Here is a 72089-nt window from a genome sequence, read left to right as displayed (position 1 = left end):
TTTTTTCTATTAGACTAACCTAAGATTAATAATATAATTTTTAATAAAGATATAATGTTTTATTAAAATGGGAGGAGGTTAAGAATTTCATTGGGAGAGCCGTAAAAAAGGTTGTAAAAAAGGTTATTGCCATATTCAGCTCTTCGTTTGTCAAACAATGAACTAAAATAATTGTATCTGTGCATAGAAATTTTTCCCTTTTGGATACGATAAAACAAATTGTGTTGATAGAATTTGGTTATGTGGGAAAGTGTACATAACAATATTATAAAGGAGTAAGTTATAATCTCTATTAGAGTGTGAATGCTTTCATGTAGTATGAGATAAATGAGTGTTTTATTCCTAAGTTGTTATATTTATTTTTTTTGGTAAAAGAGTTGTTATTCTGACTATCTCAATTTTTTAGAGTGTTGGTTGTTGAACTTTAATTCATTCCACTTTAAATTTTGCACCCATCTTTTAGATTTTTTCCCTCATATATTATACCTTTTCAATTATGAATTATCAAAATGCACAATTTCCCAATAATACCTTTTCAATTATGAATTATCAAAATGCACAATTTCCCAATAATTGCTATCTAGCATGTAGAATTTGGCAAGGACTTTGTTAAGGACTTTGTTAAGATGGGAGAAGATGGGAATCTTCTTGTGTCACATAAATGTAATTTTAAGATGGAGTCTGATGGCCATCCTTTCCCAAAGAGAATACCAAAGTGTACTAAGTTCTACATGGTGGATAGGGATTACCTTCCCATCCTTATCGAATTATTAAGCATCAACGAAATCATAATCCTCTCGTTTTGAGTAAAATATAAATCCAATATTATGGTAATGAATAATATCTCGAAACAGGAAAAAAACAATGCACCATTTTTGAAATGAGATTAATGAAAGTTTAGATGTAAAAGTAGTTGAAAAAAAGCTTGTAAATTAAAGATGGTTGACATTCATAAATTTGAGTAAAACGTAAAACGAAGGGCATAAAAGATGTAAAAACGTCAACAAATTTTCATTTGACAGGCAAAGGGAATTTGAAATTCCAGGCCTGGTGGGTAGGCTGTTGTAAACCTCGAAAATGTTTACGTTGACTTTGTTTTTGTTGAAATCGAGTGTGTGTCGTGGAGGTACCGTGTCGGTCTAATTGGCGAGGCTTCCTTGCGAGTTGGATAAAGCGGTCCCCACGCGCAGTCGCCGCGTATTGCCGGCGCACGGGCCACACTTTGCGGGCGCGAGGCTATCTTCAAAGTACAAACTAATGAATACATCCCCCACGCCGACGAATCACCATTTCCGGGAAGCTACACTAACTGTTGTTCTCGGGTGCCATTGAGCAGTGGCACGCGCGATATTCATATCTCGACGTGCACCAATTTCTTTGAAGTTTTCCGGAATCGTCGGTAGCATTCTCTGCCGTTATTATAAATAACCCTTCCATATTTGCCTTCACTTCCAATCTATCCCGTCGCTGCCTTCTTGCAGAGGTACTCCACATTTCATTCTTCTGTGCAATTCACACAAATCTAGTTGAACTTTGTCTGAGGGAATCAACAATGGCAAGATTAGGAGAAGAAAAGGAAGAAAATAGTGCGGTGTTCGAAGATTACCTGCCGGTGGTGGCAGAGAAATTAGGGGAAGAGGGCCTAATGGATGAGATGTGCAATGGCTTCCGTCTCCTGGCGGATGCGGAGACAGGCGTCATCACCTTCGATAGTTTGAAGCGGAACGCTGCGGTGTTGGGCATGCAATCCATGAAAGACGAGGAGCTCCGGGCAATGATAGAAGAAGGCGACCTGGACGGCGATGGGGTTCTGGATATGAACGAATTCTGCGTTCTCATGATCAGATTGAGTCCGTCATTCATGGCAGAGGCCGAAAAGTGGTTAGAAAAGGCAGCCATGGATATTATCCATACCTTTGATTTTGATAGCTCTGTGCGAGCTTCAATTCAGGAATGGGGAAGTCGATTGGCTTAACTCGCTCTCTTGCCCATCCCTTCGAACCTTCCAGTATATTTACATCGTTTGTGTATGAAATCCAAAAATAAGATGGGAATACAGACACTTCGAATTCATTCTTATATTGAAATCTGCATATTGATCTTAGTTGCCATTCGTGGTTTGGTTTTTAACAAAGAAGACAGAATCAGGCAATGAGAAATTGGCTGTCGAAAGTTTCTCCGCGTCGGTAGATTCTTTGATAATCCATTTTTAATTGGTTCAATATTGCAATTCTTGCCCTACAAATTTAATCTTTGAATTCCAAAAAATAAATAACTGGGAAGACCATATCTATATATATGAAGTACCCAATTGACTTATTCCTATAACGAATTTGGGTGTTTATTGCGACAAAACACAAGATATCTTTATTGTATATTAATTATTTTTTAACATAAATGCGTATCTCTTACAAAAATGTTAGAAAAAATGTTTATTAATTATACGTTAGATAAATGTTTGAAATATTTATTTTCCATTTAATCGAAATTATTTAAATTATGTTTTATAATTATTTAATTATATTTTATTGTTAGTTATATACATTATATATTATAATTTTTTTATTTAAAATATATATTTTTTATTTTTTCCCAATTACTATGTGGAAATTTGTGGGCAAAAATAAGTTAACAATCCATCCATTCACAATTATTTCCAAATCCAATAAACTAACTTAGTTTTTATTAATTATTTAAATTATTTTTTCCCAATTACTATGTGGAAATTTATGGGCAAAAATAAATCAACAATCCATCCATCCACAATTATTTCAAAATCTAATAAACTAAGTTAAGTTTTTATTAATTATTTAAATTATATATTTCTTGTGTATTTATTAAATTAGATTGGGTCAACCCATAACAGGTAACAGGTCTTGTATATTGGGATTCGTATTTCACATTTTTTTATTTTGGTTGAATTATTTGACTAAAAATTTAACAACAATTTATAAAGTTATATTTTAGACTTTTGTGATCCATATTGATAATGACATTGTTTTGGGAATAATCAAACATTGAAACCTGGTCCACGTTTCGAACCATCTAATGTGGTTCATCTTCATGACAAAGGTAGAACCTTTGCCATGAGGATGAACCACATTAGATGGTTCAAAACGTCCACCAACCATCTAATGTGGTTCATCCTCATGACAAAGGTTGAACCTTTGTACTCAGGATGAACTACATTAGATGGTTCGAAACGTCGACCAAATCTCAATGATGCAATTATTCCGAAATACAATCTCATTAACAATTTATAAAGTTAACATTGGAAACACAATTAATTTATTTTTTATTATATTGTAAATTTATTTATTTGAATTTTGATTAGTTGAGTGGGTTTCACTCTTATTGTGTCATGATGATTTCACCACCACATCGTACACTTGCCATGCTTGTCAGATCTTCCATGCAGAAAAGTGAAAATTCAAAGGTTTGGTTCAGGTTGAGGTACCCTTGTTGCTTCACAGATGGCAGGCATTAATGTCTGGCCTGTTAATTTGTGATATTAATAACTAGGTTAACCAATTTTACGAAATCACTTATTCAGATGTATTTATCTATTGTATGTGCAATTGTCACAGTCATAGGCATTCACCTCTTTCTTAGTTGTTACTCGAGTACGCAATGTGTAACCTCTATTCAATGCGTAATCATGAAATTGGCGTACTATTAGATATTGGAGTATGGTAAGTACGCAACCTGTAAACCTCTCCTCAAGGAAAACTCATGAGCTTAACGCATGATTATAATTATAATTTTGAAGATTTTTTTTTTTTGTAACTCAAAATTGTTCTATTAATTCATAAGAATATTACATTGTGATGGGCTCATCTTCTAGTGTGCTATGGCCTCACCCCTACCAAATTTATTGGCCATCAGATACAAACAAAAAAAACTAATATTAACTTAACAAAACTAAAACACCACATGTCAATCACTTGGCAGGCCCAAAATTGAGCAAAAAACAAAATACATCTGACACACTTCATTACACATCTACATTGTTGGGAGCTTGAGCATCATTACTGTCCTTGATAGGGCGATGAAAAGCATCATGAACATGGGATTTCATAGGAGCCATGCGTCCTTCAAAGTCGTCCATCCGATCTTGTAATCTCTTCTAGCTACAATGAAGAGAGTCTTTAAGGTCCAAAGTGTGCCATTGATTGTGGTGTATATCATTGAGAAAGCTAATGAATTCATTTCAATCATTGTGGAAATCTTGATCTTGTTCGTCAGTTGTTGCTTGCACAAGATGAATTTGGGCTTCTATGGAGTTGAAAGGGGGAGCTAAATCTACTCTCTAGGGCGAGTTGTCGAGAGGCTACTCCAACGCTCCTTCATCAACCAGTGGGCCCCCTATAGAAATTTCTCTATAGATCAGCTATCTCTGATACCATGTAGAAATTCTACAAATTCTCTACAAATCTACCTCTGAGATCTATGAAGAAAATCTGACTGTAGATTAACTTGATAATGCAATATACCAAAGAAAAATACTATAATCTACTTCTACTATCAAACTTGCGGAAGCTTAATTGATTTTGAGTCAGATCAAATATAACACATATAACATAGAAGAAGATTCAATCACACAATGAAACGCAGAAGAATACTATGGGGAAAGCCTCAGCTAAAAACCCCGTTATCTGTATTATCATACAAGTGGAAATATCTCAGGATTACACAAAGCTTTAGCTGACAAGCTATCTAGCTCTTAGTACAATCCCTCACTGCTGCTCATAGATAGAATAGAAAACACATCTGCCTTCCTTCAGTTCTCCAAGCCTCTTATTTCCTTGCGCAGTTTCTCTTGGATCCTCCAGTTGCCACCTGTGTGATTCTCACCTCACACACTGCTCTGACCTCTGTAGTAACTGCGCAATCCTAAAGGAATGAAATTCCTTCTGCATGCAAGAGATTTTCTTATAGGAAATTTCTTGCAACTGATAGTACATTGTCCTTTCCTTTAATCTCAACTGGGTCTCTGTCTGAACTGACATGCATGAGTTATTTAAGAGAGAATATTCAATTATCTGGAGAACACTAGTTGCATGCGTGCATGCATTAACTAACTGAACTCACAATCAATTCCACAAACTGTTTGGAACTAATCTAACTGGACTTAACTGAGCTAACTAATTAAAACTCAAATACAACTCATCCTCATCTCCTTAATTAAGGGATAACTTCCTCAATCAAAGGGATAACTATTCCATGTGTTTACAAAGACTTCATGTTTGATTTTCTCCTACTAATTAACTCAAGATGAATTAATTAATTATTTTTCAAATAGCTAGTGAGACTAAATTCGAATTTTAATTCTCAATTTTGATTCAAGGTGAATTTGGAAATATCTTCAAAGCCAAAAGAGAAGTTGAGCAGAAACTCCAAGAAATCAATCGAATCAACATCACAGAAGGCTTTACCGAGGAGCGGAAAAAGCTAACGCAATCCTTGCAAGAAGAATGGGAAGATCGGTGCTTGCAAGAGGAGATTTTCTGGAGACAGAAATCAAGGACACAGTGGATTAAAGAGGGAGAAGGAAACACAAAATTCTTTCATAAATCCACTATGGATCATAGGGCACACAATAGAATCACAAAGCTCAAAGACTCTCAGGGGAGAGAAATTTTCTCTCACAAAGACATGGAATCTCTCCTTGTACAACATTTCCTCAGTATTGTAGAGGAGCCTCTGGAGGACAGATCCAGGTTCATCAATCATTTCACTCAGCACATCCCTCAGCTGGTCACCAGAGAAGATAACCACAATCTTAACAGGCCAATGTCGGAAGAGGAGGTCAGTGAGGTAATCAATGAAATGCAAAATGGTAAAGCTCTAGGCCTGGATGGTTTTAATGTAGACTTCTTCAAAGCATGTTGGAAAATAGTTAAACAGGACATCCTTGAGGTGGTGGAAGACTTAAGAAGATCCAAAAAGGTTCAGAAGGTGTTCAATGCATCCTTCATAGCTATGATTCCAAAAAAGGAAGAAGCCATGACTCCGGATGGCTTCAAACCCATAGCCCTATGTAATGTGGTGTATAAAATTATTTCCAAGGTGATAGCCAACAGACTCAAGCCACTCTTACCATCTCTCATCTCAGAGGAGAAAATAGGCTATGTGGAAGGAAGACAAATCCTAGATAATATTATCCAACCTCATGAGGTGGTACACTCGCTCAAAAGCAATAAACAAGCTGGTATGATCATTTAATTAGATCTAGCGAAAGCCTATGATAAGCTTAGTTGGTCTTATATAAGAGTAGTTCTAAAAGCCTATGGCTTCGACCAAAACTGGATAGGATGGGTTATGGCACTAGTTACCACAACTAGTTTCTCCATTCTGCTTAATGGCGCTCCTTCAAGACTCTTCACACCCTCTAGAGGCCTCAGACAAGGGGATCCACTCTCACCCTTCCTCTTTGTTCTCATGATGGAAGGGCTTGGTAGAGAAATTAAATTAGCTAATGCTAAAGGAAGAATCCAGGGCATCAAACTCACAGTGGATGGAGCGGTAAACACACATCAGCAATTTGTGGATGACACAATGCTACAGGGCCTACCCATAGTTAGGGAGGCTAGAACGATCAAACAAATTTTGAATGACTTTTCTAAGGCTGCTGGCACATAGGTAAGCCTCAGAAAATCAAAAGTTTTTTCCTTTAATACTGACATTGCTATTCAAAGAAATATCACCAGAATTCTTGTATTTCAAAGGGACCAACTACCTTCCAAGTATTTGGGAATACCTCTCACAGATAAACCTCTCAGCAAGGAAGTGTGGGAGCCAACTATAAATAAAATGACGGACAAGATAAAAAAAATGGACTTGCATATCTTTAAACTTTGTGGGGCGCCTTGTGCTCACACAGGCTATACTGCAGGCCATTCCCATATACATGTTTTCTACTCTTCCTGCTTCTAAAGGAGTCACACAACAGATCAAAAGCATACAAGGAGAAGTGAAAAAGGAATGGGCTTTAGTAGCCTGGGATAAAATCTGCAAACCCAAGAGCCACGGTGGCTTGGGGCTTCATGATCCTGAAACCATCAACAAGGTTTCAGGAGCTAAACTCTGGTGGAGATGGATCAAGGAATCAGCTACTCCTTGGGCTAAGATTTGGAAACAAAAATATGCCAATAATTGGCAGGAGAAAGATCACATTAGAATGTGAGGGAACATTAAGGGCTCCTATATTTGGAACCTTGCTTTGGAAAACAAAAGTATTATTCAGCAACATATTTTTTGGGAAATTCGAGCTGGGAATCTAGCACGATTTTGGGAGGATAACTGGCAGCAAGAACCCAACATGTACAAGGATGAATTAGCAGCTCTCAAGAATGACACAGGCAACAAAGGTCTACTTAACGTGAAATAATTCTGGAACCAGGAAAGGAACAATGAAAAATGGAGAACTTGGAAGGATCTAGGCCAAAATGAAGAGAGTCTCCTGAGAGCCCAAACAGACTCTCTTACCCAGGAACTAGAGCATAGAAGGATTCTAATATCCTCCTTGCCTGACCAACTAAGATGGGGAAAGAACATTGAAGGAAACTTTAATCTCAAAGAAGCAAAACAAGTAGCAACATGATTTAACTATCCCAATACTGATCAAGTTTGGACGAATCTCTAGCAGAGCCCTCACTCGATGAAAATAAAATTATTTATTTGGCTAGTTCATCAAAGAAAATCTTAACTTGGCAAAATATCCTGAAAAAAGGATTCACTGGACCATCCAAATGCTACCTTTGCAACTTTCAAGAGGAGAGGATGGATCACCTTCTTAACCTCTGCCCTTTCACCTCCACTGTGTGGGACTGGGTGGAAACAATATTTAAACATATTGATAGGGACAAACTCAACATCTCCAACACTTTGAGGAACTGGAGGAAAAAATTCTCGGGGAATGAAATTATTAATAGAGCCTAGACCCTGGTTCGTATCGAAAGAACGCAACAGTCGAATCTTCAAGAACAAAGCTAGCAAGCCCAAGCACATAATTGACCAAATTTTAAAGCAACTTAAAGATACAGTGAGTAGCTTGCTAAGGACTCTGCCTAAGGACCCTCCTCTACCCCAAGATGCAAGTATTCTACTACATTTGGGTCTTCAATTCATAAGCCCACGGGGCATTATCAAGGGAGTAAGCCAAATAAATTCAAATATAAACATTTGGACGCCTCCTCGTCATGGTTTCTTAAAGGTCAATATAGATGGAGCATCTAAAGGCAACCCAGGGTTAGCTGGTTTTGGAGGTGTTATAAGAGATGAACAGGGGAAAATAAATAAAATATTTCATGGCCACTTGGGGAAGGCCACTAATAACATGGCAGAACTCATGGCCCTAGAGAAATGCTTGGAAATATTGGTGAATTCAGATTCACATAATATCATCATTGAAGAAGATTTAGAATTGATTATTAGAACGGCCAAGAAAATTTGCAATGGTACAACACCGGATAAAGTGTCAAAACACTGGAGGCTCTTGCAAGTCTTTCACCGTATTCACTCCCACCTGCAAACCTTAAAGACTGTAAGCTTTGTCCATGTGAAGAGAAAGGCTAACATGGTACCAGATCATTTGGCGAACGAAGGAGTGATTAATAAGGAAAGGGACACCCGACACGTCTGGGAGCTATTACCCCTAGGAAAATTGTTTGAGTATTGTCTCTGTCAGGCTGCCAAAGATATAGAGCAATGGGAAAGGTGGAGAGCAGAGGAGGAAGACCAAGGATATAGTGGTGTGAGGAACAATTCTAGAAGCGGTGCAAGTTTGTCTATTCATTGATCGATGTATGGATCAATGGCAACACAACGATCAAATGAGGAGATTTTTCATCTCAACGATAAATGGTAATCACTGATTTTGCTGGGTGGAGGTTCAATAAGCGTAGTGGGAGGGCGATGCACTAGATTGCAGACCTGTTATTTTCTCATGGTAGAAAATGTAATTATTTTGAGTTACGACTATATGTGATTTATATTTGTGTTAGACTTTTCACCCTCTTAATGGGTTGGTTCCATTTTTTGTAAAATATTTAAGCCATTTATGCTTTAGTTAGGACATGAGAACCTTTTTGGGTAAACGCAAGGTTTACCTTGTAAAATATGTAATATTCTTATTGCAGTTAATATAAAGATTCCTTCTTACTTGACCAAAAAAAAATTGGAATATATCCTGAAATGTTATCTATATCAATGCTATTTTTAGCATTTCTTGATGCTATTTTCAACAGAGTTGGAGTATATCCTGAAATGTTATTTATAGCAATGCTATTTTTAGCATTTCTATTTTTTTCATTTCTTGTTGCTATTTTCAACAATCCCTCTCAACAAGAAAGGAATTCAACTCGATCTCGATCTTGAACCTTTGGAATGTTCTGCATGCAACACTTTTCTCAAGTGTTTTCACTCCAACAACTCAGAAACAAAAAAAATATATCCAAACTGAATCAAAATGATGCCTTTGTCATCAAAGTATCTGACTGTTATTGCCTTTGTCGACTGAAACTCTGCAACTGTGTGCTCTTCAGTATCTGACTGCTCTAGCCTCTGTCACTTTGATCTCTGACTGCATCAATCACACTGATTCTTACTGTTGCATCTGTGTTGTTGTTGGTCCTATCTCCTAGCATGCATCTGCACTGCACCTCCTTTCATCATGTTGCATCGTGCTGCCCACTGTTGCACTGCAACTTAGTTACTGAGAAGTAAGTAACTAATCTCCCAACTAACCTCCCTATTCGGTTAGAAACACCCTCTGATACTGAAGCTCCCTCTACCACTCCATCCACATCTGTCTCTACGCACTCAACTAGTCCTGCTACTCCTCGTCGGGGCTCCCGTAGCAAGGTCTAATCAAAGAGGTTGGGTACCTCAAGGATCCTACCCCTATTTTAGCCTTCTTGAGACTATCTCTTCACATCGCCCCACCTAAGGAGGTATGGCTGCATGTGATCCTTCTTCCCACTTGGCTCGAAATTTCCCCCTACTGGAGGTCTCTGCATGAGTGGATACCTCCACTCGATCTCCTCTTGGTTTCTCTAGTTGTGGATGCTCCACAAACTCTTGAGGCTGCTTCACCAATTGTGGCTCCTCCACAATTGTCTGAGACTTCTTCTGAGGCATCATGTTGAGAGGTAATGTACTCTCCCTCTCAACCACCAAGTCTCCAACATTTTCCTTGCTCCTCAAGGCTTTGCATGCATCTTGAACCTCAAGAACATACAAGTTCTTGACTCGTGAACCAATTTGCTTCACCTGTCTCTTGGTGATGTGTCTAAGGAAAACCTTTCCCTTAGTGAAGACAACATCGTAGCCTTTGTCCTCCAACATTGCAACCGATACCAAGTTCTTTTTCAGTCTTGGCACATACTTCACATGAGTCAAGGTGAGAGGAGCTCCATGCTCCCTCTGAAACACAACCGTACCTTCACTTGAAACATGTTACTTTCCATCATTGCCCATCTCTATGCACATTTGGAGGTCTTTCTCCTCCAAGGTACTGAACAAACTCTTATTGACGGTCATGTGGAATGAGGCTCCACTGTCAAGAAACCAACCACAAACCATCATCAATGAAACCATGCATGAGATGAGGGTAAAATCCAATTCGAACTAAGAGGCTAAGGCCTCACCTTCAAATCCTTTCGAGGATCCCTTCTTGGATTTCTTCAATGGAAAATTAGTTGCATAATGGACCACCTCATGACAATTAAAGCATCACACTTTAGATTTGTCAATCTTTTTCCCACCATGGGAAGAACTCGATTTGGAATGAGAATCCTTCTCCTTTCCTTTCCTTGCCTTACTGGCTAAGGCTAGATTTTCTTCATCCTCCTTAGATGAAGAACCATCTATGGTGCTCCTCCTGATCTCCTCCTGCCTCAGATTTGACCACAGTCATTCCTAATCTGGCAGTTTCTCTCTTCCATTCACTAAGTCCTGGTAGCTATGACAACTCTTAGGAAGACCGAGGAGAGAAAGACTCACCATGTCATCATCGGCTGTCGTGATTCCTACACTTCCAAGATCATCTCTGTAGGTGGTGAGCTTGTTGAGATATGTAGAGATCATGTCGCCCTTTTCACACTTGATTTTCTGAAACTTGTCCTTCAGTGCCAGCTTCCTCTAGTAACTGTTGTTCTGATATAGATCCTTCAATGTCTTCCACATTGAAAACAATGTCCCCTTCCCCTGGAGACTTGAGACAATATGGTCTCCAACTCCCTCTAGAAGAATCCTCCTCGCTCATGCCACACATTTCTTCCGTTCTGCCAATTCTTGGGCATTAGCTGCTATTGGCTTGGGGACTTATTGATCAATGACGTCCTTCAAACCGTTATCCTCTAATATCGCTTCCATGCTATCCTTCCAAGCTATGTAATTCGAGCTGCCATCCAGGGCATACTCGAGTCTCAAGCCATTGAACACCATTGGTGAACTCTGAAATGTGATAATAAATCGATTCTGTACCTACAATCAAGAACTTCAAAACTTCGAACTTCTCCCTTCTTTGTATAATGTTCTCTGCTTTGATCACCTTTGCTCCGATACCATGTAGAAATTTCTCTATAGATCAGCTATCTCTGATACCATGTAGAAATTCTGCAAATTCTCTACAAATCTACCTCTGAGATCTATGTAGAAAATCTGACTGTAGATTAACTCGATAATGCAATATACCAAAGAAAAATACTATAATCTACTTCTCCTATCAAACTTGCGGAAGCTTAATCGATTTTGAGCAAGATCAAACAGAACACATATAACAGAGAAGAAAATTCAATCACACATGAAACACAAACGAAGACTCTGGGGAAAGCCTCAACTAAAAACCCCACTATCTGTATTATCATACAAGTGGAAATATCTCAGGATTACACAAAGCTTTAGCTCACAAGCTATCCAACTCTCAGTACAATCCCTCACTGCTACTCATAGACAGAATAGACAACACATATGCCTTTCTTCAGTCCTCCAAGCCTCCTATTTCCTTGCGCAGTTTCTCCTGGGTCCTCCATCTACCACCTGTGTGATTCTCAGCTCACACACTATTTTGACCTCTGTGGTAACTGCGCAATCCTGAAGGAATGAAATTCCTTCTGCATGTAAGAGATTTTCTTATAGGAAAATTCTTGCAACTAATAATACACTTTACCTTCCTTTAATATCAACTGGGTCTCTGTCTGAACTGACATGCATGAGTTATCTATGAGAGAATATTCAGTTATCTAAAGAACACTACTTGCATGCATGCTTGCATTAACTAACTGAACTCACAATCAGTTCCACAAACTGTTTGGAACTAATCTAACTGGACTTAACTCAGTTAACTGAGCTAACTAATTACAACTCATCCTTATCTCCTTAATTAAGGGATAACTTCCTCAATCAAAGGGATAACTGTTGCATGTCTTCACAAAGACTTCATGTTTGATTTTCTCCAACTAATTAACTCAAGATGAATTAATTAATTATTTTTCAAATAGCTAGTGAGACTAAATTCGAATTTTAATTCTCAATTTTGATTCAAGGACAAATCAAAATTGGAATATATCCTGAAATGCTATTTATAGCAATGTTATTTTTAGCATTTCTATTTTTATCATTTCTTGATGCTATTTTCAATAGAGTTGGAGTATATCCTGAAATGTTATTTATAGCAATGCTATTTTTAGCATTTTTATTTTTATCATTTCTTGTTGCTATTTTCAACACCCCTTTGAGGGAGTTCTCTTTGGCCCCGATGGCCCCCACCATGCCTTGGTCGGCCTCTCTGTCTCTACATGGAGGACCCTCACAAGCAACTTCACAGACACACAACATTGAACCCCCCCCACTACACTATAGGCAACGCTTTCTCCCCACCTGCATAGAAGCTTGGAAAGAAGAGGGTGTATATGCACCTCTCTCCATCTTAGACGGACAATATATAGCGCCTCAATAGCCTCTGCAAAACCCACAATGATGCCACATTGAGCTATAAACTCTTGTAAGTGGAACCAAAGACTAAAATTTGTTCTCGCCTCCCTTCTAGGCATGGAACATAGGATAGAGAGATGGACTAGAAATGTAGCCCCCACACAAATGTCCTTTTGAGCCTTGACAACACAATACCTCTTGTGGCAACGTGGCCTGCACTTTGAGCCTTGGCTATGGCTAACCACTACCAATGCCCACTTCTAGCACATTGTCGGGCAAAGAGAACCATGAAAACCACCAAAGGAGAAATGTCGTACACACCAGGACCACTCATGCCAAGAATATAATGCTAGTCCAAAGAGGCTTAACCAACATTTAAAACATGCACCTAGTGTATTACACATAAAAAATACTACAAATAAGGTGAATAACAGAGTTACTTGTGATAATCCGTCAACATCCTACCCAGTATGTCCTCCACTACTTCTGACTACCAGTGGTCGAAGTTCCTCGCTAAATTTTCCTATACCATAGACCAATCTCACTGAGATATTTGAATCCCCGAAGCCAGTCGATCCAGGTCCCAAATTCTAACCTGAGAAGCTAGAGAAGGCCATGCTTCACCATACTCACACAACTGAAACACAAATGAGGTCATGCACCAACCAGTGTATAAACTTGGCTATCCATACAGGCAATTCCTTCTACAAATCCAATTTTCATCTCTTGAACCCTGAAAATAATCACCATTATCTTTGACGTGGGTATTAAAACTCATAATCTTGAGAATGCTTTGTCTTGCGCCTTGAGGCTCTTCTTGCATAACACATTTCAATGTCATTACTACCACATGGTGGATCAATAATTACCGTTGTCTTGGAGATCTTCCATATTCATCACCCCAACAGAAATATAATTTTGAAGATTAGTAAAATTATTTTTATTAATTATATTAAAAAACATTGGTAATTTAATATAAATAAAATATATAATATTTATAAATTAAAAATGTTGCGAAGAAATAGAAAAAAAAATGAGATTTGTATATTGAAAGAGAGAAACTCGAACATTTAAATTGCCACCGATATAATTAATAATAAAGCGAGATATATCTATATATCTATATCTATATCTATATATATAATTATATATATATATATATATATAACTCACACAATAAAGCATACATCATTATTTTATATATATAGATAGATATAATTTTATTTAAAACAATCACACAGTAAGGACTACATCATTATATTAATTAGAAAAAAAATAAAAATAAAAAAAATAAGAGGACGACGACATCGCTCACCATTTAATATTATTTCCTCTACCGACCCCTCTTGGGATGCTCATCTATGAGAATGGTTTAAATGAATTTATGTTTATTGGTCCGTTATCTTGTTAAAAACCTGAAAAATATTTACATTGACTTTTGTTTGAATGGATTGTGTATAAAATATTTAAATTGACTTTTTGTTTTGAATGGAGTGTATGTCGCGGAGGTCAGGTGTCCATCTTATGGAATAGACGGTGCCCACTTGCAGCCACCGTCCATTTGCATGGCGTGGACCCTACCACATTTCTTGGCTGCCAATGATGAATGGCATCTATCATGCTTAGAAAGCAGATATTTCTCCACTCCGGGAAACTTCAATGGCGTTGTTGGTTGACAATGGTAGTGACACGCACGCTTCAATAGACACTGTCCAAAGGGGTCGAGGCCGTATGGGAACCAATATTTACGGAGTCGTCTAATGAGGTGGAGGTGCCTAGACGGCCAAAAGTGGCCAGAATGCCGGTAAAAGGATTCAAGATTTTTTGTAGAGATAGTGTTTGAATCATGTTTTTGATGGTGGAAACGGATTTAGCACTATCAAAAATCTCTAGGACACCTAAAATTTTGAAGTTTAACAACTATAACTTGGATTTACAAAAATCCTTGTTCTCTAAATATGACCAGAATTTCCATAAATTTCCGGAGAATTCTTCTGGCTAGTTAGACTACTATCTCACTGGCTGTTAGATGGGAATCAATATTTATTGTGTTATGATTTATTACTGTTGTATATGCTCACTGTTGGATTTAAATAATTTCATTAACTAGTGGTGGACATATACAACCCCGCACAGTAACACCATAAAGATTGGTTGGCCTATTAGATGGAGCAAATATTAGGTACCATGCACTAAGCGAATGATTGGCTCAGTGCCTTTTCATCTTATGTTAGATAAGAATAAAGTGATATTCAATAGACAAGATGAAAAATCATTGAGCCAATCATTGACATAGTGCATTTTCCGTTAGATGGAGGTGTCCCCTTGTCCCCTTCTTTGATTATTGCAAATCCCTTCATATTATAATTAATAATATCCTGAAATTAAAATTATTGGAATAATTTTAATTCAAATTTAAAATTATTGGAATAATTTAATTCAAATTTTAAAAGTTAATAATTTGATATAGCCTATAATACAATATTAAGATCTAATAATTAATAATATTTAGAACTTAAAATTATTATAATAATCAAATTTTAAAATTTTAACATTTTAATATTGTGAGAAAAAAATAATTAAGAAGAATGAATATATATATATATATATAATAACCTTATTTTGGAGAATTCTAATATTTTATGGCTTAAAAGTATTCCATATCCTTATTTAGATGCAACCAAGTGTGCCAACACTTACACAAATTAGAATGAAGAATCATCAATTCTTTTTAAAGTTTGAATGAAATATAATACTATGAACTTAATACCATGAAGTATCAATACCAAGTACGTAAAACATAACTATGTCTATTTTGTAATAGGGCTTCTAAAATTTTAATTTAATTTCAATTTCACTCTTTTGGGCATAGGGATATTTGTATGGCCTGATGTTTGGAGGAACACTTCCTGGAATCAGATGAATAGCATGATCATGATCACGAATAGGTATGAGACCTTTGGGAGTCTCAAATACCTTGGAATGATTGTCCAAGACTTTTTGGAGATTTGGAGAAATAGATTATTACAATGTGGAAACATCTAGCAAACATAATTGTGCAAATACACCCCTTTGTTCCTTTTTTAGAAGCTTTGTCATACCGTTAGAGCTGATTATCTTTCCCGGTTTCCCTACAATACCCCTTAATTCAACTTCCTTTCCTTCCACAGAAAATTTCATGAAAAGTTCTTGAAAATTAAAAGCTATTGTACCCAAGGATTGTAGCCATTGGACTCCTAGTACAACATCAGCACCTGCCATTGGAATGGAAAGCATTGGGCTAGTCAATACATATTCTCCCATGGATAGCTTGATATTATGGCCTTTTCCATAGCAATTTATTGTTCCTCCATTTGCAACCATCACTTGACACTTTGGTGTTGGATATAAGAAGCAATTCAATTCTTTTGCTACCTTACAATGAATAAAATTGTGGGTACTTCCTGAATCAATCAACACTATTACCTTTTTCTTCTTGATTTGTCCTTCTATCTTGATGGTTTGAGGAGTGGTAATTCCTGCCAATGCATTACAAGATATGGTTGGATTCATTTCTTCTTTATCTAGGCTTTGTTTCTGGAGTATATCCTCTTCTTTTGACCTTTCTTGCTCCTTTTCTTCTTCCTCTTCACAATCTATGTAGAATAACTTCTTCTCAGCACACTTATGACCTTTAGTGTCTTTGCTATCACAACTGTAACAAAGCCCTTTTGCTCTTTTTTCTTCCAATTGTTGTGGTGTCAACCTTATAGGTTGTGGAAGACTAGGGGCAACAACACTTCCATATTTATAGTTGTGAGTGGTATACTTCCTGGTTGCCATAATTTTGCTTTCCATTTTTCTTGCTAACCTGAATGCCTTCTCTAATGAATTAGGTTCCCAAAGGCGAACATCATGTTGGACATTGTCCTTTAAAGTCCCTATGAACACATCAATCCTATGCTCCTCTGGAATACTTTTTACCCTTATGTTCAATTTTTGGAACTCCTCAATGTGCTCCATTATTGAACCCTTTTGTTTGAGACTTTTGTCATAAATATCAAATCACTTTGGGGCACTCAACCACCTATTATCCCCAAGGCAATGGATTGGCAGAGTCCTCAAATAAATCTTTGGTCAACATTATCAAAAAGCTGCTGGAAACAAACAAGAAAAATTGGCACAAAAAGCTAGTCAATACACTTTGGGCATATAGAGTAAGTCAAAAGAAATATATAGGCATGTCCCCTTTCAAGCTCGTGTATGGTGTGGACACAGTCTTCCCGACCTCTCTTGCAGTCTCGATGGTTAAACTCCTACAAGAAGCAGGCAACGAAGACGATAATTTGCAACGGAGAATCAATCAAATGATTCATTTGCAACAAACTAGAGAGAAGGTATTTCAGAAAACTTTCAAGCTGCAAGAGAGAATCAAGAAGATATATGATCAAAAGGCAAAGGTGGACAAGTTTCAAATAGAAGACATAGTGTTGAAATGGGATGCAAGGAATGAAGAGAAAGGTAAGCATGAAAAATTTGAAAATCTTTGGAAAGGACCTTACAGAATTGCTGCATATCGGGGCCAAAATGCTTTCCTTTTGCAAGAAATGAATGGAGAAGACTATCCCGGCGGGCCGGTCAATGGTTGGCTACTCAAACGGTATTATTTTTGAAGTATTTTCTACTTTCATATGTATCATTGTACATACCGATTTGTTTAAATTCCATTGCAAGTGTGTACTGTTTTCATTCTTTCAGTTTGGGGCCCGAGCTGAAGGCTATAAAACTGAGGTTTGATTTCAGTTTTGGTTTGGTTTTTTTGAGTCAGGTCTTTCAGTCGATTTCAGTCTTGAAATTGGGTTAGTTTTGAGTCACATTTCAGTCCTGAAATTGAGTCAAGAGTTTCATTTTGGTTTGCCGAAGTTATTGACTCCATAGCCCAATGGACAAAGGCACTGCCAACTTTCCCATAGATTTGCAGTTCTTGGCACCTCCAAGGAGCTACCATCCCCATTGGATCCAATGTTAGTGTCGGTAGCTTCATCCCTCCATCAGCGATCAAATTCTCTTGTTGCAAGCATATTAGGTGTCTCGCTCAGTCGGCTGCATTCTGTTAGGAGCATGTATCATTTGATAGTAGTGGCTTGTTGTACATTTTCCCTCATGTCCTTTACCTGCTATCCCATTTCCATTCATCAAGATCATCTGCAGTCACTTTTTGTCTTTAAATTTGAAAAAGTCATTTCTAGGGTTTCAGTTTCATTAGGTCTAGGGTTTCATCAAAAAGGTCTTCAAAATGTCCAATAGCAGCCAGCAGGTGTATGAGGAGGTTGAATAAAGTTCCAGTACCAAAAAAATTCACAATCTCATGCTCAGAAATGTATTTTTTCTCAAAACCCTGTTCTGAGGAAAACATAGTATTTTAGGTTTTTGTTGTATAAATTCATGTAATTTTATTTCTCTTATAGGTAAATCACTTCAGTGGCAACCCTAGTCACCTTGCCAAGCTTCAGTAGCTCCATCCCCTTCAAGGCAAACAAAATATCAAGTCATTCAGTTCATCAAAGGCACAAATAAAATAAACTGCCCAAAAACAGAGTTGAAAAAGTAAGTCACATTGCAAACATTATAAAGTGGGTTTTATGAAGGAAAAATCAAAAGCTCTTGTATATAAATCATTTTTACAATTCAAAAAGATCATTGGCACACAAAGAAGAAAGATTGAGCTAAGTGAAGGTCGTGTTGGAGAAAGGAAGCAAAAACACAGCAAAGAATTCAGGTTTTGGAGGCGCGGCGCATACAAGTGGCACGACGCATATAGGAGGCGCGGCGTGTTGGGTTTGTGGCGCGGCGCATAGAGCTGCCAAGCCGGATTTCATCATTAACTCCCTTAAATTGCCAAAATTGCTCAAATCTTCTAGTGTGCAAGTAAGTCAAGCCCTTTTCCTTGCTAGTCAAAGAGGTTTTCTTAAAAAATTTATGGTGGTTGTGTGAAAAAACTCAAACCCTATTCCCTTGCAGTTTCTCAAAAAACGGTTTCCTAGGGTTTGGATTTGTTATTTTGCTGCCAAGTTCACTCCACCACTCCCTCACTTTTGATCTCTCCATTTGTTTCCTAGTTTCATCCACTCATTCCCTAACTTCCATATTCCTAAAACAAAAAGTCATTCACCCCAATCCCCAATTCTTATTTTCCCAAATCCTAACTACAAAATTCCAAAACACTAATTGTTGTCCCTAAGCTTACACACTATTCCCTAAACTCCCTATTTCCCAAAAAACCTATCATAATATTCCCAAAACCCCTCATACCCTCTCCCTCCACAGTCCCTCATACATTCTTACCCTTGGTGGAAGAAAACTAAAGTCACCATAAATTTCTTCATACTCATCAAGAAAACTCACATATTAGCAAGCATGGAATCTGATCCTTCATATGACCGAGATGAAGAGACACACAATGACTCTCCTACAGAAGTGCATGCACCAAGGAGACCTCACAATTGTGGAAAACAGATACGAGAGGAGCCTACTTCACTTGCTGAGCTGCAGGCCTGCCCTCTTGCTATCACATGCTTCCAACACCAATCATGTTATCAGTTCTGTGAGATGGTTGCTAGAGTCCAGTATCATCATGAGTTAGCTCGGTTGTTTGTGCTTCATCTACATAATGGCCAAACCACTCTAGCTGGTGTGACATTCACCTTGACACCGGAGTCTATTTCTCTAGCAACCGACATTCCTAATATCAGAGAGCAGTGGAATAAAAGGCAGCAAATTGATAGGGAACATTATGAACCATACGTCAAGCCTGGTTATTTGAGACAACTCAACAGATTTTTTCCCTTTCGGTACCTGAAAGACTCATATGCTCCCTTGATGAAACTCATAATGAAGTATTTCAGCTGTGAGGGCCGATTTTCTCGCCTATATGCTTATCATATCAGATCGTTGATGCACTTTATCAGGGTGAGAATGATGAATCTCCCCTACTTCATGTGCCGAAATATTGAGAAGATGACCACCCTAGTACAACAAAAGACTCCTCAGCAGCAGTTTAATAGTATATATCATTTTGCACTCATCAAAATTGTGGTCATGCATCAGCTTGGTTTGCAGGGCATCTCATGGGAGGATTTCATTTCTCATGAGTTCTCCACAGCTCCTCAGGTACCTCCAGAGACTTTTCATGAGACAGGTGGACCTTCTCTTCAACAAGAGGGTCATGAGACACAGACCGCTAGTGTGCCAGTGTTTGTCACCTATCAAAAGGGCACTAGATGGTTGTTTGCAGCAGCAAAGCGAGTATTATCTCCACCCGAGGTGGAAGGGGTCTCGCTTCTTTCATAAACACAACAGGTTCAGGATAAAGGCAAGAGGCCATTACATGATGAGGGGCCTTCAGGTGAGAAAGAGACCGATTTCATTCTCATTCAGGACGATGACACAGATTTGGGCCCACAAAGCTCAAAGCTCAAGGAGGTCATCCAAGAGCAACAGGCAGACATCAATGCTTTGTCCCTAAACTTGGAAAGAGCTGAGTGGATAATAAAATACTTGGAGCAAAGAAACAAGAAACTAGATGATAAACAAACCATAATGGAGCTAAGAAACATACGACAAAACCGACAAGCTACCAAAAGGAGGAAAGTCAAGTTCGCGACACTTGAGCAAGAAATAAATGCTGATCATGAGTCTTGGTTGGAGAGGACTAATATCCACTTGGAGAGGATGCTGGAAAAGGCCATCAATGAGAAAAATATGTTCAGAAACATCGCATATCACCATTTGTCAAGGAATATGGTGTGCCAAGCTAGAATCAGGAGCTTGAAGGCGAAGTTGAATAAGAGATCGAGGAGGCAAAAATCGCAAGATAAACTTCAGATCTTGGCTGAGGCTTCCTTGGCCCAAAACACCACTTGATGGAGAAGACTCAGCCCAAATTTCAAAAAATTTGGGGCACTTTTTTCATTTTTAAAATTTTTGGGCTAAAACACAGAATTTTCTGCCCAATGCACCGCGCCACCTGGCGCTCGCTTTTGATGGAGGCCTCAAATGAAAAAAAATCAGCATATTTGGATTTGTCTTGGAAAAAATATGCATGCCTACCAATGGCCAAGAAATTTTGACAGGTTTTGAGCCCCCAAAAAGGTCAAAAACACTCAAAAAATGACCTTACAGCCCCTATTATGACACACAGGAAGCAGTGTTGGGAGAACTCAGTTTTGGAGGGGAAAATTGAGGCAAAATTCAAAAATTCCACTTGTTCTGGAAAGTAGACAGGCATACCTTTCCAACAAGCACACTTGGAGAAAATTTGGACACCGGGAAGGCCTCCAAAAGTGGCTGCAAACAGGCGCTATGCATAGAGAAATCAGCGCGGCGCATTGGGGAAATTTTGCTCAGTTTGACCAAGTATACTCTGTTTTTCACCTAGTTCCTTGACAGTTTGACTTTTCTCTTTCTTAATGTCAAACTTATGATGTAATTTAATGTAAATTGATGGATCTTGATGTAATTATGTCAAATTTTCACTCATGGAGGTAGATTCATCTATCAAAAAGTAGTTTGCAACTGAATGAATCAGTTCCCTAGTTTTTAGAGGCATGTTGTTCCACTGCCTACTTTTTAGTTCTCAGTTTAGAATTAGTTGGAACAGCTCCTAAACTTATGAGCTCGACCCCTAGAGGCTAGGATGAGTTGTTGTTTTCCTATATCTTGTGATTTTTTAGTCATTAGCGTGGTTGGACTTTTGAGAAAGCTTGGAGCTTCATTGTATACATTTTCTCAGCAGTTTTGGCTAAGGAATAGACCAGGGTTTGCAGCACTCTATGGGATTCATGTGGCATCTTGCTTTGATATTGTGTTTCCTTCAGTAAATTGTAAGTTTATATGTGTTTTATGTATGCCATTATCGCTCTTGTTTCTTCGTAACTAAAACAAACAAGGATAAAGGTAGAATCCATTGAAATTGCAGTGCTCTACCTAGGGTTTACTTAGTTATTGATGTTTTCAGCTTTTTGAAGAGGGTCCCTTAGGTTTTCTTGCCCTCTTCAACTCCTCACCTATCTAAATCTTTCCATTTCATTCAATTTGAAGTATCAAATCACTTTCCTACCTTTCCCCATTGAGACCTCTGCAAAACTGAACCTCATTCCCAAGACCCAAAATTTGCCTTTCCATTTGAGCCAACAAAACATCTTTAAATTCAATCAAACTCTTTTGCACACATACCTAGCCTAAGATCAGTATTATATCAGTCATCGCAAGCCCTCATTGATCATATTTTGCTAAGACTGACAAGGAGAGAGCCCTCTCCCGACTTGGTAGGGCTAGCTACTAGGTTAAGCATGATTTGATGTTACCCTAAATCCTACCTTTCTCAACCTGAGGTAGATTTAGGCCTTAACATAGTGGCAACCATACTGGGCAAGAAATTGTTTGTTTGTTAGTGTTCTTCATTTTATAAACTACAGACGGAGTCTGAAGATTAGCCAGGTAGCCTTTGAAATGCTTTTGCTTTGCATTAGTGTAAGTAGATAAAAGCTACTTCAGTCAATCTCCGGTCTAGTCTTATAAATGGAATATCTAACTTGCAAATTGCCCTAGTACATCTGAAAATTCTAAGCTTTTGGATGATAAATTTAGAGTTTGATAGGCTGAACAAGTTGATAATGTCCATTTGATTTCTTGGAAATAATAACACACTGGCTTCCAGAAGATATACCAGAGAAAATCTGGATCCTGATCCACCTCTTATGTGCGAAAATCACAATGTTATTTCGAGAATCCTTTGCCAAGAAAGTTCTGTGATTCCCGTGTTCAAATCTCGTTCATGTCCTGTGGTTTTTGAGTATCTTAAAGATCTTGAGTTTGACGAATAGTTTGAGTTGTCTTTGTTTGAAACCAAATCTGAAAGTGTTGTTGGTTCTACTGCTTTAAATCCAGAGTTTGTTAAAGATCTTGAAACTGAAAAGGCCAATAAATCAATTGACGATTATATCTTGAAAAACCTCCAAACTTCAATTGTGACTTCAAATATCGCTGATTTCTTAGAGTCTGCATCTGCAACCCTTGTGTCCTCCGCGATTGCATCTAGCTCCGAAATTCCTACCGAAGCTCCCTTCATTCCCACCATTCCCGTGCAACCTTCTATCTCTAATAAAAAATCTGCAGTGGTCGCACCTCCATCCACTCCTTCTACCCCTCAAACATCCAAAATTTCTTCACCACCATCCCCACCTCATACACCCCATACATCATCTGCACCCACTCCCTCAACATCCCCAAGACCGATTGCAAATCCACCAAGAGCAATGGCTACTCGATTTGCATGATATGCCCGCCGATTATCAAAGCAAAATTCCATTGTTTGATGGCACTCCTCATGGTGTTATAGCTCAGCAACATGTGGATAGGATGACAGATTTCTTTGACCTTCATGAGATTGATGCCGAAAATGTGACAATGAGACTGTTTGTACAAACCTTTGGTGGTGAAGTGAGGAATTGGTTCAGAGCTTTGCCAGCTGCAAGTATCACCACATTGACTAATCTTCAGAGACAATTCTTGGATCGTTGGGAAGTGAAGAAAAATCCTCTTCATATCCTTACTGAATATGAGAACATCAAGCAAAATGTTGGTGAGTGTGTTCAATTAAACATATTCCCCTTGGTATTCCCCATTATCAAGCCAAATCTTATTACATATACAATTAACTCCATTTAAAATAATTAACAATTTAATATTAAATATATAAAATTTATATCTAAATGAGGCTATATCCATCTTAACTCATGATCTACCAAGCTCCAAGAGGGATCAAATCTCTTTTCACTCTAAAAGAGGGTTACATGTCAAGAGATTTAATCCTTCTCTATATTGGGTAGATCCAGAGTTAAGATGAATTCAGCTCGTTTAATTCCCCCCTTTAAATATGTTATATTCCACATGAATATCATAGGTCCTCAATACCATGGGTGATTTTTATTTTTATTTTCATTTTAATAGGGTTTTTTAAATTTTATTTTGACCAAGTTAAAATGTTTACATTACACTATGTTAGGTTGCAACATCTCTGTGATATTGGATTTGTTGGAAAGCGCCAATGAGTTAAAATGTTTACATTACCTTATATTACATTACAACATCTCTACCATACTAGGTTGGATAGTGCTTCTCCATGCAAAAATTTTAATTTTATTTTAAAAATAAAATTTTAATAAAATATTTCAAAAAAATATAATAATATTTTACATTAAGTCGTGTTAGTTTTTTTATATGTTTTTTTTTAATGTATAAGTGGATTCTAACCTTTTGAAAAACCAAACCCCTCTAAATTGTTCATGTTTACTGATCACATTTGTAATTTCAACAAAATTCTTATCCAATTTCAAATAAATTTTAAAAGTATACCAAAAAAATATGCAAAACATAATTTTTTTGTCTATTTAAGGTTAAGTTTTTCATTACTTCAAAAAGATGTTACAAGAGAGGTTACCTTGTGTTACCGGTATACCTGAAGGGAAACCAGAGGTTACCTTGTGCTACTAGTCTACCTGAAGGAGTAGCACAAGTTTAAAGTCTTGAGATTACATTATCCCTATTCAATTATGTTATCTAATAATATAAAAACATGCCAAAGGTTTATAGAGGAATTTGGTAATCTTTTTAAGAAGCATAAGTTTAAGTTTTTTAATGTGTAAAGTTGCACTGCCTTACCATTTTTTAAGGTGTTGAATCCATTCACATATTCAAAAATTCATTTTAAATAACAAAAAATCATAGGCTTGCTAAAAATTATATTGCCAAATTCCTCTAAAAAGAGTCATTTCATCTATTAGTATTTTGTTTTTCAGCGTCAAAATACATGTCCGTTGGGAAATTACATACATATGAACTTAACCCCACACACAACCGTTAGACCACATGCCAGATTCATTTCATCTCTTAGTTAAACCACTGAAATAATAATTTATCGATGTTCTTAATGGTGTATTAGTTGTAATCCATCTTTACTGCTGTATTGGTGTATTAGTTAAACTCCTGCCATAATTTATCCATGTGACTCTTAATAAATTTGATTTAAACTAATCTATATTAATGGTGGGTAGGCTGTTGTAAACCTCGAAAATGTTTGCGTTGACTTTTTTTTTTTTGGGTTGAAATCGAGTGTGTGTCGTGGAGGTACCGTGTCGGTCTAATTGGCGAGGCTTCCTTGCGAGTTGGATAAAGCGGTCCCCACGCGCAGTCGCCTCGTATTGCCGGCAGGGTTAGAATTTCAAATTTTTTCTGCCGGTCAAATGAAAATTTGATGACGTTTTTGTATTTTTCATGCCTTTCATTTTACGTTTTATTCAAATTTGTGAGTGTCTATCTTTTTTTATCATTTTTATTTTGGCATTTTTTAAATGAATAATTTATTTAACATACACTTTGTAATAGAAGTTCAATTTTTTTATAATTTTTCATGGTTGGATGAATATAAGACTAGTGTCAAATTTTGAAAGTTTCCCTATTTATTTTCTTATCTAAGTTGTCTATGATTCAATAGAGATTCATTGAAATCACAAGTTTGACCAGTGAACTCTTCACAATTAAAGTGCCCTAGAGATTTTTAGGTGTGTTGAATCTATATAAATAGTCAAAAACACCAATTTAGACAACGCAAATCAAAATTTAACAACAATGTGTAAATAGTATTTATCTTTATCTCATATGAATTCACTTCTGTAAAAAGTATTATTAAAATTATATATCAAAAATGTCTGCCTTTCGACCCAATAAACAAAGAGAACAGAAAATAAAGTAATAAGCAGTAGGTTAGGTTAAGAGCAACAGCTAGTACCTGGAGCAAAACTGATCTTTTTGCTGTTTAGTTCAACAGAAATAGTGTAACCTTGTTGCTGAAGACTTCCTATGATGCTAAAATTGCTTCTTTACAAATAGGCCAATTGAAACCATCCTGAAAATGGTATGTTATAGATGAAGGTCTTAGCTTCAAAAGGTCTCCGAAGTACTTGAAAGTTGAAACAAGTGTCTAAGGGGAATTTTGACTTCTGCACATGAGGAGCTTGATGGAATTGACTCACAAACGCTGCTTTTAAAGCATCATAGGGCCGTTTCACTAGTTGGCTGATAACAGTTCCGGTTTCCAACATCGTCCCTCCTCTGGTTGAAGTGAATTGGAAAGCGCTAGAGGAGACATTGAGGGTGGTGTCTCCCACTATAATAATCTTATGTTCAACAAAATATCAAAGCGATGTAGCTTTACGATTCGACACTGAAGCGGTGAACTTGGAGTCAAAAGGGAATGGACACATTCTGGCCGAGACTCAATTTTCCTTTAGCTTTGGGGTTCAAAGAAGTTGGGCAGGTAGTAAGAGAGACTTTTGCTTTTGGCCCGAGAAGGAAATGAGAGGGAGCCTCTGCCAAACGCCAGCAGCCCAATAGAAGAATTGCCTTTGTATTTTGAGAAATCGGTTCCGAATCCAAATCCAAACTTTTCAATGCCCTGAGAATCCAACCACAGTGTCTCCTGACTCATCTCCGCCGTGATATGGCTTCCACCATTGGTTTGGGTTTGCAAGAAGCACTTCTTTCCGCTACAAGATACGCCGTCACCTTCCAAGTTTCTATCGCATGAGCTCCAATCCAGTTTCTTGTAAGAGGAGAACCCATGTCTGTAATCGCACTTTATCCATGACATGTCCGACGAGGTATCAAAAACCACCAGGATGTTATGCTTTGCAGGCTTCCTAAAACCCACATTCACAATATAGCTTGTGCCTTCTGTACGTGGACTTACTTGCAGCGTGCAATCGGGATACTAAACCATTGTCTCGATACCTGCTCTGCAACAGCAAGCTCGTCCATTCATTCGAATTCTGGGAGAGATTGGGATTTCGCTGATGTGCAAATGGTTCCATCTCTAATCCTGCTTCCATAGACTCCTGCACAATGTTGGACTAACCCCACAATCATGCTTCTTACTTCAGATGGACCATGCTTGCTACTTTAGATGATTTATGCTGGGTGAATGGCGCGAATATCCTTTCCCCATTTCAATTTTCAAATTTTGAATTCACCAACTTCATTAAATTCTTTCGTCCAGGACAAAGGCAACTTACGTTGGAATCACGATACCATAACCGTGAGTTAACGAAATTGGGTTAGGCGCATTGGAATTTGGAACGTCAAGTGACTCACCAGTGGTTGTGAACTGGAATACATGTCAAAACATATGATGGCAGGATGACCATGTTTTAGGAATAACCATACGCATAGGTTGGCAGGGTGCTGTCAAGATAGCCTGGTACTGATAGGGCACTGTCTGGAGCTGTATTAAACACTAGACTGTTGGAAATATTGCTTGCCAATTTAGAGGCACTTGTAGGTTAAGACAGGTATTATAGATTTTGACAGGTTCAATTTGAAATGGGCCGTCATTTTGACAGGTTATCGATTTCTAACACACGTCAGATTTGACGGGAGAAAATTTCTGGTGACAGTCAAATACGTTCTGGAACGCCAAATACGTCCTGTGGGACGTCAAATTCCAGGCCTGATTGCCGGCGCACGGGCCACACTTTGCGGGCGCGAGGCTATCTTCAAAGCACAAACTAATGAATACATCTCCCACGCCGACGAATCACCATTTCCGGGAAGCTACACTAACTGTTGTTCTCGGGTGCCATTGAGCAGTGGCACGCGCGATATTCATATCTCGACGTGCACCAGTTTCTTCGAAGTTTTCCGGAATCATCGGTAGCATTCTCTGCCGTTATTATAAATAACCCTTCCATATTTGCCTTCACTTCACTTCCAATCTATCCCGTCGCTGCCTTCCTGCAGAGGTACTCCACATTTCATTCTTCTGTGCAATTCACACAAATCTAGTTGAACTTTATCTGAGGGAATCAACAATGGCAAGATTAGGAGAAGAAAAGGAAGAAAATAGTGCGGTGTTCGAAGATTACCTGCCGGTGGTGGCAGAGAAATTAGGGGAAGAGGGCCTAATGGATGAGATGTGCAATGGCTTCCGTGTCCTGGCGGATGCGGAGACAGGCGTCATCACCTTCGATAGTTTGAAGCGGAACGCTGCGGTGTTGGGCATGGAATCCATGAAAGACGAGGAGCTCCGGGCAATGATAGAAGAAGGCGACCTGGACGGCGATGGGGTTCTGGATATGAACGAATTCTGCGTTCTCATGATCAGATTGAGTCCTTCCTTCATGGTGGAGGCCGAAAAGTGGTTAGAAAAGGCAGCCATGGATATTATCCATAGCTTTGATTTTGATAGCTCTGTGCGAGCTTCAATTCAGGAATGGGGAAGTCGATTGGCTTAACTCGCTCTCTTGCCCATCCCTTCGAACCTTCCAGTATATTTACATCGTTTGTGTATGAAATCCAAAAATAAAATGGGAATACAGACTCTTCGAATTCATTCTTATATTGAAATCTGCATATTGATATTAGTTGCCATTCGTGGTTTGGTTTTTAACAAAGAAGACAGAATCAGGCAATGAGAAATTGGCTGTCGAAAGTTTCTCCGCGTCGGTAGATTCTTTGATAATCCATTTTTAATTGGTTCAATATTGCAATTCTTGCCCTACAAGTTTAATCTCTGAATTCCAAAAAATAAATAACTGGGAAGACCATATATATATGAAGTACCCAATTGACTTATTCCTATAACGAATTTGGGTGTTTATTGCGACAAAACACAAGATATCTTTATTGTATATTAATTATTTTTTAACATAAATGCGTATCTCTTATAAAAATGTTCGAAAAAATGTTTATTAATTATACGTTAGATAAATGTTTGAAATATTTATTTTCCATTTAATCGAAAGTATTTAAATTATGTTTTATAATTATTTAATTATATTTTATTGTTAGTTATATACATTATATATTATAATTTTTTTATTTAAAATATATATTTTTTATTTTTTCCCAATTATTGTGTGAAATTTGCGGACAAAAATAAATTAACAATCCATTCATTCACAATTATTTCCAAATCCAGTAAACTAACTTAAGTTTTTATTAATTATTTAAATTAATTTTTCCCAATTACTATGTCAATTTATGGGCAAAAATAAATTAACAATCCATCCATCCACAATTATTTCAAAATCTAATAAACTAAGTTAAGTTTTTATTAATTATTTAAATTACATATTTCTTGTGTATTTATTAACTTAGATTGGGTCAACCCATAACGATCTACATATAAAAATATTATAGGTCTTGTATCTTGGGATTCGTGTTTCACAGTTTTTATTTTGGTTTACTATGGATTAATTTATTATTTGACTAAAAATTTAACAACAATTTATAAAGATATATTTTAGACTTTTGTGATCCATATTGATAATAACATTGTTTTGGGAATAATCAAACATTGAAATTTGGTCGACGTTTCGAACCATCTAATGTGGTTCATCTTCATGACAAAGATAGAACCTTTGTCATGAGGATGAACCACATTAGATGGTTCAAAATGTCCACCAACCATCTAATGTGGTTCATCCTCATGGCAAAGGTTGAACCTTTGTACTCAGGATGAACTACATTAGATGGTTCGAAACGTCGACCAAATCTCAATGATGTGATTATTCCGAAATTCAATCTCATTAACAATTTATAAAGTTAACATTGGAAACACAATTAATTTAATTTTTATTATATTTTAAATTTGTTTATTTGAATTTTGATTAGCTGAGTGGGTTTCACTCTTATTGTGTCATGATGATTTCACCACTAGATTGTACACTTGCAGTGCTTGTCAGATCTTCCATGCAGAAAAGCGAAAATTCAAAAGTTCGGTTCAGGTTGAGGTATGCTTGTCGCTTCACAGATGGCAGGCATTAACGTCTGGCCTGTTAATTTGTGATATTAATAACTAGGTTAACCAATTTTACAAAATCACTTATTCAGATGTATTTATCTATTGTATGTGCAATTGTTACAGTCATAAGCATTCACCTCTTTCTTGGTTGTTACTCGAGTACGCAACGTGTAACCTCTATTCAATGCGTAATCATGAAATTGGCGTACTATTAGATATTGGAGTATGGTAAGTACGCAACCTATAAACCTCTCCTCAAGGAAAACTCATGAGCTTAACGCATGATTATAATTATAATTCTGAAGATTTGATTTTTTTTTTTTTTAACTCAAAATTGTTCTATTAATTCATAAGAATATTACATTGTGATGGGCTCATCTTCTAGTGTGCTATGGCCTCACCCCTACCAAATTTATTGGCCATTATATACAAACAAAAAAAACTGATATTAACTTAACAAAACTAAAATACCACATGTCAATCACTTGGCAGGCCCAAAATTGAGCAAAAAACAAAATACATCTGATGTACTTCATTACACATCTACATTGTTGGGAGCTTGAGCAGCATTACTGTCCTTGATAGGGCGATGAAAAGCATCATGAACATGGGATTCCATACGAGCCATGCATCCTTCAAAGTTGTCCATCCGATCTTGTAATCTCTTCTAGCTACAATGAAGAGAGTCTTGAAGGTCCAAAATGTGCCATTGATTGTGGTGTATATCATTGAGAGAGCTAATGAATTCATTTCAGTCATTGTGGAAATCTTGATCTTGTTGGTCAGTTGTTGCTTGCATAAGATGAATTTGGGCTTCTATGGAGTTGAAAGGGGGAGCTAAATCTACTCTCTAGGGCGAGTTGCCGAGAGGCTACTCCAACGCTCCTTCATCAACCAGTAGGCCCTCTATAGAAATTTCTCTATAGTTCAGCTATCTCTGCTACCATGTAGAAATTCTACAAATTCTCTACAAATCTACCTCTGAGATCTATTTAGAAAATCTGATTGTAGATTGACTCGATAATGCAATAACCAAAGAAAAATACTCTAATCTACTTCTACTATCAAACTTGTGGAAGCTTAATCGATTTTGAGTTAGATCAAATATAACACATATAACAGAGAAGAAGATTCAATCACACATGAAACACAGAAGAATACTCTGGGGAAAGCCTCAGCTAAAAACCTCGTTATCTGTATTATCATACAAGTGGAAATATCTCAAGATTACGCAAAGCTTTAGCTCACACGCTATCTAGCTCTTAGTACAATCCCTCACTGTTGCTCATAGATAGAATAGAAAACACATCCGCCTTCCTTCAGTTCTCCAAGCCTCCTATTTCCTTGCGCAGTTTCTCCTGGGTCCTCCAGTTGCCACCTGTGTGATTCTCACCTCACACACTGCTCTGACCTCTGTAGTAACTGCGCAATCCTAAAGGAATGAAATTCTTCTGCATGCAAGAGATTTTCTTATAGGAAAATTCTTGCAACTGATAGTACATTGTCCCTTCCTTTAATCTCAACCGGGTCTCTGTCTGAACTGACATGCATGAGATATTTATGAGAGAATATTCAGTTATCTGGAAAACACTAGTTGCATGCATGCATGCATTAACTAGCTGAACTCACAACTAGTTCCACAAACTGTTTGGAACTAATCTAACTAGACTTAACTCAGTTAATTGATCTAACTAATTACAACTCAAATACAACTCATCCTTATCTCCTTAATTAAGGGATAACTTCCTCAATCAAAGGGATAACTATTGCATGTATTTACAAAGACTTCATGTTTGATTTTCTCCAACTAATTAACTCAAGATGAATTAATTAATTATTTTTCAAACAGCTAGTGAGACTAAATTCGAATTTTAATTCTCAATTTTGATTCAAGGTGAATTTGGAAATATCTTCAAAGCCAAAAGAGAAGCTAAGCAGAAACTCCAAGAAATCAATTGAATCAACATCACAGAAGGCTTTACCAAGGAGCGGAAAAAGCTAACGTAATCCTTGCAAGAAGAATGGGAAGATCGGTGCTTGCAAGAGGAGATTTTCTGGAGACAGAAATCAAGGATACAATGGATTAAAGAGGGAGAAAGAAACACAAAATTCTTTCATAAATCCACTATGGATCATAGGGCACACAACAGAATCACAAAGCTCAAAGACTCTCAGGGGAGAGAAATTTTCTCTCACAAAGACATGGAATCTCTCCTTGTACAACATTTCCTCAGTATTGTAGAGGAGCCTCTGGAGGACAGATCCAGGTTCATCAATCATTTCACTCAACACATCCCTCAGCTGGTCACCAGAGAAGATAACCACAATCTTAACAGGCCAGTGTCGAAAGAGGAGGTCAGTGAGGTAATCAATGAAATGCAAAATGGTAAAGCTCCAGGCCCGGATGGTTTTAATGTAGACTTCTTCAAAGCATGTTGGAAAATAGTTAAACAGGACATCCTTGAGGTGGTGGAAGACTCAAGAAGATCCAAAAAGGTTCTGAAGGCGTTCAATGCATCCTTCATAGCTCTGATCCCAAAAAAGGAAAATGCCATGACTCCGGATGGCTTCAAACCCATAGCCCTATGTAATGTGGTGTATAAAATTATTTCCAAGGTGATAGCCAACAGACTCAAGCCACTCTTACCATCTCTCATCTCAGAGGAGCAAACAGGCTATGTGGAAGGAAGACAAATCCTAAATAATATTATCCAAGCTCATGAGGTGGTACACTCGCTCAAAAGCAATAAACAAGCTGGTATGATCATTCAATTAGATCTAGCGAAAGCCTATGACAAGCTTAGCTGGTCTTATATAAGAGCAGTTCTAAAAGCCTATGGCTTCGACCAAAACTGGATAAGATGGGTTATGGCACTAGTTACCACAACTAGTTTCTCCATCCTGCTTAATGGCGCTCCTTCAAGACTCTTCACACCCTCCAGAGGCCTCAGACAAGGGGATCCACTCTCACCCTTCCTCTTTGTTCTCATGATGGAAGGGCTTGGTAGAGCGATTAAAATAGCTAATGCTGAAGGAAGAATCCAGGGCATCAAACTCACAGTGGATGGAGCGGCAAACACACATCAGCAATTTGTGGATGACACAATGTTGCAGGGCCTACCCATAGTTAGGGAGGCCAGAACGATCAAACAAATTTTGAATGACTTTGCTAAGGCTGCTGGCACAGAGGTAAGCCTCAGCAAATCAAAAGTTTTTTCCTTTAATACTGACATTGCTATTCAAAGAAATATCACCAGAATTCTTGTATTTTAAAGGGACCAGCTACCTTCCAAGTATTTGGGCATACGTCTCATAGATAAACCTCTCAGCAAGGAAGTGTGGGAGCCAACTATAAATAAAATGCAGGACAAGATCAAAAAATGGACTTGCAGATCTTTAAACTTGGCGGGGCGCCTTGTGCTCACACAGGCTGTACTACAGGCCATTCCCATATACATGTTTTATACTCTTCCTACTTCTAAAGGAGTAATGCAGCAGATCAGAAGCATACAAGGAGAAGTGAAAAAGGAATGGGATTTAGTAGCCTGGGATAAAATCTGCAAACCCAAGAGCCACGGTGGCTTGGGGCTTCATGATCCTGAAACCATCAAAAAGGTTTCAGGAGCTAAACTCTGGTGGAGATGGATCAAGGAATCAGCTACTCCCTGGGCTAAGATTTGGAAACAAAAATATGCCAAGAATTGGTAGGAGAAAGATCACATTAGAATGTGAGGGAACATTAAGGGCTCCTATATTTGGAACCTTGCTTGGGAAAACAAAAGTATTGTTCAGCAACATAGTTTTTGGGAAATTCGAGCTGGGAATCTAGCACGATTTTGGGAGGATAACTGGCAGCAGGAACCCAACTTGTACAAGGATGAATTAGCAGCTCTCAAGAATGACACAGACAACAAAGGTCTACTTATGGTGAAATACTTCTGGAACCAGGAAAGGAACAATGAAAAATGGAGAACTTGGAAGGATCTAGGCCACAATGAAGAGAGTCCTCTGAGAGCCCAGGCAGACTCTCTTACCCAGGAACTAGAGCATAGAAGGATTCTAATATCCTCCTTGCCTGACCAACTAAGATGGGGAAAGAACACTGAAGGAAACTTTAATCTCAAAGAAGCAAAACAGGTAGCAACATGATTTAACTATCCCAATCCTAATCAAGTTTGGAAGAATCTCTGGTAGAGCCCTCACTAGATGAAAATAAAATTATTTATTTGGCTAGTTCATCAAAGAAAAATCCTAACTTGGGAAAATATCCTGAAAAAAGGCTTCACTGGACCATCCAAATGCTACCTTTGCAACTCTCAAGAGGAGATGATGGATCACCTTCTTAACCTCTGCCCTTTCACCTCCACTGTGTGGGACTGGGTGGCAACAATCTTTAAACATATTGATAGGGACAGACTCAACATCTCCAACACTTTGAGGAACTGGAGGAAAAACTTCTCGGGGAATGAAATTATTAATAGAGCCTAGACCCTGGTTCCAAGCTTTGTTATCTGGAATGTATCGAAAGAACGCAACAGTCGGATCTTCAAGAACAAAGCTAGCAAGCCCCAGCACATAATTGACCAAATTTTAAGGCAACTTAAAGATACAGTGAATAGCTTGCTAAGGACTCTGCCTAAGGACCCTCCTCTACCCCAAGATGCGAGTATTCTACTACATTTGGGTCTTCAATTCATAAGCCCACAGGGCATTATCAAGGGAGTAAGCCAAATAAATTCAAATATAAACATTTGGAAGCCTCCTCCTCATGGTTTCTTAAAGGTCAATATAGATGGAGCATCTAAGGGCAACCCAGGGTTAGCTAGTTTTGGAGGTGTTATAAGAGATGAACAGGGGCAAATAAATAAAATATTTCATGGCCACTAGGGGAAGGCCACTAATAACATGGTAGAACTCATGGCCCTAGAGAAATGCTTGGAAATATTGGTGAATTCAGATTCACATAATATCATTATTGAAGTAGATTCATAATTGATTATTAGAACGGCCAAGAAAATTTGCAATGGTACAACACCTGATAAAGTGTCGAAACACTAGAGGCTCTCACAAGTCTTTCACTGTATTCACTCCCACCTGCAAACCTTAAAGACTGTAAGCTTTGTCCATGTGAAGAGAAAGGATAACATGGTAGCAGATCGTTTAGAGAACGAAGGAGTGATTAATAAGGAAAGGGACACTCGAAACGTCTGGGAGCTATTACCCCTAGGCAAACTGTTTGAGGATTGTCTCTGTCAGGCTGCCAAAGATATAGAGCAATAGGAAAGGTGGAGAGCAGAGGAGGAAGACCAAGGATACAGTGGTGTGAGGAACAATTCTGGAAGCGATGCAGGTTTGTCTATTCATTGATCGCTGTATGGATCAATGGCAACACAATGATCAAATGAGGAGATTTTTCATCTCAACGATAAATGGTAATCACTGATTTTGCTGGGCGGAGGTTCAATAAGCGCAGTGGGAGGGCGATGCACTGGATTGCAGACCCGCCGTTTTCTCATGGTAGAAAATGTAATTATTTTGAGTTACGACTATATGTGATTTATATTTGTGTTAGACTTTTCACCTGTTTAAGGGGTTGGTTCCATTTTTTGTAAAAGGTTTAAGCCATTTCTACTTTAGTTAGGACATGAGAACCTTTTTGGGTAAACACAAGGTTTACCTTGTGTTATCACTCAGGTTGTCCTTAAGCTCCGGAAAAGGATATGGCCGAGGTAACCACTGACCAACTTTGGACTACAGGTTCTAGCCAACCTGCAATCAGAGAGGGCTCTCTCTTTTAGGTTTAGCTTTGTTTAAAATGATTTTATGCTAGTTATTGAGTTCAGGGGTTTTTGTTTTGTTTTTGGTGGGAAGGAAGATGTCTCAAGTAGAGAGGCAAAACATAGTCTGGTAAGTTTCAAACCATTGGGCGTGGAGTCAAGGAGTGGGACTGCTGGTGCGTTTTCTTGGTCACAAGAGAAATAAGGAGCAAGGTAGCTGCTCATGAAACAACACTTAAAGCTTAAAAGGATGGAATGAGAGGCAATAAAGGATCTCTCACTCAGCTTAAAAGGGGGAAAGGTGAATGAGCTCTGTCTAGGAGCAATTAAGAATTCCTAGACAACTGTCAAAGATGAAGGGATTAGGGGAAACATGAGCCATATGGAATTCATATTCATTACTAACCCATATGAAAACATAAAGAAATAACAGAAAATGAGCATAGAGGGCGTTTAAACCAATTCTAGACTATTCTTTCTTTCTACTATTTTAGACGGTATAGCAATGGAAAAACAGAGGTAGGAAAACTTATTGAGTCATGTTGCAGCACAAGAATTCCAAATTCACTTCTTCAAAAACATTAGACACAGAGCAGACAGTCTTTCCTCCAAGCCTTTCAACAGTCTTTGATTACAGAAAACATATCAGGTATACAGTGCGAGTCTCCCTGAAGACTATCAACCAACCGACCCTTAAAATAATACAGAGGGTGGTCTATATAGGGAAGATTTATCCAAAATTTATCTATTGCAGCCGACCTAACAGGTCTGACAGAAAACTGATTGCTTTAACCTAATCTTATCCAGAAATAAATGCCAGAAAATATCTTTGAGCTATGCTGGGGGCAGCTGTAACAAGATGAGTTAATGTCTGTCCTGGTGGCTGTGTGCTGTTCATCTCTCATAACTGTGCATTGGTCTTTGCACCCTTGCTGTTCGGCGGCATTGAATGCTTCTGACTGTGATTTGAGAGCTAGGACGGGCTTACTCTTCTTGTTTTTGACTTTCTGGGGGGCTCATCAATGTTTAGGTGCTTCGAGCCCTTAAAAATCTTCGGCTGATACTCTTTGGCTCTCCTCCTTCCTCTGATACTCTTTGGCAATAACTTGATGCTATTCTGGCGTGCTGTGGGTCTTTTTCACAAATTAATGGCCGTTGTTCGGCCTCTGTTTCTTTCAAAACCGTTTTCTGCTCATTTCAGCAAGCTTCGCGAAGAAAAATGGGTCATTCGACGCCTTTCGGGCTTGCTGGGGGCTGCAGAATGAAAAGATTCCTTGAAGATTCCCCATTTTGGCCTAAAGATTCCCTGAGGATTCCCCATTTCAAAAACTGCCTTAGAATTGGATTCCGGGGCTCTGAAGTGCGATTTTTGCCCTTCGCGCCAAAAAAGTGCTGATGACGTCAGCATGACGTGACGTTATACGGTGGGTGACGTCAGCAATGACGTCAGCATGATGACGTGGCGGGATGACGTCATCATGTACGGACGTTGACGTGGCATGACACGTGGCAAGGGGCCACGCAGGCAGATGACTGGACATGTGACTGGGCAGAGGGGGGTGACGTAAGCGGTGACTGTGTAGGGGGTGACGTATGCGGTGACGTCACCGGGCAGGAGATGGTAAGCGGTATGGTGGCGCACCACCTTTGGGGGAGAGCGGTTTCGTGAGGGGGGCCTCTGCCACAGCCCAACGCTTGACGCGTGGTGGAAGTACGGCGACAATACCGCCCATCTCCCGGACGCTAAAGCTTGGGCGGTTCGGGGATGGGGCGGCCCGCCAGCCATTGATCTGCGGGGCGGATAATCCGACGGCTGGCGGCGAAGGTAATACGGCGGGGGAATATTCAAAGAATATTCCTTTTTTAATAATGCGCGCGGTGGGTTATAACTTAGGGAATGGTGGATTATGAGGGTTAATAGGGGCGGGGTTAATATTTTATACAAAAAACTTTGGGTTAGGGGCGGGGAAAGGGGGTTTATGGATGTAAAATGAGCGCGGTTGAAATATTTACAGCTGGGACTTGGGGATGAGGGGTAAAACATGGGTTTTTGAGGGTTTTTAGGGCTAGGGGAGAGGTTGTTAGCATGACCAGGTGTCATCTAACCCCTGCTATGACTCGGATGGGCTAAAAACAGCCCCAGATGGACTATTTTTCCCCGGACTTATAAAAATATGGCTATATTGCCAGGGAGGGGATATTTACATAGGGGAGTTATATGTACATAGCTTTAGTAGGGGAATGGGAAAACTGATAGGGAGTTATATAATACTGTTAGTAGTTAATATGAAGGTGACTAGCAAGCGCTAAGGTCAGGGACCTTAGGCTAATTTTGGGGAAAAGAACTTGTAGAGAAATGAACTCCTTGAGTGAAGCAGATCTTTGCCAAGGCAACTGATGATGAAACTAAGAGGAATCAAGCAGATCTTGACCTCTTTGGGGAGTTAATAAGTGACTTTTTTAGAAGAAGGGGGAGTTAGTTATATCTGCCTTTGAGCTCCTTTGCATGAAAACTGCCTGCACTGTGATCTAAAAAAGATAAAACACTTTGTACCACAAAATTGATCACAATTTATCATTCTGCAACCACACAGCTACCTACCCAGCCTATTTTTCTAACATTTTTTCTTCTTTTTAATTGGGTGCACTTAGGCTTGCAAACCCAGATTTACAATTTTCTTTTGAACATTTCCTATCTAAATCTACACTTATTTCTGCCAGGGCCCAGATTACACAGTTGGGTCCCTTCGATTCTCTACCTATCTACAATTCTGCTAAGATTGAACTGTTTGGACAGATATCATTCTCTATATTCTAAAACAGGAAATTGAAACCTAGGGAGGCTAGGATTTAGCTGTTTGGCCTTCCCTTAACTGAAAAACTCATCAAAAATGGAATACAACAGTGGCATTTGGACCAGCACACTTTCATTGCTTCTTGTGGAAATATGGAACACTGCAGCTTGCAAAGTATGACATATTTGGCATGTAAAAATGTCAATCATGAAAGATGAATACCTGCTGCAGCAGGAGGCTAATAGTGGCTCCACTTGGGGATGGCTTTTCCTTGTGAAAAGCCAAGAACAGCAGGTCAGACTGCCTTGTATTCAATTGCTGCTGTATTCTGCAAAATTTGCTTGGCCGGTTGCCTTATTTATCCTACCTACCTACCCTAACCAGCACTTACTTTGCCGTTAGGTGTAATGAAACAGCCAATGCAGCCACTTAAGCATTATGAACATGAATGGCTTCTGCTGCTCGTGCTTGCTGTTACCTGAAATGAAGATCTTGCAATCTGATATGGCTTTGTTGATCTTTGAGAAGGTCAGGTAACTGCTGACCTTCTTTGCTGAAATAAGAAACTGTACAAAAGGGTCCTGTAGCATATATACATTATTGCTGGACTGAACTAAAGAACTGTACAAAAGTTTGGGATAGCTATCATGCTTTAGAATTGGGGGATCATTAACCACTTGATACCGTGGTTCGCAGCCTGCTAGCGGAGAAGAGCAGTGTTTTACCTCATCACGCAGCTTACCATCAGATGAATTCTGCAAAACATGGGATGGTACCTGTAATTTTTTGAAAGCTGGCTCAGATGGCACCTGACAGACTTGTGTTGACTGTTCTTTTTCTGTTTCAAATATCCAAGATAGCTGAAAATCAACAGGCAGGGAATCCAATTGGATTTTTTGGTCACATGCTGCCGCTTCTGAGTCTTCCTCAATCTGACATTCACTGGCACTTTGGGGCTACAAATATAGTGTTGATGCTTTAAGAGCAGGGCCTGGACTTTCCTCTAGCTGATCAGTAACAGAACATGGTGACACTTGATTATTAACAGCATGATAATTTTCCCTAATAAACTGAAAAGACTTGAAACAAAATGGTAAAGCTCCTTCACTGAATTTAAAATTTTCTGCCTTTTCCTCCTTCTCTTCATAGCTGAAATGGGCATGCTGATCATTGGGTTCAGGCAGCTGAACCTGAACTGAGCTTTCTGCCAAAATAATGTCTGACTCCTCTGTAAGGCTGATTTGGTCGTTAGGCTCACAGTCATCATCATACTGATCATATTTGGGCAGACAGTTGAAAGAAGAGAAGCTACTATATTCATACATTATATCAGGAGACTGCTCCATCATGTATGGCGGTATGAATATGTCATCTGTTTTGTGGCAGGTTTGTGCATGTATATCATTACTTTCCTTTTGTAAAACAGATCTGTTCAGGCGCTCTAAATATTCAACTTCTATTGTGCACATCTGCTTTAATTCCTCTGCTTTCTTTACAAAGATATCGAGTTCATCCCCTTTTTCTGCTTTTAACTTCCCCTTCCTAACTTTCAGATTAGCCTCTACATCTACTGCCATTTTCTGCATCTGTTGCATAGTAGAGGGGATCCTTTCTCTCAGATGAAATTCTATTTCTGGATCAAATGCTGCTGGATAATGTAATAGGGCCAAATCAGGGGGAGGTCTTATATTTAATGGTATTGAATGATAAACTTGATTGAATCGGTCAGAAAATTGCTGAACAGATTCATTTGGAATCCTTTTTAACTGATTATATTCTTCTATGAGCACGAGGAAATTGACTTTGATCATCCATCTATCAAGGAAGAGTTTGAATAACTGCTGGAGATTTGAGATGCTTGCCTCAGGCAATGCTTTAAACCAAGTCCTAACTTCACTTTGCAAAGAAAGGGCAAACAGCCTAACACTAACATCCTCATCCTCCACTTCAAAAATGTTCAAATAATCTTCAAAAGCCTGAATATGCTTTTGAGAAGTAACTCCACTCTCTCCATCAAATCTTGGGAGATACATGGGATGATTTTTGGGCAAAGGATTAAACACGGGAGGCAGAATGAGTGGTTTATATCTATCAGGAACTTTACGAGGTACGTGATTGTCTACAGGGACTAAATGACTGGGTTCGGTATGAACAAGGATAGGATGATTTGTTTTGACAGTAGTGTCCTCCTTGACTACAAGGTGAGCATTAGCAGCATTTAAAGGATGTTGTTTGGGTGTGCAAGGAGGGCTTTCTTCAACATTTTCTACGGGAAAAACATAAAAGTCAAATTCAAACAATATGTACAGCAAAATTTTATGGAGGAGAAAGAACATGACCTCTTGGATAATAGTCCAGGTCAAAAGCCTGATCTGCTCATAAATTTCTTTTGGGTTCATTTCTCCAGTGGAGTCTTTATTATGAGGATGATGTGGAGTCATCAGGTGGATACATTAACTTTGAGTGCCTGATCTCTGTCCACCATCAAAGATCAGAGCTAGACTTGAAAAAAGGTTGTGAAGGTTTGGGTCTTCCCAGTGGAGCTTTCCAACTTTCTTTGTGAAACTATCTGAGGAAGATCCCCAGTGGAGTCGCCATTATGTCATCACTCAGGTTGTCCTTAAGCTCCGGAAAAGGATACGGCTGAGGTAACCACAGACCAACTTTGGACTGCAGGTTCTAGCCAACCTGCAATCAGAGAGGGCTCTCTCTTTTAGGTTTAGCTTTGTTTAAAATGATTTTAGGCTAGTTATTGAGTTCAGGGGTTTTTGTTTTGTTTTTGGTGGGAAGGAAGATGTCTCAAGTAGAGAGGCAAAACATAGTCTGGTAAGTTTCAAACCATTGGGCGTGGAGTCAAGGAGTGGGACTGTTGGTGTGTTTTCTTGGTCACAAGAGAAATAAGGAGCAAGGTAGCTGCTCATGAAACAACACTTAAAGCTTAAAAGGATGGAATGAGAGATAAGGAATGAGAGGCAATAAAGAATCTCTCACTCAGCTTAAAAGGGGGAAAGGTGAATGAGCTCTGTCTAGGAGCAATTAAGAATTCCTAGACAACTGTCAAAGATGAAGGGATTAGGGGAAACATGAGCCATATGGAATTCATATTCATTACTAACCCAGATGAAAACATAAAGAAATAGCAGAAAATGAGCATAGAGGGTGTTTAAACCAATTCTAGACTATTCTTTCTTTCTACTATTTTAGATGGTATACAAATGGAAAAACAGAGGTAGGAAAACTTATTGAGTCATGTTGCAGCACAAGAATTCCAAATTCACTTCTTCAAAACCATTAGACACAGAGAAGACAGTCTTTCCTCCTGTTAGCCTCCTGCTGCAGCAGGTTAATCATCTTTCATGATCGATAGTTTTACATGCCAAATATGTCGTACTATGCATGCTGCAATGCTCCATATTTGCTACAGATGGCCAGATAGTATCCATGAGAGCAGGCTGGGCCACTGCTGTGTTCCCGTTTTGATAAAGCAATCCATTTTATCTTTGAGGCAGTTTTTTTTAGTTGGAGGTACTCAGGCTGGAGTTCACTAACATTTTTCTTATTATATAGCTCCCTATTTATTTTTCCCTTCCCCTATTAAAATCGTATAGATAAATCCCCTATGTAAATACCCCTCCCTGGAAATATAGCCATATTTTCTATTAAGTCCGGGAAATCTCAGTCCATCTGGGACTGTTTTTAGCCCATCCGAGTCATTGAGGAACTGGTTTGACATCTGGTCAGCCAGTAACCTCCCCCTTAAACCCCTTAAACCCCTAAAAACCCACATTCCGCCCCTAACCCCAAAATTCGCGCCTTCATTTAACCCATAAACCCTCTTTTCTAAAGTTTATAACCCACTCCCTCGCGCATTATCAAATTCGGGATATTCCTGCGAATATTCCCCGCACTAACCTGCCGTCACCTCGCATCTGCCGCCAACCGTTAGATCCCCCGCCCCACAGATCTACGGTGGGCGGGCCGTCCCATCTCCAAAGCGCCCGAGCTTTAGCGTCTGGGAGATGGGTGGTATTGCCGCCGTACTCCCGCCACGCGTCACGCGCCGGGCTGTGGCAGAGTCCCTCCCCCAAAAACCACCATCCCCCATAAGCGGTGCGCCATTTACCGCTTATCGCCCTGACCAGTGACGTCACCCCCCCTGCGCAGTCATGTCCACGTCACTTCCGCTGTACAGTCACCCGCCTGTGTGGCCTCCTGCCACGTCACTGCCACGTGTCCCGCCACCGTACCTGCCACGTCATCGACCGTACGTGATGATGTCATCCCGCCACGTCGCCCTGCTGACGTCACCCGCCGTACAATGCTGACGTCATCAGCCCTTTTTGATGCAGAGGCACGAAAATCGCTTCATCACAGGATTTTTTGGGCCAGAGGGAATCTTCAGGGAATCTTCAAAGAATCTTCACCCCATTCAGCCCCAGGAAGCCCGAAAAGGCGCAGAAATGATCCGTTTTCTTCACAGAGCATACCAAACTGATCAGAAGACAATTCCAGATGATACAGAGGCCGAGCAGCGGCCATTTACTGGAGATTAGACAAGCAGTACAGCAGATCAGCAGCCCAGATTTTGTCAGAAAGTATCAGTGGAAGAAAGGACGCCAGAAAGGATTAGTCATGATTTTGTAGGGGCTTGAGGCACCTGAAGCATTGATGAAGCCCCCAGAAAATCAAATCGAAAAACATCAGCCCATCCTTGCCTTCAAATCACTGTCAAAACATTTAAAGCACCAGGACAGCAAGGAAGCAGAGACCATACCCATTCATTGCAGAAAGCACTGCAGCAAGCCACCGAGGACAACATCATTCATTCAGTTTTGACACATCGGCCCTGAGCACGGCCCAAGACATTCTTTACATTTATTTTTAGATAGACTTAGGTCAAGTAGTCATTCTTATGACCTAATTAGGTCAAAAATGTAATAAAGGAAACTCTGCAGAGAGTTTTGCCCTATATATGCCACACTCTATATAGTTTTAAGTGTGGGTTAATTGGTATTTTTCACTAGAGACTCGCTTTGTATACCTGAATCTTTCTGTAATCAAAGATTGCTTAAAGCTTGGAGAACGACTGTCTGTTGTTGATGAATGTGTTGAAGAGTTGGAGATGGAATTCCTGTGCTGCGGCTTGAAGCAATAAGTGCCTCTTATCTCTGTTTATGTGTTTGCCATTATCTAAATAGCAGGGAAAAAGAATAGCCTAGAATTAGTTAACTACTCTCTATGCTCAATTCCTGCTGTTTCTTGATGTTTTCTTCTAACGAATTGGTTATGAACATTGAATTCCATTTGGCTCATGTTTACCCCAGTTCGCCTGTGTTGGCCAATTATCTAGGAATTCTTAACTGCTCTAGGTAGCGCCTGTGACCCCCTTTGCTAATCTGTTGGAGAGATTCTTAACTGCCTCTCTTTCTTTAGCATTCTTGCCATCCCTTGAATCTGAAAGTTGCTTCTGCCTCAGTTACCTTGCTCCATTTTCCCTCCCTATGTATAAAGAAAAAAAACAGCAGTCACCCTCCTCGACTCCACGCCCAATGGTTTGAAACATTCAGACTATACTCAGCCTCTCTACCTGAAAGTATCTGTTTTCCCGCCAAAACTCAATCAAACCCCTGTGCAGCATATCTAGCCTAAAATCACCCCTTTCAACAAAGCTAAATCATAAAGAGAGAGCCCTCTCTGACCGTAGGCAGGCTAGGGCCTGCGGTCCAAAGTTGGTTTGTGGTTACCTCAGCCGTATCCCTTTGGGAGTCAAAAGGGACAACCTGAGTGATAACATAATGGCGACTCCGCTGGGGAAATGAATCATATGTTTATTAGTGCAAATCCTCAATTTTGACCAGTTCGCCTCGTTTTCTGGAGAAAGTGTTCCTTTTCTTCAGGGTTTTTCATGTTCAGCTCTGATCTGTGACGGTGGACAGAGATCAGGCACTTAAGGTTACATCGTCCACCTGGCGACTCCACTTCATCCTCATAATAAAGACTCCGCTGGAGAAATGAACCCGAAGGAATTGAAAAGCAGATCAGGCTCTCGACTTGGACTATCGTCCAAGAATACCATGTTCTTTCTCTTGCACCAAATTTTGCTGTGTATATTGTATTTTAAAAGCGATTTTATGTCAAGTTTTTGTGTTTTGCCTTTGGAAGAGATTGTTGAAAAACCCCCTTGCACATCAGAGCAGCAGCTTTCAAATGCTGTTAAAGATCATCAGACAGTCAAGGGGGAAACAAAAATGGAGCCATTCAATATCATATTGAGGAAGACCCAGAAGCAGAAGCATATGACCAGATGATCCAAAGGGATCCCCTGCCTCTTTGTTTTCAGCCATCTGAATCATTCAAAAGAAGAAGAAGACCAGCAGCCCGCGCAGATCAGTCCGGCCCTATTTGAGCCAGATTGTAAAAAATTGTAGGCACTCCTGCAAGTACTGAATGACCTATCCACTGGCAGGCAGAATAATGAAATAGATCAGTGCACCTCTCCACCAACAGGCTGCAAGGCTCAGTATCGAGTTGACAATGATCTCCCGTTTCCAAAGCATGGTAGTGATCCTGAACCTTTGTACAGTTCTTTTATTTTCAACCAAAGGTTGTATATGTATGTTACAGCACAGTTTTGTACAGTATTTTGAACACCCCAAAGGAGGTCAGTAGCTTCCTGATCTTCGCAAAGATTGATAAAGCCATAACAAATTGTAAAATCTCAATTGGTATCATTAGCAAGCATAAGTAGCAAAGCCCACTCATGTTATTTTTTGCTTAAGTGGCTACATTGATTAAACAACAAATTAAGTGCTGATTAGGGTAGGTAGGTATGATTAGTAAGGCAGCCAGCCAAGAGAAATTTGCAGAACACAGTACCAAATGAATACAAGGCAGTCTGACCTGCTGTTCTTGACTTTTCACAAGGAAAAGCCATCCCCAAGTGGAGCCACTGTTAGCCTCCTGCTGCAGCAGGTTAATCATCTTTCATGATCGACAGTTTTACATGCCAAATATGTCGTACTATGCATGCTGCAATGCTCCATATTTGCTACAGATGGCCAGATAGTATCCATGAGAGCAGGCTGGGCCACTGCTGTGTTCCCGTTTTGATAAAGCAATCCATTTTTGCTTTGAGGCAGTTTTTTTTAGTTGGAGGTACTCAGGCTGGAGTTCACTAACATCTTTCTTATTATATAGCTCCCTATTTATTTTTCCCTTCCCCTATTAAAATCGTATAGATAAATCCCCTATGTAAATACCCCTCCCTGGCAATATAGCCATATTTTCTATTAAGTCCGGGAAATCTCAGTCCATCTGGGACTGTTTTTAGCCCATCCGAGTCATTGAGGAACTGGTTTGACATCTGGTCAGCCAGTAACCTCCCCCTTAAACCCCGCAAACCCCTAAAAACCCACATTCCGCCCCTAACCCCAAAATTCGCGCCTTCATTTAACCCATAAACCCTCTTTTCTAAAGTTTATAACCCACTCCCTCGCGCATTATCAAATTCGGGATATTCCTGCGAATATTCCCCACACTAACCTACCGTCACCTCGCATCTGCCGCCAACCGTTAGATCCCCCGCCCCACAGATCTACGGTGGGCGGGCCGTCCCATCTCCAAAGCGCCCAAGCTTTAGCGTCCGGGAGATGGGCGGTATTGCCGCCGTACTCCCGCCACGCATCATGCGCCGGGCTGTGGCGGAGTCCCTCCCCCAAAAACCACCATCCCCCATAAGTGGTGCGCCATTTACCGCTTACTGCCCTGACCAGTGACGTCACCCCCCCTGCGCAGTCATGTCCACGTCACCTCCCCTGTACAGTCACCCGCCTGCGTGGCCTCCTGCCACGTCACTGCCACGTGTCTCGCCACCGTACCTGCCACGTCATCGACCGTACGTGATGACGTCATCCCGCCACGTCGCCCTGCTGACGTCATGCTGACGTCACCCGCCGTACAATGCTGACGTCATCAGCCCTTTTTGATGCAGAGGCACGAAAATCGCACTTCGGAGCCCCGGAATCGAATTCTGAGGCAGTTTTTGATGAGCGATTTGCGCCGCCTGGCGCAAATCGCTCATCGCAGGATTTTTTGGGCCAGAGGGAATCTTCAAAGAATCTTCGCCCCATGCAGCCCCAGGAAGCCCGAAAAGGCGCAGAAATGATCCGTTTTCTTCACAGAGCATACCAAACTGATCAGAAGACAATTCCAGATGATACAGAGGCCGAGCAGCGGCCATTTACTGGATATTAGACAAGCAATACAGCAGATCAGCAGCCCAGATTTTGTCAGAAAGTATCAGTGGAAGAAAGGACGCCAGAAAGGATCAGTCATGATTTTGTAGGGGCTCGAGGCACCTGAAGCATTGATGAAGTCCCCAGAAAATCAAATCGAAAAACATCAGCCCATCCTTGCCTTCAAATCACTGTCAAAACATTTAAAGCACCAGGACATCAAGGAAGCAGAGACCATACCCATTCATTGCAGAAAGCACTGCAGCAAGCCACCGAGGACAACATCATTCATTCAGTTTTGACACATCGGCCCTGAGCACGGCCCGAGACATTCTTTACATTTATTTTTAGATAGACTTAGGTCAAGTAGTCATTCTTATGACCTAATTAGGTCAAAAATGTAATAAAGGAAACTCTGCAGAGAGTTTTGCCCTATATATGCCACACTCTATATAGTTTTAAGTGTGGGTTAATTGGTATTTTTCACTAGAGACTCGCTGTGTATACCTGAATCTTTCTGTAATCAAAGATTGCTTAAAGCTTGGAGAACGACTGTCTGTTGTTGATGAATGTGTTGAAGAGTTGGAGATGGAATTCCTGCGCTGCGGCCTGAAGCAATAAGTGCCTCTTATATCTGTTTATGTGTTTGCCATTATCTAAATAGCAGGAAAAAAGAATAGCCTAGAATTAGTTAACTACTCTCTATGCTCAATTCCTGCTGTTTCTTGATGTTTTCTTCTAACGAATTGGTTATGAACATTGAATTCCATTTGGCTCATGTTTACCCCAGTTCGCCTGTGTTGGCCAATTATCTAGGAATTCTTAACTGCTCCTAGGTAGCGCCTGTGACCCCCTTTGCTAATCTGTTGGAGAGATTCTTAACTGCCTCTCTTTCTTTAGCATTCTTGCCATCCCTTGAATTTGAAAGTTGCTTCTGCCTCAGTTACCTTGCTCCATTTCCCCTCCCTGTGTATAAAGAAAAACAACAGCAGTCACCCTCCTCGACTCCACGCCCAATGGTTTGAAACATTTAGACTATACTCAGCCTCTCTACGTGAAAGTATCTGTTTTCCCGCCAAAACTCAATCAAACCCCTGTGCAGCATATCTAGCCTAAAATCACCCCTTTCAACAAAGCTAAATCATAAAGAGAGAGCCCTCTCTGACCGTAGGCAGGCTAGGGCCTGCGGTCCAAAGTTGGTTTGTGGTTACCTCGGCCGTATCCCTTTGGGAGTCAAAAGGGACAACCTGAGTGATAACACCTCCAAGCCTTTCAGCAGTCTTTGATTACAGAAAACATATCAGGTATACAGTGCGAGTCTCCCTGAAGACTATCAACCAACCGACCCTTAAAATAATACAAAGGGTGGTCTATATAGGGAAGATTTTATCTAAAATTTATTTATTGCAGCCGACCTAACAGGTCTGACAGAAAACTGATTGCTTTAAGCTAATCTTATCCAGAAATAAATGCCAGAAAATATCTTTGAGCTATGCTGGGGGTAGCTGTAACAAGATGAGTTAATGTCTGTCCTGGTGGCTGTGTGCTGTTCATATCTCATAACTGTGCATTGGTCTTTGCACCCTTGCTGTTCGGCGGCATTGAATGCTTCTGACTGTGATTTGAGAGTTAGGACAGGCTTACTCTTCTTGTTTTTGACTTTCTGGGGGGCTCATCAATGTTTAGGTGCTTCGAGCCCTTAAAAATCTTCGGCTGATACTCTTTGGCTCTCCTCCTTCCGCTGATACTCTTTGGCAATAACTTGATGTTGTTCTGGCGTGCTGTGGGTATTTTTCACAAATTAATGGCCGCTGTTCGGCCTCTGTTTCTTTCAAAACTGTTTTCTACTCCTTCCGGCAAGCTTCGCGAAGAAAAATGGGTCATTCGGCACCTTTCGGGCTTGCTGGGGGCTGCAGAATGAAAAGATTCCCTGAAGATTCCCCATTTCGGCCTAAAGATTCCCTGAAGATTCCCTGAAGATTCCCCATTTCAAAAACTGCCTCAGAATTGGATTTCGGGGCTCCGAAGTGCAATTTTTGCCCTTCGCGCCAAAAAAGTGTTGATGACGTCAGCATGACGTGACGTTATATGGTGGGTGACGTCAGCGATGACGTCAGCATGATGACGTGGCAGGATGACGTCATCATGACATCATCATGTACGGATGGTGACATGGCATGACACGTGGCAAGGGGCCACGCAGGCAGATGACTGGACATGTGACTGGGCAGAGGGGGGTGACGTAAGCGGTGACTGTGCAGGGGGTGACGTATGCGGTGACGTCACCGGGCAGGAGGCGGTAAGCGGTATGGTGGCGCACCACCTTTGGGGGAGAGCGGTTTCGTGAGGGGGGCCTCCGCCACAGCCCAACGCTTGACGCGTGGCGGGAGTACGGCGGCAATACCGCCCATCTCCCGGACGCTAAAGCTCGGGCGGTTCGGGGATGGGGCGGCCCGCCAGCCATTGATCTGCGGGGCGGATAATCCGACGGCTGGCGGCGAAGGTAATACGGCGGGGAGATATGGCGGGGGAATATTCAAAGAATATTCCTTTTTTAATAATGCGCGCGGTGGGTTATAACTTAGAGAACGGTGGATTATGAGGGTTAATAGGGGCGGGGTTAATATTTTATACAAAAAACTTTGGGTTAGGGGCGGGGAAAGGGGGTTTATGGATGTAAAATGAGCGCGGTTGAAATATTTACAGCTGGGACTTGGGGATGAGGGGTAAAACATGGGTTTTTGAGGGTTTTTAGGGCTAGGGGAGAGGTTGTTAGCATGACCAGGTGTCATCTAACCCCTGCTATGACTCGGATGGGCTAAAAACAACCCCAGATGGACTATTTTTCCCCGGACTTATAAAAATATGGCTATATTGCCAGGGAGGGGATATTTACATAGGGGAGTTATATGTACATAGCTTTAGTAGGGGAATGGGAAAACTGATAGGGAGTTATATAATACTGTTAGTAGTTAATATGAAGGTGACTAGCAAGTGCTAAGGTCAGGGACCTTAGGCTAATTTTGGGGAAAAGAACTTGTAGAGAAATGAACTCCTTGAGTGAAGCAGATCTTTGCCAAGGCAACTGATGATGAAACTAAGAGGAATCAAGCAGATCTTGACCTCTTTGGGGAGTTAATAAGTGACTTTTTTAGAAGAAGGGGGAGTTAGTTATATCTGCCTTTGAGCTCCTTTGCATGAAAACTGCCTGCACTGTGATCTAAAAAAGATAAAACACTTTGTACCACAAAATTGATCACAATTTATCATTCTGCAACCACACAGCTACCTACCCAACCTATTTTTCTAACATTTTTTCTTCTTTTTAATTGGGTGCACTTAGGCTTGCAAACCCAGATTTACAATTTTCTTTTGAACATTTCCTATCTAAATCTACACTTATTTCTGCCAGGGCCCAGATTAAACAGTTGGGTCCCTTCGATTCTCTACCTATCTACAATTCTGCCAAGATTGAACTGTTTGGACAGATATCATTCTCTATATTCTAAAACAGGAAATTGAAACCTAGGGAGGCCAGGATTTAGCTGTTTGGCCTTCCCTTAACTGAAAAACTCATCAAAAATGGAATATAGCAGTGGCATTTGGACCAACAGACTTTCATTGCTTCTTTTGGAAATATGGAACACTGCAGCTTGCAAAGTATGACATATTTGGCATGTAAAAATGTCAATCATGAAAGATGAATACCTGCTGCAGCAGGAGGCTAACACCTTGCAAAATATGTAATATTCTTATTGCGGTTAATATGAAGATTCCTTCTTACTTGACCAAAAAAAAAATTGGAATATATCTTGAAATGTTATATATATCAATGCTATTTTTAGCATCTCTATTTTTATCATTTCTTGATGCTATTTTCAACAGAGTTGGAGTATATCCTGAAATGCTATTTATAGCAATGCTATTTTTAGCATTTCTATTTTTTTCATTTCTTGTTGCTATTTTCAACAATCCCTGTCAACAAGAAAGGAATTCAACTCGATCCCGATCTTGAACCTTTGGAATGTTATGCATGCAACACTTCTCTCAAGTGTTTTCGCTCCAACAACTCAGAAACAAAAAAAATATCCAAACTAAATCAAAATGATGCCTTTGTCATCAAAGTCTCTGACTGTTATTGCCTTTGTCGATTGAAAACTCTGCACCTCTGTGCTCTTCAGTATCTGACTGCTCTAGCCTCTGTCACTTTGATCTATGACTGCATCAATCACACTGATTCTTACTGTTACATCTGTGTTGCTGCTAATCCTATCTCCCAGCATGCATTCGCACTACACCTCCTCTCATCATGTTGCATCGTGCTGCCCACTGTTGCACTGCAACTCAGTTACTGAGAAGTAAGTAACTAATCTCCCAACTAACCTCCCTGTTCGGTTAGAAACACCCTCTGATGCTGAAGCTCCCTCAGTCGCTCCATCCGCATTTGTCTCTACGCACTCAACCAGTCCTGCTACTCCTCATCGAGGCTCCCGTAGCAAGGTCTAATCAAAGAGGTTTGGTACCTCAAGGATCCTACCCCTATTTTAGCCTTCTTGAGACTATCTCTTCACATCGCCCCACCTCACACCTGGAGGTATGGCTGCATGTGGTCCTTCTTCCCATTTGGCTCGAAATTTCCCCCTACTGGAGGTCTCTGCATGAGTGGATGCCTCCACTAGATCTCCTCTAGGCTTCTCTAGTTTTGGATGCTCCACAACCTCCTGAGGCTGCTTCACCAATTGTGGCTCCTCCACAATTGTCTGAGACTTCTTCTGAGGCAGCATGTTGAGAGGTAATGTACTCTCCCTCTCAACCACCAAGTCTCCAACATTTGCCTTGCTCCTCAAGGCTTTGCATGCATCTTGAACCTCAAGAACATACAGGTTCTTGACTCGTGAACTGATTTGCTTCACCTGTCTCGTGGTGATGTGTTTAAGGAAAACCTTTCCCTTACTGAAGACAACATCATAGCCTTTTTCCTCCAACATCGCGACCGGTACCAAGTTCTTTTTCAGTCTTGGCACATATTTCACATCAGTCAGGGTGAGAGGAGCTCCATGCTCCCTCTAAAACACAACCGTACCTTCACCTGCAACATGGTACTTTCCATCATTTCCCATATCTATGCGCATTTGGAGGTCTTTCTCCTCCAAGGTACTGAACAAACTCTTATTGCCGGTCATGTGGAATGAGGCTCCACTGTTAAGAAACCAACCACAACCCATCATCGATGAAACCATGCATGAGATGAGGGTAAAATCCAATTTGAACTGAGAGGCTAGGGCCTCACCTTCAGATCCTTTCGAGGATCCCTTCTTGGATTTCTTCAATGGAAAATTACTTGCATAATGGACCACCTCATGACAATTAAAGCATCACACTTTAGATTTGTCAATCTTCTTCCCACCATGGGAGGAACTCGATTTGGGATGAGAATCCTTCTCCTTCCCTTTCCTTGCCTTACTAGCTAAGGCTATATTTTCTTCATCCTCCTTAGATGAAGAACCATCTCTGGTGCTCCTCATGATCTCCTCCTGCCTCAGATCCAACCATAGTTATTCCCAATCTGGTAGTTTCTCTCTTCCATTCATTAAGTCCTGGTAGCTATGACAACTCTTAGGAAGACCGAGGAGAGCAAGACTCACCATGTCATCATCGGCTATAGCGATTCCTACACTTCCAAGATCATCTCTGTAGGTGGCGAGCTTGTTCAGATATGTAGAGATTGTGTTGCCCTTTTCACACTTGATTTTCTGAAGCTTGTCCTTCAGCGCCAGCTTCCTCTGGTCGCTATTGTTCTAATATAGATCCTTCAATGTCTTCCACATTGAAAACAGTGTCTCCTTCCCATGGAGACTCGACAATATGGTCTCGAACTCCCTCCAGAAGAATCCTCCTCGCTTGCGCCACACATTTCTTCCATTCCGCCAATTCTTGGGCATTAGCTGTTGCTGGCTTGGGGACTTCTTGATCAATGAAGTCCTTCAAACCGTTATCCTCTAATATCGCTTTCATGCAATCCTTCCAGGCTATGTAATTCAAGCTGCTATCCAGGGCACACTCGAGTCTCAAGCCATTCAATGCCATTGGTGAACTTTGAAATGTGATAATAAATCGATTCTGTACCTACAATCAAGAACTTCAGAACCTCGAACTTCTCCCTTCTTTGTATAATTTTCTCTGCTTTGATCACCTTTGCTCCGATACCATGTATAAATTTCTCTATAGATCAGCTATCTCTGATACCATGTAGAAATTCTGCAAATTCTCTACAAATCTACCTCTGAGATCTATGTAGAAAATCTGACTGTAGATTAACTCGATAATGCAATATACCAAAGCAAAATACTATAATATATTTCTCCTATCAAACTTGCGGAAGCTTAATCGATTTTTAGCAAGATCAAATATAACACATATAACAGAGAAGAAAATTCAAGCACACATGAAACACAAAAGAAGACTCTGGGGAAAGCCTCAGCTAAAAACCCCGCTATCTGTATTATCATACAAGTGGAAATATCTCAGGATTACACAAAGCTTTAGCTCACAAGCTATCCAGCTCTCAGTACAATCCCTCACTGCTGCTCATAGATAGAATAGACAACACATATGCCTTTCTTCAGTCCTCCAAGCCTCCTATTTCCTTGCGTAGTTTCTCCTAGGTCCTCCATCTGCCACTTGTGTGATTCTCAGCTCACACACTACTTTGACCTCTGTAATAACTGCTTAATCCCGAAGGAATGAAATTCCTTCTGCATGTAAGATATTTTCTTATAGGAAAATTCTTGCAACTAATAATACACTTTACCTTCCTTTAATCTCAACTAGGTCTCTGTCTGAACTGACATGCATGAGTTATTTATGAGAGAATATTCAGTTATCTAAAGAACACTACTTGCATGCATGCATGCATTAACTAACTGAACTCACAATCAGTTCCACAAACTGTTTGGAACTAATCTAACTGGACTTAACTCAGTTAACTGAGCTAACTAATTACAACTCATCCTTATCTCCTTAATTAAGGGATAACTTCCTCAATCAAAGGGATAACTGTTGCATGTATTCACAAAGACTTCATGTTTGATTTTCTCTAACTAATTAACTCAAGATGAATTAATTAATTATTTTTCAAACAACTAGTGAGACTAAATTCGAATTTTAATTCTCAGTTTTGATTCAAGGACAAATCAAAATTGGAATATATCCTGAAATGCTATCTATAGCAATGTTATTTTTAGCATTTCCATTTTTATCATTTCTTGATGCTATTTTCAATAGAGTTGGAGTATATTCTGAAATGTTATTTATAGCAATGTTATTATTAGCATTTCTATTTTTATCATTTCTTGTTGCTATTTTCAACACCCCTTTGAGGGAGTTCTCTTTGGCCCCGATGGCCCCCACCATGCCTTGGTCGGCCTCTCTGTCTCTACATGGAGGACCCTCACAAGCAACTTCACAGACACACAACATTGAACCCCCCCACTACACTATAGGCAACGCTTTCTCCCCACCTGCATAGAAGCTTGGAAACGAGAGGGTATATATGCACCTCTCTCCATCTTAGATGGACAATATATATCACCTCAATAGCCAAAACCCACAATGATGCCACATTGAGCTATAAACTCTTGTAAGTGGAACCAAAGACTAAAATTTGTTCTTGCCTCCCTTCTAGGCATGGAACATAGGATAGAGAGATGGACTAGAAATGTAGCCCCCACATAAATGTCCTTTTGAGCCTTGACAACACAATACCTCTTGTCGTGACGTGGCTTGCACTTTAAGCCTTGGCTATGGCTAACCACTACCAATGCCCACTTCCAGCACATTGTCGGGCAAAGAGAACCATGAAAACCACCAAAGGAGAAACGTCATACACACCAGGACCACTCATGCCAAGAATATAATGCTAGTCCAAAGAGGCTTAACCAACATTTAGAACATGCACCTAGTGTATTCCACATAAAAAATACTACAGATAAGGTGAAGAACAGAGTTACTTGTGATAATCCGTCAACATCCTGCCCAGTATCTCCTCCACTACTTCTGACTACCAGTCGTCGAAGTTCCTTGCTAAATTTTCCTACACCATAGACCAATCTCACTGAGATATTTGAATCCCCGAAGCTAGTCGATCCAGGTCCCAAATTCTAACCTGAGAAGCTAGAGAAGGCCACGCTTCACCATCCTCACACAACTGAAACACAAATGAGGTCATGCACCAACCAGTGTATAAACTTGGCTCTCCATAGAGGCCACCTGTAATTCGTGTCCAGACAATTCCTTCTACAAATCCAATTTTCATCTCTCGAACCCTGAAAATAATCACCATTATCTTTGACGTGGATATTAAAACTCATAATCTTGAGAATGTTTTGCCTTGCGCCTTGACGCTCTTCTTGCATAACACATTTCAATGTCATTATTACCACATGGTGGATCAATAATTATCGTTGTCTTGGAAATCTTCCATATTCATCACCCCAACAGAAATATAATTTTGAAGATTAGTAAAATTATTTTTATTAATTATATTAAAAAATATTGGTAATTTAATATAAATAAAATATATAATATTTATAAATTAAAAACGTTGCGAAAAAATAGGAAAAAAATGAAATTTGTATATTGAAAGAGAGAAACTCAAACATTTAGATTGCCACCAATATAATTAATAATAAAGTGATATATATATATATATATAACTCACACAATGAAGCCTACATTATTATTATATATATATATATATATAATTATATAATTTTATTTAAAAAACTCACACAATAAGGACTACATCTACATCATTATATTAATTAGACAAAAAAAAATAAAAATAAAAAAATAAGAGGACGACGACATCGCTCACCATTTAATATTATTTCCTCTACCGACCCCTCTTGGGATGCTCATCATCTATGAGAATGGTTCAGATGAATTTATGTTGATTGGTCGGTTATCTTGTTAAAAACCTGAAAAATATTTACATTGACTTTTGTTTTGAATGGATTATGTATAAAATATTTAAATTGGAATGGAGTGTATGTCGTGGAAGTCAGGTGTCCATCTTATGGAATAGACGGTGCCCACTTGCAGCCACCGTCCATTTGCATGGCGCGGACCCTACCACATTTCTTGGCTGCCAATGATGAATGGCATCTATCATGTTTAGGAAGCAGATATTTCTCCACTCCGGGAACTTCAATGGCGTTGTTGGTTGACAATGGCAGTGACACGCACGCTTCAATAGATGCTGTCCAAAGGGGTCGGGGTCGTATGGGAACCAATATTTACGGAGTCGGAGGAATTGCTCGGATGATCAAAAGTGATCAGAATGTGGGTAAAAAGATTCAAATTTTTTTGTAGAGACAGTGTTTGAATCATGTTTTTGATAGTGGAAATGGATTTAGCACCATCAAAAACCTCTAGGACACCTAAAATTTTGAAGTTTAACAACTATAACTTGGATTTACAAAAATCCTTGTTCTCTAAATATGACCGGAATTTCCATAACTTTCGGGCAATTCTACCAGTTAGTTAGACTACTATCTTACACGCTGTTAGATAGGAATCAATATTTACTTTGTTATGATTTATTACTGTTGTATATGCTCATTGTTGGATTTAAATAATTTCATTAACTAGTGGTGGACATATACAAACCGACACAGTAACACCATAAAGATTGGTTGCCCTATTAGATGGAGCAAATATTAGGTACCATGCACTAAGCGAATGAGTGGCTCAGTGCCTTTTTATCTTATGTTAGATAAGAATAAAGTGATATTCAATAGACAAGATGAAAAAGCATTGAGCCAATCATTGACATAGTGCATTTTCCGTTAGATGGAGGTGTTCCTTTGTCCCCTTCTTTGATTATTGCAAATCCTTTCATCAATATTTAATAATTAATAATATCCTAAAATTAAAATTATTGGAATAATTTTAATTCAAATTTTAAAAGTTAATAATTTGATATAGCCTATAATACAATATTAAGATTTAATAATTAATAATTATTAGAACTTAAAATTATTATAATAAATAAATTTTAAAATTGATTTAATAATTAATAATATTTAGAACTTAAAATTATTATAATAATCAAATTTTAAAATTTTAACATCTTAATGTTGTGAGAAGAAAATAATTAAGAATATATATATATATATATATATATATATAATAACCTTAAAATTTTAACATCTTAATGTTGTGAGAAGAAAATAATTAAGAATATATATATATATATATATATATATATATATAATAACCTTATTTTGGAGAATTCTAATATTTGATGGCTTAAAAGTATTCCCTATCCTTATTTAGATGCAACCAAGTGTGCCAACACTTACACACATTAGAATGAAGAATCATCAATTCTTTTTAAAGTTTAAATGAAATATAATATTATGAACTTAATATCATGAATTATCAATACCAAGTACGTAAAATATAACTATGGTAATAGGGCTTTTAAAATTTTAATTTAATTATCAATAATTATTAGGTGGATGATATGGATTTAATCTCACAAAATATCTTAGAATATTCATAGTAGTATACACAAATCAAGGGTTGATATTTATATCTAAAGTAGTTATGCCATTATTTCCCTTTTAATTAAATTCATTAGTTAAATAAAGTCATATAAACACGTGTTATATTGAGTGATTTATGATTTTTTGAGCATGTGATATTGATAAACCATTGGAGTGTAATCAAGCCTATTTATAGATTAAGAATCTCCATTTTAAAGTAGAGATAAATGTTCATAATTTAAAATATTGTTTCATGTTTATATATATACATACATATATATATATATATATATATATATATATATATATATATATATAGATATATATTTCTTATAATAATATTATTTTTTGTTTGTTTGTCAAGTTGTTTGTGATCCTTTAGGCTTGACTTATGGCTTGAGAAGTCGCAAGTCACACAAAGCAACCCAGGGGCATCTAATCCATCAAAGTCACACGAGGCAACCTAAGGGCATCTAATATGTCAAAGTCACCTGATGATCGCACCCATCTTGGGCCACACCATGGCTTGAGAAGTCGCAACCTAGGGGCATCTGAATGGATTTTTTAGCATGTCTCATCCCCCTAGCATAGGGCACAACCACCCCCCATGAGGTTTAATCCTAGGTCGCCTTGCTAAGGAAGCCCATCCTCAACTAGTTGTGCTAGTAAGACTTGACTATAATAATAATAATTTAAAATAACACTATAATTTAATTATTTTTTACAATTTATTAATTTTAATAGGTGTTTTGTTTCTTAATATAATTGGATACCTATCATTCATTTAATTTATATAATTATACTAGCTATTATATTTACACCGAAAGTGTTTCTTTGCGGCTCTGGAGTGAACTGACACTGCTCACCCCAACCAATAACAACCCTCTAGTTTTGTTGTCCTTCGTTAAGTAAAAACCTTATGCATGGGTCTGGGGTGAGCGGACACTGTTCACCCCAAGCAATATTAACCCTCCATTTTTGAAAAACTTACACATGGAAAGGGTTTTTCTCTTGTCCTCATATGCTTGACTGCAGATGGTGAGGGAATTCCACGGTTCATCATCTCCACTGTCTGTCTCATGGACCATGCGCGGCTCGGGCTATACATGAGCCTGCCAAATAGAGCCCCCCATTTTTTTTCTTTATCCAAACATTTTTTACCATGGTGGTGGAACAGGTGTCATTCCAATAGCATTGTTTTCATCAATGGCTGCTGGCAAGGACGAGATTTCTGCATCTTCTAACGAGGTCGAAAGAAAGAGCTGAGGCAAGTTACCAACCAGGATTTGGATCTTTAGCAGGACAGTGGAGTTAAATCATGTAGCATCCAAGCCCTGGCATCGAGAGGAAAGTGCGTCGTCTATGTGGTGGTTGGTAGTATAAACTCCCTTGCCATCTATGAAGACAATCAACATTTTACGTGGGGATGGAACCAATGGGGCACATTGGGTCATCCTCCTGAAAGCAAGACTAAGAGCGCTCCCACCCAAGTGAAGGCTCAAGAGAATGTAAAGACTGTCCAGGCAACCATTGCGGGATGTCATTGTTTGGCAATGGATGACCAAGGGCAAGCTTATGCTTGGGGTGGAAATGAGTATGGAAAAGTGTGGAGAAGAGACATTAAGGATGGAGGATGGAAATAAAGTGTTAAGGTGAGAATAATCCATTAATGTGCATAGTAGACATCACTCCGTGTGTGGATTTTATATTAATAATCTTACAATTCTCTTTGGATTCAAAGAAATCATTTTTTTCCCAAATTTTGATTAAGCTGGGTGGATTTTGATTGCTGCTACTATTATGTCTTTCTCATATGCAACACTATAACTCGTTCTTGCTATTGCACAAGTGGTTGATAACAAAAAAAATCAAAGGAAGTATGGGTGCAATAAGAGAAGTTAAAAAACTTTGGGTTGTATTTCAAGCTCATGGTGACAAGGATTTTCCTACTCATTTATGTGGTTCTTAATGATATTTGATATCCTCTGTAATCCATCCTATAAAATGTTGAGATAATTTAGAGGATGTTTTCATTTTCTTGTGTTGGTGTTGCTTTTAGAGGATATATATATATATCCAGGTCTTTACTAGTGGGCATGCTTATATTGGTTATTTCCTTGCAGGACTATCATAGAGATGAAAGCCAGGGCATACTCCAATGACCCTTTATTGCATCATGATCATACATCACTGAAAAAAAAACAAATGAAAGAAGATACCCAATTGTCTAAATAGGATGAAAGTACCTTTTTAATACGAGGCAAGTTGGAAAAAGTTATTAAAAAATGTGAACCTCATAGATGGAAGGCTTTCCAAAGTGACAGATGATTCAATTGTTTATGAAAAGAAATCATTTAAGCATAGGGCTCAAAATTAGATTCCAATGCAAGATTCATGGGCAAGCATGCACTTTATTCTGAGCCAAGTGAAAGAGATTCCATAACCTTTGATTCATTGAAGGAGGTTAGTGATTATGTGGGGCTCTCACTCCAACAAAGAAGTTTTGAGAGCCTAAAATTCTATGTTACAACATTAAATGGCATGAAGGAATTAGGTATTTTTCTTACTAAATACTTATGGCTTAATAATAGAATTAGTCTTCAACAAGGCATCATCAACAATTGCTTAGTTCTCTCAAAAGTTGGAACATACTTCCATTGTTTTTCACTATTCTCATTTTTTTTACCTATTTAAGAACACTGGGACTATCAAAGTGTATATCATTGGAAAAAGATATGACGAAGGGAATAATAATCAATGGGTGAGATAGTAACATCAACAGATAGAAAAACGTTTCGGAAAATTATCAAGCACTTGGACATGTCTTTTAACTCTAGTTAAATTTATACAAAACAATAGATATGAAAAAATATTTGGAATTAGAAGCGCAGTTGGAATATTAAGGGGCAACAACAAATTATCAAATACAACAAACAAAATTCTATTTTAAGGGAATATGGGACAACTAACAATTCAAAGAAATTAATGTATGTTTAGAAATTTGTTTTAGAATTGAAGGCATGATTGTAGCATTTTATTAAAGATAAAGGGTAAAACTGGAGATCATTTTGGGGGGGAAATAATTGTGGCAACGAGATTGTGTTTTTTGTAAATAAGCTGAAGGGTTATTCTCTATATTTTTTCTCGTCAAGGCATCCATCCATTGGATTCACCTCTCTTTAACCCTGTTGATGATGTTGGACCTGCCAACATGTCAAGGGGATCTCCCCAGTAAGAAGTCCCAATTAGACCTCAGATCGTTTGGTGTACAAGTCCCAACAGTGGGTCGTAAGTTAATGCCTTGACCGCAATGTCACACAGAGGAAAGTAAGATAACTTTGTCAGTAGCAAGGGTGTGACAGCTGTAGTGAGTCAAGGAAGGTGAATGATAGGTTCTAACACATGGGGGATGAGATGAGTGCGCCCCTTGGAAACCTCTGGCAATACTCAGTTGAGAAGGGAACACACAAGCGAAGATGCATCACAAGCTGGAAAGCAGATCAGTAAAAAATCCAAAGTAATGATTAAACCAATGTCACATCTGCAACAAGATTCATATAATCACATATGAAGTAGTTCATACAAAACTACGTAAGTTAAACAACATATATTGCTAAGAAACAGGAGCAGTCCAACTACAATAACAACATATGCATGAAAATGTGTTGGCTCTTATTACATAAAGAAGTGTAATTCACAATCATACAATACATCCATGTAAACCTGCTATCCCCAATAGTGGAACGTTACAGCCACATCCACCTACTCCTCCAAAGAGACGTACTAGCTCCGTGCAGTGGAGAAGCCAAGGTGTGTTACAATACTATCCAAGCCTTCTTCAAGGTAGTCTTAGTAGAAGATTGGTTGACAAAAAGCCCCTACAATGAGTTATGAGGGAATACTTATAGAAAAGGGTGGGGTGAACCTTGACATTCCCTTTGTTACAATTCAACTTCCCTCATGATTCTTCACCTACTCTATGATTGTTACATCCAACTATTGACACTTGACTTACACTTGACATGATTCAACATTACAATGAACATGTACTCATGTGAGACAAAATGGCTTGAGCAAGCCATGCAAGACATCACTGACACTCGGTCCGTTGTGATGAGACCAACTCTTTGACATGCTTGTGATGGTGAAGGTGGCGAGCTGATGCTAAGTTTGGTCGATTGTGATGGTGTGCATGCACCCATGGTGACACCTTGCTGAAGTGAACTCTTGCCTATGTTGTATCTGGTGCATTGGTTCGGTTCCTTCATCCAACTCATCTGCTAACATGCACATGGTATTCTTGGGTGCGGCTAAACTAGCACACACTGATGCGTAGTGCTCGTGCTGATCTTCAAGTGTGTACTAGTGGTCATGTGCATCAACTTGCCGAAGTACATGTTCAGCTCCAGTTGAACTTGCTTCTTGTCTTCGCCTTGGTGAGTGTACTGAATGGGTTGGATTGCATGCGTGCGCACAATGACATGCATGCTGTTGAATCCCTTGCATGTGATCAACAACACTACTCACCATGTCTGCTCCATGCTAGCTGCTAGGATGGATCTTTAACTTGTACGGGCGTAGTTTCATCCGTGAGTGCATGTTGAACCCACTGTTGTTCCTGTTCCTACTGCAACTCATTCATCTATCTATGCATCTTCATATTCTTCCTTGAGTTGTTACTTCAACACATGCAACTCCTTCTTTGTTCCATTTTCTGTCTTCGCGTGATCTTCATGTCACACTGTCACCTCATAGCCTGAGTCTCCCAAGTTGCTTTCATCTTCAGTGGATCTTGATCTTGCAACTTTGTTCTGCCTCTATGTTGTCAACAACCTTCCTCTTGCATTCATTGCGTTTGCTGCATTCGTTGCATTCGCTAGGCTCATTGCATTTGGTATGCTGCCTTCAACTGTTGTTCATGATGGTGCTCGCTGTGATGTCTTGATGTTATTGTCTACAAACAACTTGATGTCTTTGTGAGTAGGCAAGCTCATAGACATTTGATCGACTGCATCTCCAGGTATGCTCTATACGGTGTCTTCGACTCTGCCCTCTTGGAAACCATTGCACCTGCACTGCTAAGAGGCAGATGAACACCTGCAATACTTGGAGACATGGAAACACTCATGGCAAGCAATATGTTAGTTGAAAACCAAAATGAACTTCAGAACTGACTTGCAACATACCTGTGTGACTGATCATGAAGGTTGCACAATGTCGACTGGGAGACTGACTGCCAAGATTGCGCAAGGCATAGTCTGGGCTGCTGGGAGACTGACTGATTGCTGGAACTGCTCAATGCACAGTCCAGTATGGCTTCTAATTGCTGGAATTGCATAATGCACAATCTCAACTGGCAATGGCTACAGGCTCAGTGACTTCATTGCGCAATTTTCCGGGCTAGCAGTCATTGTCCCTCAGAAATGTGAAAAACTATCCTGGGGGAAGTCACTGAGAAAAAATGCACATTTCCTGAGAGGAAGATAGAGCCTTTGCTCTTAGGATTGCACAATGCTATCTTGGTGAGGCTCTTGGTGAGATAGAGTCTGGGCCAAGGCTGCCCAGACTTGTCGACGGGAAACTAAAAGTGAATGTGAGTGCGAATGCATGGTGATATTGAGTGTAAGAATAACTGAATGATCATGCATGCAAATGACGAATGACCGATTCAAAAAATGGAACAACATGCATGTGGGTGAGGCAAGTCGCCGAATCAACAATCGTTCATGAAAAACAACTTCATGCATGCGACAATAGTGAGATAAAAACAAAAACTGAAACAATGCTAGGACAAGATAATATACATGTAAACGATAACAAGCGCTCATTGAAATCAAGAAAACAATACTCACACAAGAGAAAACACAAAAAGTGACAGAAATGCAACACAAGGCATGGGAAGCGAGCTTACCCCAAAACAGCTAAGCTGAATGTGCTGACAGCTCCTAGATGTGATGTGGGATGTCAGAGCTGCAAGGTTGATGTGAGGAATGAGCTCTACAACGTCTGGTTTATGAGTTTTGATAACATCGAGGTTGTGACGCACATGCCATAAATCTAGGGAAAGTGACACTTGGTGGGAGGTTTCTGAAATGATCCTTGCATGTAACCTCCAACTGCTAGAAAAAGATCCCTGAAACAAGGGATGCCTTTGCATGTTGCCTTGGGATAAGTAGCCATGCATGCAAGTCAGTTTTGATCGGTCCCAGAGAGAACCAGTCAACTTAGTTGCACATGCAAGAGACTACTCGACTGCTGGGAGAAAATGCACATTTCTGGCTGGGAGCTGGCCTAGCTATCCAGGAGATTTGCACAATTTCTGGGTAGAGTAGCTGACTTCTGCCTAGATTTGCGCAAATTTTGGGCTGAGCAGCCCTGTTGGGGAAATTTGTGTAATTCCTGTTAGGAGTGTTGACTAGCATAATTGCGCAATCCTGGAGTCTAGCAGGCTTCCAGATAGGATTGAGCAATTTATGGAGGGAAGGTTGGTTTCCCTCTAGAAATGCACAATTTTCTTGGGGAAGCTGCTCAACCTTCATTTGGACCAAGCTCGGGTGAACAACCTGTGAGGGGAATGCATAAAGCTGTGATCGACAGGCTGCCTTTGTGCAAGAAAAACACTGAAACTTGTGAACCTGATGAAGCAAGACAAGCTACTGTGAAGGTTGGAAGGGAGGCTCCAAAACAAAGCTAAGGAAAATTTTTGGAGGGTGGTTGTAGCCACTACAACAAACCCAAAGCTATGTTTTCTCTCTATTTTTCAGTTTTAAGCTTCTCGATATTCATCTATGTTCTTTTCTACCTATGTTATTGTAATATGACGGTTTTATCTCGGGTCCTTATGCATTCAAGATTAATAGAAGATAATTGTTGATATATAGTTGTCTTTTATTATTTCTGTCTTGTATAAAGTATTTCTACAAAAGAAGAATATGGCAAAATAATTTCAATCAATGACAATTTCAATCAATGAATCTTTTATGTACCTTAAGAATACATTTTTAAAATTGTTTTGAGAATATAGTGCAATTTACTTCATTCGCTAGATTCCTTTGTTAATTCCCAACATTTTGTTCTTCCTCATCTTAAGCTTGTAGGGATTTCCTCACTCATTGACAAGCTCATGATTAATTATTCTTCTCTTTTCTTCTAGCTTTCATCTTCAGACTTTGTGCTCTGGTATTTGAGACTCCATGCCCAATGGAAATGCCTCTGATCTGAGATGTTTACAATCTTTATCCTAGCCTCGATCCCAAAGGCCACTTTGCAGATTGAATCCATTGTTAACCTCAACAAAGAGATCCTATTGACATTCATCCATAACAGAGTATTGATGTTGTCAATTCCTAACATGATTATTTACTCTGCTATCTTGCTATATAGTAGTTAGATTTCCCCCATAAGAAAAGGTTATGGTATTCCCCATAATAATAACAGAGTATCGACACTGTCGATTCCTAACATGATTATTTACTCTGCTATCTTGCTATATAGTAGTTAGATTTCTCCCATAATAAAAGGTCAAGGTATTCCCCATAACAATTGGTTATTATTATTCCAACTGGTATGGGTGGAAAATAAAAGGACAATGTGTGGAATCTAAATACTTTCTCACAATAACTGTTTTTTTACAACAATGGCCAAAATGTACTACTTTATATGAGTTACTTTCTCCTCAACCATCATTACAACGTCTCTCTTTTCCAATTATGTGCTAAAATAAGTGCAAGAGGAACAAGAGAAAACATGAAATGCAATTACAAGTCAAGATTTTACAGATGATGATATATGTGGAGGATTTAAGCTACCTGCATCTCTACCGTTTGTTCTGCTTTACACGCTTCGAGTAGAATTTTGGAAAGTTTCACTGCATTCTCTCGGAAAACAACACTGTTGAACTCCCTCAAAGTTCTGGTGGAGAAATCTAAACTAGCCAACTTGCGTTGTTTTCGCCATTGCTCTCCATCCACGATGAAAATACCATCCCCCAAAATGTCTTCCACAATTTCCTGGTTGAACTTTCCCTGTCAAACGAACAAGCAAATTATGATATATCACAATCTGATCTCTAGGAAGCAATAGATAATATAGTGAAAAAGATATAGTAAGAGCTAATGTGATAAAAAAAACATATAGGAAAAAATATAGTGAGAGTTACTGTGGTAAAACAAATAATATATTAAGATATAAACCTTGACATAGTTTGGAAAATTAGATCTGAGCATGTGCTCCACATTTGCAGGCTCAGTGGTACAAACATAGCTGAAGGTAGGATAAGCTATTGCGTAAGTTTTATAGCGCTTGTGGTGATCAGCCAGAAAATCATGTAAGCGATTAAAATTGAAAATGGCATTCACCATAGTGCCAGCCACTGGTGGATATAGGTCTCCATTCCTTCGTTTCATTTTGAGTAGAATCATCGGCAACAATTCAGTTGCCAGAGCAATCAACTTAGCTATAGCTGCAACTCCATACTCCATGCTAAATTGGTGGGGATCCATTAATCTGTAGGAAATTCTGGGCGTGGGGAAACATTGAATATGGACAACTTGGGATAGGAAACATCTAGCCAAATTCATAGCCTATTCCTGTCCAACTTGGGACTTTCTGGTCTCGTTTTGGTTGATATTATAGTAGGAGGATGACATTCCATAGCATTAACAGCTGATGCAGAGGTATATGCATGGGGCATAGGTGAGCATGGAAGGTTATGATTTGGTGATGAAAAATGTAGCCAAATGGTGCCACAAAAGGTGCATCTCCTTGTAGGTGAAACCATTGCATAGGTCTCTTGTGTGGAAACACACTCAGTTACATGTGTCATGCAAGACCATTGGAAGAATCTTTTCTGATGGAAGAGGTGATCATGGTTGTCTTGGATATGGACAAAATGGGACAATTGGGCACCCAATGGAAGTGCCAGTAGGCATATGACCACCTAAAAATGCTGCCAAAAATAGTGGTCAATGGTTTGTCAAGCTTGTTGCATGTGGATTTCGACGCTTCATGGGAGTCAGAAAAGCATTAAATGCTTAAATGAATGTCATGTAATGTAATGGGATTTTCTTCAAAAAATATTTTTTGGAAGAGTCTTTATTCGTTGCACTAATGGTCAGTATCTCGCTGAGATCCTGAAAAATATGTAATTAGTATTGAAATTCCTTATCAGTCTTATCCCTCATGCCTTCCCCACAAGTTGGAAAGATAGTGCCTTTTTGTGCCACCACCACAATTTCTATGTCTTTTGTGATGAATACACAAACTCTTACACGAACCTCTGGATCTTCACGCAATAACGCTCTTCAACGACCTCTTGCCAACACGAGAAAAACATCCCTCGATCCTTGACGAACCTCAGATGAACCTCTCCTCTCACAGAATATTTAAAATAGCATAACAGAACATAAACTCATGCGGAACACTTTGAAAAACTTCTCTCTTTTATTGATTTCAAAAGATGAATTACAATGTTGGAAGATTTAGAGAAACTTCAATTAGAGATCGACTGCTTGGCCATTTACTAGATGATACACCTTATATTAAGATGCACTCCAGAGGCTACCTAGCCCTTTGCAGACTCTGTCTTTGAACTTTCTAAAACAAACACAGACTCAAACTTAATGAGTTCAGCCACTTTAGGTTCTTACCAGGGTTGTTAGGCCCTGATACGCAGGCTTTTCAAACTCAACTCTAAAGAGACTTTCTTCGTGATGCAAGCAGATCGAACACAGACGTTCACAGATGCAGAGCAGGAAGATTATCTCAAACTTCAAACAACAAGATTTTCACTCTTAGACTCTCCAACTTCGAATGCCCCAATGAGCCTTACTTCTCTCTTTTTATAGGATGAGAAGGGGACAAACATCAGACAATCGTACTGAGATTCTGAGATATGGATCAAATCACACCAAAAAAAAATCGTACTGAGATTTCGAGATGTGGATCAAATCACACCAAAAGTTGGAGAAGTGCTCCGAGTCTCGAAAATCAGAATTATTCCAAATCCTACGGAAAAGATATTTACAATGTGGAGATTTTTTGTCGTAAAATCCCACGAAAATCGGTCACTATCAAAGTCAAGTGACAAGACATTACTGTACATTATGGATTCTTTTCAGGAGGAGCCCACGAGAACCCTTGGAGTCTTTTAAGTTACGTTCCCAATGGATTTGTACCAAGGAATCGACCATTATTATGGTGGTATGCTCCACTAGTCTCCCATGCTTTTGTATAAATCCTTAAGACAATCATTGGTTTCCCAAAGATAACCTGATGGTTTACTTTGGTTAAGACTAACCAATGATGATGTCCTCTCATGAAGTAGCCTAATATGTAATCATCAGAAAAATTCTTTAGGTTTGCAATCGTCTTACAGGGAAGGTGAAAACACTCCATGCACTCTTGGCAATCAATTTGAAAGTCTCTTTCAAAGTACCTTGGATCCATAGCAATCATATTTATCCCATACCATCTCCACCATTCCTGTGAGCAAGTTGGTTGTAATAGTAACTGTGTAAGGAAGACAGATCCAAATTTTAATAATGTGTAATGTATTTCTGATTTTTCTTCTCTGCATAAGAGATCTGACCAGAGATCTTTATAGCCCTGGAAATTATAGACAATGTCAGGAAACACAAGGTTCAGATCCTTTTTTGGCCACATTATTCTTGAAAGATGTTCAAAATATCTGGTTCTATTGATAGTATACTATTTTTGGAATGTTTAGTTCTATTTCTTCCCTCATTCCATATCAGACTGATATCATGAAAACTTTCCCTTAATGCTTCATCTGAAAGATTATAATACATCATTGAACTTATACACCATATCATATATCCAAGTGCTAGACTTAGGGTAAATCTTTATTTCTGGTACAAGGTGTTGTAAGTCCTTATGAGGCTGTAGATTTGCATCCATAACTTTGGTGTTTCTTAATTACCAAGTGGGTTCCCATTTTTTTTCACATAGATTGGCCATGAGATATTGTCTGGGATATTTCTAAGTTTTTCTTGCTGTGTTGTAGGGTCCCATTCAGTGAAAATAACCATTAGATGATTTTTATTTTTTCAGATACTCCTGACTCAAGAAATCTGCTAAACAGTTTCTTTCTCCCTTTATATTCTCAACATCAAAATCAAAATTTGCAAACAATGCTTGCCATCTAGCAAACTTGGATTCACTAGAATTTTTAATGTATTTTGCCTGAATTTTTTTGAGTGCAGAGGCATCAGTTCCAAGTAAAAATTTCTTATGTACAAGGTGGAGATTGAACTTGTCAATACAATTCCAAGTTGCTTTGACTTCCTTTTCAATTGTTGAATAATTTTGTTCGACCAAATTGCATCTTCCTGAGGCAAATTGTATGACTTGTTCTTCTCCATCTTTTATTTGCTTTAAAATTCCTCCCCATCCAATATTACTGGCATCACTTTCTACAATTTTTGGAATATTTTCATGTGCAATATAGAGAATGGCTAAAGTTTCTACCTTGTATTTTATTTTCCTGACTACAACAGTATGTTCTTTAGTCCATGGTACTGGTTCTTTTTTCAACCTTTGGTTAAGTAGGCTTCGGTCTAAAGCAAACCCTTTATAGAAATTACTAACATAATTTAGGCATCCTAAGAATATCTGTAGCTGTGTTTTATCTGTAATCTTATCAGGAAAATTTTCAGCGAAATATAATGCATGTTTCTGTAGTGTGATCTTCCCATCTTCAATACTATGGCCGAGGAATTTGATGGTTGTTTGAAATAACTCCATTTTCTTTTTCCTTAGTACTAGACCATTATTCTTTATTATCTATGAGAATTTATGAACATGTTTAAAATTTTCTTCAATAGATTTTGAAAAAATGAGTACATCATCTATATATACAATAAGCCAATCGAAGTATGGCTTAAAAATCTAATCCATTAGCTTCTGGAATTTGGATGGTGCATGCTTTAAACCAAAAGGCATGAAATTCCAGTCTGTTTATGGTACTGGACTCGCCAACATGTCAAGGGGATATCCTCGGCAAGAAGTCCCAATTAGACCTTAGACCGTTTGGAGTATGAGTCCTAGCAGTGGGTCGTAAGGTAATGCCTCGACTGCTATGTCACACAGAGGCAAGTAAGATAACTCTGTCAGTAATAAGGGTGTGACTGATGCAGTGAGTCAAGGAGGGGGTATGAAAGGTTCCAACACTTTGAAAGGGAAAGGAGGTGAAGGTGAGTTCCAAGTTGAAAGGGACTAGTCCCAACTCGGCTAGGAACACATAACAAAAAGGACATGCACAACTTCCGGTGAAGCAGTCCACTCGGATGCAACAGTCACATCATACAAGGTAACATAACACGTACAACACTCACAAAACAGTCCGAGACGAGTGCGATGGTTGTTATAGCAAGGTTCAAGTGAAATGTCTATCTAATGTCCGATAGAGAAGTCGACACAGATGGTGACAACATTAACAACATATGCAACAAGTTAACAACAAGATTCATATAATTGCATGTGAATCAGTTCATACAAAAGTATGTAAGTTAAACAACATATATCATTAAAGTAACCGGAGCAATCCAACTACAATAACAACATATGCATGAAAATGTGCTGGCTCTTATTACATAAAGAAGTGTAAGTCACAATCATACAATAAATCCATGTAAACCTACTAGCCCCAACAGTGAAACGTTATAGCCACATCCGCTTGCTCCTCCAAAGAGATGTACTAGCTCCATGCAGTGGAGAAGCCAAGGTGCGTTACAATACTGTCCAATCCTTGTTCAAGATAGTCTTAGTAGAAGCTTGGCTAACCAAAATCCTCTACAATGAGTTATGAGGGACTATTTATAGCAAACGGTGGGGTGACCCTTGACATTCCCTTTTATGACAGTTCAACTACCCTCATGACTCTTCACCTACTCTATGACTGTTACATCCAACCATTAACACTTGACATGAATCAACATTACAATGCAGACGTACTCATGTGAGACAACATGGCTTGAGAAAGCCTTGCAAGACATCACTGACACTCGTTCCATTGTGATGAGACCAAATCTTTGAAATGATTGTGATGGTGAAGGTGGTCAACTAATGCTAAGCTTGGTCATATTTGATGGTGTGCATGCACCTCATGGTGACATCTTGCTGAAGCGAACTCTTACCTCCGTTGCAACCGACGCATTGGTTCGACCCCTTCATCTGAATTGTCTACTAACATGCACATGGTCTTCTTGGGTATGGTTGAACCAGAAACACACTTATGCATAGTGTCTGTGCTGATCTTCAAGTGTGTGCTGGTGGTCATGCGCATCAACTTGCTGAAGTACATGTTCAGCCCCAGTTGGACTTGCTTCTTGTCTTCGCCTTGGTGAGTGTGTTGAATGGGTTGGATTACATGCGTGTGCTCAACAACATGCATACTGCTGAATACCTTGCATGCGATCAACAACACTTCTCACCATGTCTGCTCAATGTCACCTGTTGGAATGGATCCTTAACTTATACGAGCACAGTTTCATTGGTGTGTGCATGTTGCGCCCACTGCTGTTATTGTTCCTGTTGTAACTCATTCGTCTATCTGTGCAGCTTCATGTTCTTCCCAAGTTGATGCTTCAGCACATGCAACTCCTTCTTTGTTCCATCTTTTGCCTTGGCGCGATCTTCTTCTCGCGCCGTCACTTCATAGTTGAAGACTCCAAATTTTCTTTCATCATAAATGAACCTACTTGAGCTTGCAACCTTGTTCCACCTTTGTGTTTTAACAACCCTCCTCTTGCATTCGTTGCATTTGGTATGCTATCTTCAGCTGCTATTCATGATGTTTCTCATTGTGATGCTACTGCTTAATGTCCTTGACTACGAACAACTTCGTGTCTTCGTGAGTAGGCAAGCTCATAGACATTTGATCGACTGCATCCCCAAGCATGCTCTGAATGGTGTGCTTGTCTCTGCTCTCCTGGAAACCATTGTACCTGTACTTCTGAGAGGAAGATGAACACATGTGATACCTGGATACATGAAAACTAACTTGCAATATACCTGGGTGAATGATCATGAAGGTTGCACAATTTTGGCCGGGAGGTCGGGAGACCGACTGCCAAGACTGCTCAAGGCACAGTCTTGGCTGTTGGGAGACTGACTAACTACTGGAACTGTGAAATGCACAATCCATTATGGATGCTAATTGTTGGGATTGTGCAATGTGCAATTCCAGCTGGAAAGGACTGCTGGCCTAAGGATAGGTCTGCGAAATTTCTTGGGCCAAGCAACCATTGTTCTCCAAAAATGCGAAAAACAGTCTCGGAGGCTAGTGTCGGGCAGGAATGCGCAAATTTGGAGAGGAAGGTGAGCCTTCCTTTCCTAGATTGCGCAATGTAGCCTTGGTTAAGGCAGAGCCCAAATAAAGGTTGGCCCGACTTGCTGATGGGTGACTGAAAGCAAGTAAGTCAATGAATGCATGGTGATGCTAAGTGATAGAGGAAGTGATTCAAGTGCATAAAAAAATATGAATGAAAGATTAAGAAAACAGATCAACATGCATGTGGGTGAGGCAGTTCACTGGTTGGGCGAACCTCTGTGAAAAACAGTTTCATGAATGCAACAACAGTGAGATAGAAAGGAAAATTGAAACAGAGCCAGGAAAAGATAGTATATATGTAAATGACATCAAGCGTTAAAACAAATCAAGAAAACAATACTCCTACAAGCAAAAACACAAAAAGTGACAGAAATGCAGAACAAGGCATGCGAAGCAGACTTACCCCAAAACAGTTGAGTTGAATGTGCCGACTTCTCCTAGATGTGATATGGGATGTCAGAGCTACAAGGTTGATGTGAGGAATGATCTCTGCAGCATTTGGTTGATGATTTTTGATAGCATCGAGGTTTTGAAGCACATGCCACGAATCTAGGGGAAGCGACACTTGGTGGGAGGTTGAATTTATTCTTACATGTAACCTCCAACTATT

The 72089-nt window shown here is 39.3% G+C and overlaps 3 pseudogenes; all 3 read left to right on the top strand.

Moving 5' to 3' along the window:
- The first annotated feature begins 1287 nt into the window (after positions 1-1287).
- Positions 1288-2093, top strand: LOC149233364 (calcium-binding protein KIC pseudogene; annotated as a pseudogene).
- Positions 2094-27555: 25462 nt separating this feature from the next.
- Positions 27556-28380, top strand: LOC149233363 (calcium-binding protein KIC pseudogene; annotated as a pseudogene).
- A 10409-nt stretch (positions 28381-38789) lies between these two features.
- LOC149233362 (ultraviolet-B receptor UVR8-like) lies at positions 38790-66165 on the top strand (annotated as a pseudogene).
- Positions 66166-72089: the final 5924 nt, after the last annotated feature.

This window comes from Pinus tabuliformis, chromosome J (assembly GCF_031772625.1).
Source record: "Pinus tabuliformis cultivar Carrire ecotype Pingquan chromosome J, CPIR1, whole genome shotgun sequence".
Classification (NCBI taxonomy): domain Eukaryota; kingdom Viridiplantae; phylum Streptophyta; class Pinopsida; order Pinales; family Pinaceae; genus Pinus; species Pinus tabuliformis.
The sequence above is the reverse complement of the archived record's forward strand: the minus strand, read 5'-3'. Positions and strand labels throughout refer to the sequence as shown.